The following is a 72,089-nucleotide window of genomic DNA, read 5'->3' on the forward strand; positions in this document are numbered from 1 at the left end:
GCTGCATGAAAATTACAAATTAGTTAAAAGGGTGATTATTTGCTTGGATGGTTCTATCATGTCATGGCACGGTGTATTCAAGGAACATAACATGCGTGATGGTAAAAAATTTAAGATTTACATAATAAATTTTGAATTTAAATTAAAAAATATATTTTTTATAAGAATCTAGAATAATTAAAATTTTATTAACTCAACTAAACTCATAAAATACGTTTTTTGAAGGATGGTTTCCTCTGATAAATAAAAAAAATGTCATGGCACGTGGACCACACGTGAAGCTCTTGATCTTTTCTAGAAGATCACTCCATAAATGATCATCTGTTGCGAGGATGAGAAAGCGACAACTTTAATGAGAAAACTAAGGTTTCTGTTCAAAATCTTATTAAGTATAAGCCAGTCTGGTTGCATTGGGTTATATACATAAGCTTTTTCAACTTGTTTTCATACTCCACTAGTCTAAGTGTTTTTTTTTTTCAAATAAAAAAATTATATACATAAGCTTTTTCAACTCGTTTTTGTAATTAAAATTTTTTAAGTAAAAATAAAAAAACAATTATACATATATGTAATCAAAAAAATAGATAACTATGCATGTTAATAAATGAAAAAAACCATAACCAATAACTAAAAACACAATTAAGAAACAAATATAGATTAAAATATTTAATCTCGCAAGTTAAGAAATTTATCCAATTGTGTTTTCTAAATTTATTTATTAAAATAAGTTTTTTCAAACAAATAATAATAAAAATAGAGATGCAAATTAAATTGATTAAATAATATAAAAGCGAAAAAAACACTATGCAATGTTGTACGTATTAAAAAATAATTTTTTTTATTTTCAAAAATAAAGTTTATCTATACAAAAGATAAAATATATATATATATATATATATATATAGATGAATCAGAAAAACTCTTTAAAATTTAAATGTAAAAAAAAACTATCATTTAAAAGAGACTCTCTAAACAAAATAAAAAATAAAAGAGGGGTATTAATCTAAATTATAAAACAATTGAGAAAAAAAACCATATAAAAAATATTAATTTAGAAAAAAAAAAACAAAAGTCAAACGCTACCAAGCTTGACAAGTTAGACCAACTCATGTGAACCATTTCGTTAGGGCCCACATGCAAGCTTTTCTTGGCAGACCCACATGATTTGGCTCTTTTTTATTTTAATCGCAACTAGAGCAAATGACATATCCTCCTTCACCAATTTTTTTTTTAAAAAAATCAGACAATGAGTCGTTTGATTTGCCCAAATTATAGCCACTATGGTATCCAAAAAATCGGGGTTTATATTTTTTTTACCCAAAACCTGTTTTCAACCCATTTTTTACCCAAAACACTTTAGTAACTATGATAAACTTATTTATGACCTAAAAAACCAAAAACTTGTCTTAAAAATCAAAATTAACCCGAAACCAAAAATCAAATGAAGCACAAATCTGATTTTTCATGAACTTTAAAGGTAGAAAAAACACTTAATATGACTCTCTTCATCACATGGAACTATTTGACACAAATATCTATCGTTTTAGCAGCATAAATCAATGTCAACAATATTTTTTTTCTCTACCGCTAGAATTCGACGATCTCTCTCTCTCTCTCATCTCTTTAGTAGAGACTAAAAAGTAACAAAATTAATTTTTGTACTAAAATTGAATTTGAAAAAAATTAAGGCACAAAATCATATAATTTGTGTTATTTTTAAGTTTTGAGAACCAAAATGTATCTTTCCCGAAACTTTTGACACACCACTCATGTTTAGCGTTTTTTTTTAATTTTGGTCTATATTCTTTCAATTCCACCCTTGGTTAAGAGATTCAAATTAATTGGCGTTCAATAAGGATCAAATTACCTAAAATAAAACTTTAAGGACTAAAATAATTTTTTAAAAAATAAACAAGGCCATTCACAGTATTTTATAAGAAGATAAATACGGCAGCATAGCATTCACCCAACATATTTTAGTTTTTAAGTAACATACATATATATATATATATATACATATATATATATGTTTAAAATATATCTTGTAGTCGCATTTCATGTACTGCACAAAAAGGCCCATGATCTTGTTGGTGCATCATAAATTTCGTATCATGGTCAAGTAGGCCTATTTGATGGACCGAGAGGCCATCATATCCATCAAAGTGAAGAATGAAGGCAGTCTCTCCAAGGCCCATAAGAGGTCCACCTTGCCTTTTCATATGTGGTTTATTTTGTGTATGCAAAACTAAAAATTCTAAACAAAAATTTCACCATTTATTTATTTTTAGGTCTAACTAGTTATAGTACCTTATCGTGGAAATTTTTTGATTTTTTTTAATTATATAATAAATAGATATTTGTAAGAAATGTAATGAATAAAATTATAGAGAAAAAATTGTAATTGTTTAGTCAAAATTATCTTTTTAATATTCATATAATTTTTTTTTACAATAACATATATTTTTTATTAGTTCATAAAAATTCTTATAATTTGAATAAAATAGGAACCACATATCTTTTTAATGAAAAATTTTCTTTCCTTATTCATGTATTTATTTTCTTAGGAGAAAAAATGATTTTTTTTATCAAAAACATTTTAAAAAAATTATTATGATCATAAAATAAAGTTTCAATTAAAAAAAAAAACTATCACTCAATCATTTTTACGCACCTATATATAAAAATAAGAATTACACATTTAAGAAAATCATATAAAAGATTATAATAAGAAATAATAAAATGGACGCTTTATAGTCATCAAATATTAATGACCAAATTTTTAAAACAATTATGCACAATAGGTTATAAATAGTTATTTATAAATTAATTGTTAATAATCAATTCAAATATTATAGTGCATATTAGCTAAAGATACCGATGCTACACTGCGACTAGGATTTTAAGCTCATTTGCAAAGCAAAAGAAGACTTTTGATGTTATGGATACATTCTTCAACATCATGAAAGTTTTTAATTAAAAAGATGATTTTGTATTTTATAAAATGAATTGAATAATATATGAACCAATAAATTATAAAAATATTATTAACAATAATTAAATCATCAATAACAAAGAATGAAAATTGTTTTTAATTGAGAGACAAAAAATGCATTAAAACAATAAAATAATTACATAGATATTGTGGATTAACTTGTCAAATCTACAACCGAGCTCATAGACTTAATTGGATTCAATTTTTTTTTATTAATTTTTTTATCCAAATATAAAATAAAACCAAAAAAACAAAAAGAAACCCAAGTGCGTGGGCCTTTTTTTTTTTAAAAAAAAAGCTAAGATACGTGGGCCTTCTAGCTCAGCCCGTGTGTCTGGACCTAATTTTATATTTTTTTTGTTATTTTTTTTTAAAAAAGGATGATCTTTTGTCTACCTAATATTTTTGAAGAAAAAAAAATTAACGACATGTTGTCTGCTGTTTGTAGAATCTAGTGACTAGAGGTGACAAAAAAAGTAGGACTTCATTTGTTTTTTACTAAAAAACTCATTTTCAACTCCTTTTTATCCAAAATACCTAGAAAACATCTTAAATACCTTAATAAATATAATTGTAACCTCAAATAGCCCATAAAACGACTTAAAATCTAAAATCAACTTGAATAAAAAAATCTTCTGTGGGTAGATCTACCTTTTCACACAAAAAGAAGGAAATATAACACCTATGTGAAACTCACCTCATCGAATGAAACTTCTTGACATTAAGAGGGTGTTTGGAAGTGTGGTTGCTGTTGCTTTTTAAAGTGCTTTTTACTCAGAAAAGCATGCTAATAATATATTTTTTATTTTTAAAAAATTATTTTTGAGATCAGCACATCAAAATGATTTGAAAACATCAAAAAAATACTAATTCAAAGCAAAAACAAATTTCAAAATTTTTGAAAAGTGTTTTTCTACCACACTACCAAACAGCTTCTAAGATCATCTATAATACCTATATTAAACTTTGCTTATCAAATGAAACATCTTGACACTAAGATCATCTATTTTTATGATTGAAGTCGGTGTCAATAATGATTTTCTCTATCTACACTAGAATCTAACAACTCAGTCTCTATCCTCTAAAAAAAACTAAAAAATAAGGGAAATAAATTTGGTATCAAAATTGGCTTTTTTGACAACTAAAAGGATCGATTACATATTAAATGAAAAGATGGGGAATCAAACTGAACTTCTTATATGAAATTCAAAGTTGCCACATGTTTTCTTCGTGTTTTTCACTTTAATCCGTTTTTTTTCAATTTCATCATTTCTTAAAAAAAAGAGTATAATTGGCTATTAATCTGGGTTCAAAATAGTTCAATTGGGCAATAAAAAATTAAAGACCAAATTGAAAATAAAAAAAAATAACTATTTCAATTTACAATAATTTGTGAGGGAATCGCACGGTGCAAAGTGAACAAGAAAAACATCTCACGGCTTAAATTTTTTGTATGATAGAAAGAATTAGCAAATTAAAAAAACATAAGATTGGAGAAATATATGGAGATATGCTTAAAAAGAAAAGAACCAAATAGTTCAAATTTAATATTTTTTTAGAACTTGGAAATTTGTTAAGCCTTAATTGTAAGGATATTGTGGAACAAATTTCATGGACCAAAATTGAGTTACTCCTCAATCTAATTGTCTTCACAAAAGAAAAATTACTTTTTAATTATCTTTCCTAATTCTCAAAATTATAAACAAATAATAACACGCATACGCCTATAAGAATACTTAAACATGTAAACCAACTTCGTTTAGCCTTTTTTAACATTAAAAAAAAAACAAGAAGAATCATTTAGCTCATTTAAGAAGGAAATTTATAAAAGCTTGACATAAAGAATTAAAGTGAAGAAAGAATACAAACTTGAGACCATACAGTTATACATGACATTGTTCCTTTTCAAGAGCTAATTAATATTAAGCTTAAGTATATTTATTTCTCTCACTAGATTAAAGTGGTCGATATGTCCGAGTGGTTAAGGAGACAGACTCGAAATCTGTTGGGCTATGCCTGCGCAGGTTCGAATCCTGCTGTCGACGTTTTTCTTTTTTTCCCCCGTCTATGGAGCAGCAGCATCTAGAAGGTCAGAATTGTCTTTTAACGCCATAAGAACACCTAAAAACGACATTATCTCTTCGCTTCACTGTATCGTCCTCCCCTTTTCCATGGCTTCCTCCTCCTCCTACTTTCACTTAAACCTCACCACTCCACTTTTCCTTTCTCCAAAACTCAAGACCCTATGCCCTACAAAAACCTCCACTTTCACTCCCATACGCTGCGGTCCACGCTCCAAACGTGGACCTCTTGTCAGAGGCCGCATCTTAAGCACTGAAGCAATCCTAGCCATCCAATCCCTCAAACGCGCCGACAACAACAAATCTGAGTCCAGTAAGAAACTCCCAAACCTCGCGCGCATGATTAGGTCAGACCTCCTCTCTATCATTCGCGAGCTCCTACGTCAAGACTTGTGCTCCCTCGCCCTTCAAGTCCTCTCAACCCTCCGATCAGAATACCCCGGCCAGATTGACCTTAATTTATACGCTGACGTCATCTTTGCGCTGTCCAGGAATAAATGTTTCGACGACATTGACCGTTTGATTGATGATTTGGAGGAAGGGGAGAGTTGGGTCAAGTGGGGAAGTGATCGGGGGCTGTTGAGGGTAGTCAGAGGGTTGGTTGAGGCTAGGAGGAAGGAATCAACGGTTAGAATTTGTGGGATGCTGCGGAGGAGTGGTTGTGGAGACACGTGGACGTCTGATGAGTATGTGGTTAAGGTGCTGCGCAGAGGGTTAAAGGAAATGGGTGAGATGGAGATGGCTAGTGAGGTTGATAGGGAATTTGGAAATGCTTGTAGGGGTAATTTGGAGAAATTTGTTATCTGAGAATGTTTCCTTCTTCTTTTTTTTTCCTCATTATTTCCTTGGGGAAATTTAGTGTAAAATTAAATGATTTATAATTGCGTCAAAGCTATATGGAAAAACAAGGGGGAAAGAGTTGTATACAAAGCGGGTTAATGCTTTCTTTTTTTACATGTTTATAGTTTTTATTTTGTGTTTAAAAGGTGTGTTTATTATCTTTTGTTTTAATATCTACAATTTTTTAAATGGGTATATTTTGACAATTAATAATTAGTTTTATCATCATAGGTTGGCAAGAAAAACAAAACCATTAGAAGTCTAAATGCAAGATATTATTTGATATTCGAGTAGATTTGAATCCATTAAGAAAAAATATCTTTCATGCAAGATGTTATGTAAAAAATAAGTTATATAATGAAAATTGTGTTAATATGGCTAGTATTATAATTATTTGGAAGTTGAATCTAAACACTACAAAGCATTATAGACCTTATGGACTTGTTAAATGAATATGGTGAAGTTAAAATTAATAAATAGGTTTAATAAATAGGTTTTGGTTTTATTTTTCATGGAAATTGCAATGACGAGGTTTTGTGTGATGTGATTTTTATATATGTGAGACACTTGTTATTTGGAAGGCCTAATAACTTTGGGAACGACTTTGGTCGAGTCATCTTTTGCTTCCATCGTCGGCTTCTAAAGCCTTTGGAAGGAACAGTGTTTGCTAGGAGGATCCTTCTTCATTGTAGCCATTACACCTTTGTATTTGATAGTGACCCACATCGATGTATAAAGTCTTTACCCTTTCTTGCAAGAAAATTCACTCTACCTGAAGATGCAGAGTACCAAGGGCTAGACAGAAGGAAAGAGTAAGGTCGAAAAAACGAGTAAGTGGTTTCGACATATCTTATACAATCGATTGGTTCTTTTAGGTGCTTAAAATTCAAGCCATGAAAGTGAATTTTTGGATTAGAAAGCATGGCCTCAGAGACCTTTCCTAGGTGGATCAAAGAGCTACTAATAAAAGGGCGAAGTCAAGATGGATTCACACATAAAATAAACGTGGACAGATGGAAAGCCCGGAGACCAGAGACTAGAAGAAAATATCCATTTTTTGGGTGATAGTTTGATAGGAAAATAATACATGATAGGTTTAAATATATATATTTTTTTGTAAAAAATAGAAAATTCATTACTCTTGTATCATTATTATTGAAATAGGTGTATGAATACCAATTGAAATTAGAAATAAAAAGTGAGGTTGAGGAGAGTGTAAATACAAATAAGGTCATGAGTTTTGATAAGAGAAGAAAATCAGATTCGATTGAGAGAGAAAAGAATAGCAAGTTGACAAAAGGTGGAAAAACAAAGAAGCATGTAAGCTTTATGTAAGAAATAATGTTGTTAAGAATGTTCTTTATACAATCAATTCTATACAAAATAGTGTTATTGATAACAAAGGTCACATGTGTGTTATATTTGAATTAGGTGATTTGGTCTGGATGCATATGAAAAAAGAAAGATTTTTAGCCTATAAGAGATGTAAGTTGTAGCATAGAAGAGATGATTCATTCTAAGTTCTTGAACAAATCAATGACAATTCATATAAAATGAATTTTCCATATGAATATTAGTGTTATTTTTAATGTTTTTTTTTTATTTTTCTCTGTTTGATATATGAAATGATTCAAGGTCGAATCTTTTTGAGAAGATAATGGATTATAAAAATTAATAAGCATTACCAAATAATTTATTAGATGTGCCAATTAGGCTAATTACAAGTCAATGAGTAAGAAGATTAAAGAGGTACCCAATAGGTCTATTTAGAATATTTAGGACAAGTTAAGCTTTCATACTTCAACAATGATTGATAAGGTTGTAATTAATATGATCAATACAAGAGTTTGACAAGTTTAAGTTGATTTTAGGCTTAATTTTTTTAATGCATACTTATACGCTAATAAACATAACCTTTTATTTAACCGTTGGATTAAAATGAAATGTTACAAAAAAAATTCTAAAGGTTTTGTTTTCTACAGCATTAAAGTTTCATATAAATCAAACATCAGGAAAATCTTGTGATAAGGTCTAAAAGTTGTTGTGTAAGATTTATATTATTTTTCTAATTGATCTAATATTCTTTTTTCTATTTGGATTAATAATATTATTATTTTTCTAGACTTGTTTAAGATGTTTTTACCTAATATAAATATGATTATTTAACTTGTATTTAGTTTTTTTTTATACTTGGTTTATTTTTTAATAATATTGTGTCTACAAGATTGCTTATACTCTTGGTTCTTCATTGAATTCTTTTGGACTTATCTAATATTAATTATTTTCGTGGTGTTTTTTCTTATGCCTTAAGTTCTTTATTTGTTATAATTAAAGGGTTGGGGTCTTTTTCATCTAATAACTTTGGTGTCTTGGTTCAGATAATCATTGCGTCAAGTTTTATCTTCAATATGATATCAAGTTTCATGAATTTTTTTTTATCTTATTTGTGGATTCAAGGGTTCTTACCCTCTGAGTTCGCATCACCTGGTTGGCAAGTTGTCTATTTATTTTCCCTTTTATTCTTCTCTCCTTGTTTAAAAATTATTTGGGTTTGGGTGGAATGACATTAGGGATTAAATTAAAGAGTTATTAGATAATAAAAAACTAAACTAAAAAAAGGGTTTGGATTGTGTGGATTCAATGACGGGACTTAATTGAAGACCTCTTATAAAAGCAGGGACTAAATTGAACAAAAAGAACAAAAAAGGCTAGAGCATGTAATACACATGCTAGCGTGTGAGAAGTGCCATCGAGTTTAGGGCAACACATGATACATCATCCAACCTCTAAAGGCGGTCGTCTTTGATGTCCTTGAAACTATAACGATGTTGCCTTTTTTTTCAAGGTGAAGCATGTGAATAATGAAGCTTTAAAGTGGCTTTAATAACTTTTTTTTTCCTTTCTTTTCTTTCTCTCTCCTTCCTTTGTTTCTCGCACATGAAACTTCTTCTTCTTTCCTTTATGGATGAAAAAGCTTGGATTTTTTTTACTAATTTTCAATTGTAGTCTCTTTAGTTATGATTGTCTAGAAAACAAAAAATTGGAATAAGTTTTTGCAAAATTAAGTGTTCAACTTAATGACATGATTTTTTTAAAAATCCATAAAAATCCCAAATCAAGCATGTTGGAAAAAATCATCAAGATCAATCTCGAATAAAATCATTGTGAAATGATTAAATTAAAAAACAAAAAAATACATGAATGAAAAAAAAACAAAAGAAAATTGGCACCGTGCGAATCCATAATGCCAATGAGTCTATTGCTATAGGAGAAGGAATAGAGAATCACATACCTTCTTTAGTTTTTGTCAATGATTATTTTATCATCTCATCATTGTTGACAACTAATAGGAGAAGGAATAGGAAATCACCCACCTCCTTTAGTTTTTGTTAATGATTATTTCATCATCTCATCATTCTTGACAACTAATATAACTATTATTATCATTCATGTCTTATCACTATTGTTATTGTTCTTTCCAATTTGAACATTATTGATTTTTTTTAAACAAACTAAAAGGTACAATAAAAATATTATGAACTGTGTCTTAAATCATCGTGAATTGCAATAATGATTCTTTTTTTTTTGTTTTTTTTACCATATCATCTAGTTTTTTTTTTCAATTTCATCATTCCATGTTATGGTGATTACATATTGGACTTGATTTCTTTCTATCTGGTTCTCATGTTAAAGAAAACATCCTTGATATTGGGTTGATACTCGATTTTGAAAAAAAAAATTGGTTTTTTTAATTACAAAAAATAAAAATAAAGGGACTAAAATTGAAAGTGAGGAAAACACTGTAACCCTTTTTTTTAAAACTTGGCATCGTTCATTTAACATATATTAGGAAAAATACCTTGATATTTTTCTCAAATTCTATTTTGCTCTTTTTAGTTTGGAATTTATGCATTTTGATCCAAAACTTTATTTTGTTAAAGTTTAAGTCTCTAGTTTAAGAAATAAGAGAAAATTCTTTAGTTGTCCACATTCCAATAATAATAAAAAAAAACTTATTATTAGTGTCAATAAGTTCTATTCAATGAGAGGAGTTCAATTTAGATGTTTTTACCCTTTATTTTGTTGTAAAAAAATAGATCGGGATTGAGTAAGAACTTTTTTTAATTGTTCAACCATGTAAGCGTGTTTTAGGTTGAGAGATTAGTTTGTTGGCATTTTAAGGGGTTATGTTTAGGTGTTTTCAGATGAGAATATGTTGAAAAATGAGTTGTTTAGAGTTTCAAAACTCAAACTCAATTTTTTGATTACTAGAGATGATAAAAAAATATTGCTAATGACAACACTCTTATGCTACAACAGACAACAAGTCATCCAATAAAAAATAAAAGCCTAGTGGCACTTGACCTTTTGGCTAGCTGGCCTAGTGTGTGGCCTAGCCTCTTAGGATTAGAGGAGTATAACATCTTTTTTTTCTTTTCTAATTTAGATTAATTAATTTTAATTTTAATTAAAAACTTTTTTATATATATTTTTTACTTTGCATTAAAATTAACACTCTCTTTTTGTTTTTTAAATTAGCAATTGTTTTTGTTTTTAATTATGTTGCATTTTTATAATGTTTCAAAAAGGTTATTGTAATTTATCTTTATTTTTTTATATTTGATATAAATAAATAGTATTTGCATGATGTATTTATAAAAATAAAAATAATTTGTTCCTAGTAAGAAAAATAACCTCTAAGATATATACGTATTTTTATATTTATCTGTCTTTTGTTTTTATAGAAAAAAAACTAGCCTTTTTTTAATATATAATTAGAACTAACAACTTTTTCCCAGTTTGTTGATTCATATAATTAAACATAAATGGTATTTTTAAGTTTCTCAATTAGAAAAAATCTAATGTGTATTAATTAATAAACAGAATTTGTAAAGGAGAAAGAAAGAGATTTAAGAGGAAAGATTTATTTTCATTCATAATATCCCCATCTCAATCGTATACCATCAACTTTTATAGGCTTTAGGTTCAAGAGAGTTACAAGTAAATAACACGTGAATAACACTATCCACTACTCATATAAAAATAGGAATATGCTCCACTATGTAATCATGGAATTGCTCCACATCACACGTGGTCATGAGCACTCATGAATTCCCAACTTATCAGGAAACAACTTAAAACAACAAAACTAATAATTATAAATAACCACCACAACCCACAACCAAGTCTTGGTTTCCTTTCCCCCACATAGCATGTATAGCACAATTCTAGCCATATCAAAATCATCATACAATAAAACACATTCATAATATTGACATATTCTTCTACTATGTTAAACATTAACTTGAGATTTTATTCACAATGTAGCATTAACAAATTGTTTTTTTTTTTTTGCATTTATTGGCATATATGATTCTCAATTTATTTTATTATATGTATTTATATGCTTTTCATTCATAAATAAAATTTCTTATATGAAAAAATATGTTGACAATTTTTGCACATTCAATTTTTTTACATTATCGAAAATTGATTTGTTGCATCTATCTAACATAATTACTGTTAAAACATCATACGACTACAATTGCATTTATCATAATCACTGGTAATATTATCTTACCATTAACCATTTATTTATCATATTTTAAAAAATATAAATTAAAAACTATATAGTTGTAAAAACATTACAATACAATTAATGTAATATGATAAAATTTTCAATATGAAAATTTATGATTGGTTGGTGGTATGATTAAAGTTGCATGTGTTACATCACCTTACCATTAACCTTTTATTTATTATATTTTTGCAAAAGAATAAATTAATTGAGAGCTAGAAAACAGGTTATCCACCCTTTAAAAAGATTTAAGAAATAGGTTTAGGTGTGCATGCCTGAACTTATTTTTTAAATGTCCAGGTGTGTTGGGCCACCAAACCTGTTATTTGCCTCTTAAAAAGATTAAAATAAAAAAAGGTCTAGGAGCCCATGCACGTGCTCTTTTTTGAATGCCCATCCATATGTGCTGGACCATCAAGCGTGCATACCTTGCCTTTTTTTGGCTTCTTTTAGGTGAAAAATAAATTTAAGAAAAAGATGTATTAAACCTAGTTGATTCTATGATCTAAATCCAAGATTTGATGGATTAATCCACAACGCGCGAGCTGCTATTATGTTATTATTATTATTATTATTATTGTTTAATGCATTTTTGGTCCTTGAATTGAAAAAAAAATAGTTTATCCTTTTGTTATCAATGCTTTATTTTTTGTACTTTAAATAAAAAGACCTCTTTTTGTTATTTAACTTAAAAACAAAAATTAGGCATGCTTTTTCTATCTCAATCCCACATGCATGTCTTAGTTATATTTTTCTCTAAAAAATGTATTTCATACAAAAAACAATTCTCATGTGCTTTATTGTCATATAACTAAATGAAAAATAACATCTGGGATAAAAAGAAACCTTTTGAGTCCAGTGACGTACATGACTTGGATCACGAGTTTGGTTGGTTGACTTAAGTTCACTTAAGTCTTTTTTACATTGAGTATTGTTTTTTTTCTTCTACAAATTTCACTTTCGGTATTAAGTTTATTGGAAGTTGAACTTTCCAAAATTTTTTGCAAGATTGTCCCTGCAAGTTTTGCATGTTAACCTGGGTTGACCTAGGTAAATCTAATATGTTGTCGTTTTAATAATAAATAAAAATATCATTCAATATTTCACCATCTCAAAATTTGTTTTTTTTTTAAATACATCTAATATGCATCAAATTTTGAATTCATGGTTAATTGTTTTAAAGAAACATATTAGTGATAACTAGACATTTGTTTTCGTGTTTGAATTTTTTTTGTTTCAACGTGTAAGCATAGTACGGGCCAATAGTCTAATCATGATTTAAAGCTTGTAACATAATTTTTCATTTTATTTAACAAAAATAATTAACAACAAATATATGATAAGAAAGTTGAACTTAAAGGTTTTTAGTCAAAGAAATCCATTAATTTAATTCTCTCCTGAGTACTAAAACCATATCAATACACCTTTTTCATCTAACACACAAATAAAAATAAACAAATGCATTTACATTATTGAATATTGAAATATTGTATACACACAACAATCGATGGTTGATTTTGCATTTACTATTTGACTAAATAAATAAATAACTAAATATGAGAATGTGGTTTCTAAAACAACCATAGTCATTGATTTCATTTTACATCATTATTATTAAAGGAAAAATAAACCTGGAATACTACTATAAAATTGGTGGTTATAGAATATGCTATTTGATATCATGTAGGTAATATTTAATTATTGTCTTGTGATAAAATATTTGAAGAAAATTAAGACAAAAACAATATATCCTTATGGTTTTTATTTTTGTTTTGAAAGGATAAAAATTCATTTTAAAACTATCATAAAAACAAATTTGTTTCATGTATTTGTTTTATTTCATGTATTTGTTTGTCTGCTAACCATGAAGTACTTGACTTTAGGCATTATTGATAAGGGAGAGAGGATTCATTTTTGTTCTCCTAATGACTAAATTCATCTTCATTTGCTATTAATTTAATTGACTTTGATGAAATTATTTCAAATTTTATAACCGATGATGATAAATAGATAGATAGATAGATATTAGAATGATAAAAATAAACAATATAAGTTTTAAAATGGAGAAAGAATAATTCCGTTTATATTAGAAATGAGAGCATTATTTATTAGAAAGTACTAGACGTGGGCTCACGTTATATTATAGGGCCAAACCATATTTCTTGGAACATTCAATCTTTCAAAACATTGTTATATCCAAATATCATACCTTAATGAAAGATTAGGATCAATTTCTTTTTTTTTTTAACTGAAATTTCTCTTTAGAAATGGCCATGTAAGTTTTCTATCTTGTTAGAAATTCTATCAAAATTTTGGCAGAGTTTTCCTTGTATCAGAACCATACCAAGTTATCAACATCTTCAAATCCAACATAATCATCATCACATCACACGGTCCAACCATCCTGAACCATATCCCACCTCAACACTACTCAAATCTCTCATACTTTTAATTTCCACAATTTATCAATCAGCATAGACAAAGATTCACAATGAAAGAAATATAGACAGATAATAGATAAATGAATATATATATATATATATATATATATATATATATATATATTTCATGATTTGTTTAAAAGATTCTATTAATTATGTATGGACAACAAGATTACATAATATATCTAAGATAACAAAATAACCTCTAAGAAATAAATCAACCCTGTCCTACGGTATGTGATGGATCTGTATATATAAAACAATAAAATGACAATTAGTTCATCACTTCCCTTTATAAGTAATATCAATATAATACAAAATTATGACTCACAATTATAGCTAGTTATCATTTAACTTTTTATTTGCAAACTCTTTTACTTTTATTTGATAATCTTCATTTAATTATCATTCTAGTTGTAACACCATTCCATATTAGTAAATAAATTGTTTCATTATTTTCCTTTTTAATTATGAAAATAATCATCCTCGACTTTCACCCCTCCATGGCAACCACAAAATCCTTGGAATCCTTTTTATTTTTGAAGCAACATACATTGACTTCCTTTTTCCTAAGAAATCATCAAATATTAATTTTCATTCACTCATGAATGCAAAATAATTATTGGCTTCCTTTCCATAATAAAAGGAACATACATTGGCTTTCTTTATTAAAAAAGCAACAAACATTGACTTTTATTCATCATTAAAGCAATATAATAATTGGCTTCCTTTCCATAATGGAAGCAACATACATTGGCTTTCTCTATTAAGAAAGCAACAAACATTGGTTTTCATTCATCATGAAAGCAACATAATCATTAGTTTCCTTTCCATAATGGAAGCAATATAATCCTTGATTTTCTTTATATATCTCTTCCTTGAGCATAATTATCACATTAACTCCATATATCTTTTACATTTCCCATTTAGAAGAGGATTTTTCAATTAAAGTGAAAGGGTAAGAATAAATTATATAATAAAAAAGACTAAGGTGCATGAATACCTATTTGGTGTTTAAACTCTAGATGCGACACCTTGTTGTTGTCCTGCTATCGTAACTTTTTCTGGACCAATAAAGATTCACATGTCATCAACAATTCCACTAACACCGAAAACTTCATTCCAATTCTCATTATATCCAAATTTTAACTTACTAAGTAGAATAAATTTCTTAATCCTTCACACTTGTACACATTATGTTTTATTTTTTTATATAATTTTAATAATTTCAAATTCTATATCAATGGTACTTCCAAGCAAAGATTAGAGATTGGTCATTTTTTTGTTAATTCAATTTAATGCCCTCATAATATTGTTCAATGTTTCAATCATAACTAGAGTTTTAGAACTCAGTTTTAAGTATGGTTGGCCTATTTAGAAATGTAAGACAACATGATACAACTTTATAAAAGGTGATGAACCTAGTTCTGCCATTTATACATCGAAATGCACGTATTTCAGTAGCATATGGAAATTGTCCAATAGCATCTAGTGAGACATTTCTTCAGTTTTAACCCCATACCTGGAATTTTATCACTTTAATTTAAGCAAGACTAGTTGCATTTGATAGGTGGCATCCACATCTACAACTTTTATGAAGGAATATATTTTAAATTTTGTCATTCTCAAGCCTAGTTTTCTGCTGAAAGTTCAGTGATGAAACTACCATATTTTTGGCTTAACAACTTAACAAATAAGTGTTTTTATGTGTTTCCCTAGTATTCATGATAACCAATTCCATTCACTACACACCTTATAACAATATCAAGTGTATGTGTGTGTGTGTGTGTGTATATCTTACATCAATAAACTCACTAATTCTATCTTTATTCAATCATTCCTTATTATAATCAACATCATTTCATCAATAACAATATCACAAGAGACAACCAAAGCTCATAATCACAACTTCTATAACACTAACATATTCAATATATCTCATATATATATGCTCATACAACGTAATCATTTTAGATGCATTACTTACCCTTAATAGATGATGAATCAAGAGAAAGATGTAAGAAGAAACCAAGTTTTCTTCACTTTTCCCTTCCACACCTCACTTCCTCTAAAAACCCTCATTTCCAAGCTCACTCTCTCTTCAACACCTTGAATCTTTTGTTCTTTGTCTCTAAAAATCTCATAAGTCTATGTTTTTCTTAGTGATTGAACAAAAAACTTGGAAGAATTTCATGGATTGTCCTCCTCTCTTAATCTTTCTAAAATTTTCAGCCAACTTTGGCTTCCTTTAAAAGCCAAGTGATTAGTACTTAAAAGTATATTTTTATCAAGGTTTTATATCATCATATTGCACTTAAAGTATCATTAAATTCTCTAACTTAAGCATGTTTTATAATAACAAGTCTAATAACATATCTTTAATTTATGGTAAATGCTCATTTTGAATGCAGGCATATCTCACAATTTAAAAGATTGATTGATGTGTTTAACTATTGAAAGTGAAAAGACAAAGAGAGGGCTAAGCTTAAAAAAGAGATGCTGGTTTAATTCAAACTGGAACATTATTCGATTATTGGATCATAACTGGAGCTATAGAACATGGATTTAGGTCTATTTTATATGGATGGAAAGCTAAGACATAGACCTAAAACTTTCATGAGGAGTCCAAGATTCAAAACGATTGTTTTCAAGTTCAAATTGTAGCAACAAAAGAGAAGTCGAAATCTGTCCTACAACTTAGACATTATTCAGTGTTCAGCCCATATCTCGAGTTTTAGAAGTTCAAATGAGCTCATTCTTGTTTTATTGGAAAGCTGAGACAAATTTCCAGAACTTTTATAAGGGCTATCAGTTCAAATTCTGAAGTTAGTAATGATGCTTCATTCAGACAAGAAAATAATGGTTGTCATTAAGTCAAGAGGTGGCCACCCACTCAATAATTATTCATCAAATAAATAGTTTCGAATTTTAGCCTATAAAAAAAGGCATTTGCCATATATTTAGACATCTTGTTTTTCAAATCAAGATCATATTCTTGCTTTCTTTCTTTGTATTTTTGTAATGTTTAAGTTTTGCTTTCATTAATCTCTTGTTTATACTTTTCATCATAACTATGTTCTTATCTAGTTTATTTATGTTTTTGTTCTTCACAATGTTTAGCTAAGTTTATTATGTCAAGGTGAAAAGGTTTCAATAATGGTGTTAGAATATGTATAATATAAACTCAACATGTACTTCAATATTTATATCCAAGAAAGTTTGTTATTAACATGTCTTATCTTTTTATCTTACTAATTCTTAATACATTGCTTGTTAAATGATTAATTTAGATTTGTGTTGTACAACTTTTGATACAACAAATACTTGTCACTTTTATAACCTATTGTATGGTATAATCGACACCTATGCTATGAAAGAAACTTGATTTGTTATTAACATAAGTTAATATCATGAATTCTTGACAATATTTAAAAGTATGGTGTTACTATAATAAGATAATTAATATGATCATGTTAAAAATTTATAATGAACTATTAAGGATAAATTTTCCGATTGGAACCTCCTTTGTGTGTGGTTTCCAGTTGATTAATAAAAAGAGTTTATACTATATTTATTTCTAATACTATTAATGGATCCTCTAACCTTGATAATTACTTTTATCTTTGATTAATACTCACATCAATATCACATCTCAAAAGTTCTCTTCAACTCTTTTTCATTTGTTGTTTATAATTTTATATAGTTGACCTCCCTGTGGATCAGGCCTCGATCTTGTCGTGTTATTTATTACTTCGACACTCCTGCACTTGGGATAAGACATCAATCTTTTGATCGTGTCACAAAGTCTTATATTTTTTTAATTACAATTTTTCTTTTTGGCTTAAACCATTTATTTCTAGGTAAATTTCCTTTTCCTGATTCTATCATTTGTTTATTCTAAATCCAAGTTAAGTTATTTCAATTTTCAATGAATTATATGATATATTCATTTTTATTCCAACCTCTCTAATTTGTCATCTCCCCAACAAAATAAATATTTATTCCACTCATTTAGTATAATATTGTTCTTACTATCTATGTGAATTCTGTCCAAAGGTTACAATTCTCTCGTCTTTATAAAAATCCCATCCTTGGAATTTGTGTTCATACCTTATTGTGAAAATAGTTTTGAATGTTTTTTCATCATTTTTTACTCCCTTTCCTAGGTTTCTTCTTCAATTTTGGAATTTTGCCATAATATTTTCACCAAAAGAACCTTCTTATTCCTCAATTCCTTTACATTTCGGTCCAAGATTCTCACTAGCTGTACCTCCATAGTTAAATCTTCTCGGATCTCTATAGGAACTTGAAACAATATTCTTGTGAGATCCAACTCTGCTTTCTGAAGTAGTAATACATTGAACACGTCATGCATTCTTGCCAAATATGAAGGCAATGCTAACTGATAGACAATGAGACCAAATCTTTCAATAATTTCAAAAGGACCAATATATTTGAGAGCTAATTTGCCTTTCATACCGAGACAAACAATGTTCTTCCATGGTGCAACTTTTAAGAATACTTAATCCCCCACCATGAATTCCAATGGTCTTCTTTGATTGTCCGTGTATCTCTTTTATCTATCTTGTGCTTCTTTCATCCTTTCCCGTATTAACCTTACTTTATCAGTAGTTATCTGCACCAATTCTGGTCCTAGGAGTTTCCTCTCACCCACTTCATCCTACCGTACAGAAGTTCAATATTTTCTTTCATACAATGCTTCATAAAGAGCCATACCAATAGTAACCTGGTAATTATTGTTGTATGAAAATTCCATTAATAACAAATGTTCTTTCCAGTGTTCCCTAAATTCAAGAATGCAGGACCTTAACAAATCTTTTAAGATCTGAATGGTTTTTTCAGACTAACCATCTGTCTGTGGATGAAAAACAATGCTTAAGTTCAACTTTGTGTTTAAAACACGATGTATACTTGGCCACAATCTTGAAGTGATATGTGGGTCTTTATCAGAGATTATAGACACTGGAACCCTATAGAGTTGAACCACTTTATTAACATACAATCTAGCCAATTTATCAATAGAATCACTTATTCTCATTGATAAGAACAAAGTATATTTAGTTAATTGATCCACTATCACCCAAACTGCATCACTACCCTTCTTGCTTCTTGCTAAACCCGAGATAAAATTGATAATGATATTCTCACTTCCATTCTAGAATTGAAAGAGGCTGCAATTTTCCAAAAGGTCATTGATGTTGCACTTTTACTTGCTGTCATACTATATATTTTGCTATATATTTAGCTGTTTCTCTTTTCATCTTAGACCACCAGTAATTCTCTTTTAGATCCTTATACATCTTGGTACTTCCAGGATGAACTACAAGTCTGGACTCGTGTGCCTCACTAAGAATTTCTTCTTTTAGAGCTCTATCATTTGGTATACAAATCTTTTTTTTCCATTTCTACTACTTCATTTTCCAATATACCAAACAATGAATTCTTTTCCAACTTTATTATCCTTTTTATCTTTACTAACTTATTATCGGTTTTCCAAGTTTCTAAAATTATATTTCTCAACAATGGTTGTACTATCCATTTTGCTAGAGTGATCCCCTTACTCCCTTACTCCCTTACTCAACTCAAGGCATCAACTACCATATTTTCTTTTCTAGGATAATAATCGATAATACAATCATAATCTTTTATCAGCTCTATCCATCTCATCTGCCTCACATTTAACTCTTTCTGTGACATCAAGTACTTTAAACTTTTATGATCAGTGAAAATCTGTACTTGAGTCCTATATAAACAATGCCTTTATATTCTCAAGGTAAACACTACAGTTGTTAAATCCAAGTTATGTACCAAATAATTCACTTTATGTGGCTTAAATTATCTAGAGGTATATGTAATTACCCTACCATGTTGCATTGGCATACAACTTAGACCTTTAATGGAAACATAACTATAAACCACAAATCTTTTTTGTCCCTTTAGAAGTATTAATAGAGGAGTTGAAGTCAATCTTTTTCTCAATTCTTATAAGCTTTCATAATCTCATGACCATTCAAACCTGACTTCCTTCCTAGTTAACGAGGAGGCTATAACCGAAAACCCTTCTATAAACCTTCCATAATATCCCACTAGCCTAAAACAAATTATGAATTTCAATCATGTTTATAGGTTTTTCCCATTTTAAAACTACTTATACATTCTTAGGATCAACATATATACCATTTTTTGATATCACGTGTCCTAAAAATACCACCTCATTCAACTAAAATTCACTTACTTAATTTGACATATAACTTATTTATCCTTAAAGTCTCCATTGAAATTCACAAAAGTATATCAAGATGTCGTTTATAAACACTACCACAAACTAATCCGAATAAAACTTAAAGATCCTATTCATTAAGTCCATAAAATATTACTAGAGCATTAGTTAGCCCAAATGGCTTTAATAGGAACTCGTAATGGCTATAAAAAGTCCTAAAAGTTGTCTTTTGTATATCTTGATCCTTGATCTTTAATTAATGATACCCCTATCACAGATCTATATTTGAGAATACTCGTGCACCCTTGAGTTGATCAAATAAATCAATCCCAAGAGGCAAATATCTATTCTTTATAGTCATCTTATTCAACTACCTATAATCAATACAAAGCTGAAGAGTATCATTCTTGTTCTTTACAAATAGAATAAAGGGCTCTCTAAGGTGAAGTATTGGGCTGAATGAGTCATTTTCTAACAATTCATGTAGTTGTATCTTCAACTATATTAATTAAACAAGGGCCATTTTATGTGGGGCCTGGGAAGGTGTAGTGTCTGGTAGCACCTTTATAGTTACCTCAACTTCTCGTCTAGAAGGTAATCCCAGTAACTCCTCAAGAAATATATCAGGATATTCTCATATTACTAGATTTTTTTAACTCCTTTCCTCTTTTTTAGACATCCTTTAAATATGTTAGGAAAGCCTCACACAATTTTATTATAATTTCCTAGTAGTCATCATTGAAATCAACTTATTAAACACCACATTTCTCTCCTCTGTAAATTCCACCTCATCACCATTTGACATTCTAAGAATAATTATCTTAGCATAACAATCCATCTTAGCAAGATACATACTTAGCTAGACCATCTCTAAAATTATATCAAAATCTAGCATATCTAGTGCTATTAAATCTACCTTTAACTTATAACCCTTTATCAAAATAGTAAACCCCTCATAAACATCTTTTAGTTCCACTTCCTCCCCTAAATATGTACTAATAAATAACCCTTTTACCATTTTTCTTACATATGTATTCAATTTATTGACAAATTTACAAGATCCAAAAGAGTGTGTCGCTCTTAGGTGAAATAATGTATAGCCCTTCTGAGTATTACAATGATCATACTTGCCACCATATCTGATAAGGCTCTAACAACAATCTAATCCATATAATATACTTTGCCCTGAGTCTTATTACCCTGTCCTCGGCTTGAACCTTACTAGTACCAACTCTTGACCGGGTAGGTCTCTTCTACTCTCCACCGGGCCTATCTATGATCTCTGACCACTGCTGACTCGATGCCAAAGTCTTATTTGGGAAATTTCTCTTGAAATGCTTATATTCTCCATTTAAATGACATCTCTCCTTTAAATATAAACACATTCTCTAGTGATGACCCTTCTACCTACAAATAAAACACCCCCTATAGTCACCTTACAATCTCCAAGATGAAACCATCAGCAAATATCACAACGTGAAAAGGTAAATGATCTCTGAGTAGCAGTCTTTAATGAACTGCCACCCTGTGCTGCTCAAGCTCTACCTTTACTAGGAGTAAATCCTCCCTTGTTATACTGGGAAAATCTACCAATTGATCCTCCCGTATTAGGACCCCTTCTCCTAAATAATTGTCCTCGGTGAAGCCTACCTCCTCTTCTTTTAGAAAGAGATGTCTTACCTGCAAAAGATACAAGCTCCTTCCTCTTCCCCAAATCTATCTGACCTTGTCTCCTAAAAAAAGCTCCTCCTCTCCTATCACATTGAACCCATATAAATTCTTTATTTATACATTTCCCCCACATGTTTGCTTTATTTATATTTTACCCCACTAAACTCTTTCTTTTTAGTAATTTAATTCTATACCATTTTTTCTCATTCAATTTCATCCTTTTCTTTTAATTAGAGTTATCTTTGGACTTAACCGTTTGTTTCTAGGTAAATATCATTTTCTTGATTCTATCATACTCATTTTTATTTCAACTTTCATTGAATTATATGACATACACATTTTTATTTCAACCTCTCTAATTTGTCATCTTCCCAACAAAATAAATATTTTTCTCCACTCATTTAGTATAATATTGTTCTTATTACCTATTTAAATTCTATCTAGGGGTTTATATTTTTTTTCTATAAAAAAATGATGCGCTAGTGCCGCAAGTGTGTTTTAAAGAAGAAGAAGAAAAAATCATAACTTGGGTTATAGACTTGATTAAGTCAAATAAGTTGGTTTTATTTTAATTAGATAATAAAAAAAAGACATCAACAACAAATAGACTATAAAAAAAAATTGTCTACAATAACCCGAGAAAAAATATTTTTGGAAAAGAGAAAAATGATGAAACTCAATTCTTAGCGGATTAAATATGGAACGACGAAATAAGGTAAAAAGGACAAATTAAAAAAACTTAGTCTGATTCAACCCGAACTGACATGACAAACCTATAACTTAGATTATACAGGTCGAGGCAACTCGATAGCCCAAGTAATGAGATGACAAGCCAATATTTTTTTAAAAATCAACGTCAATTAATGAAATCAAAAAGGAAAAAAGAAAGAAAAAGATGCTAATCGGTGCTAGCTTCTTAAACTAGAAGCACCCTATATGGAAAAACAATGGGACTCAATTCCCAACCAATTATATGTTGAAGGAGAAAATTAGAAGAAAAAAATCTAATCACACAAAAGGATAAAAAAAATAGCAATTAAAAGATTGAGGATCAAAATTGAAACAAAAATAGATCAAAGGACAACTAAATTTTTTTGATATTGGGATTGAAAAAAATTAAAGGAATGATAACTAAACTAAAAAATTAACACATGAAAAATTAAGATTAATTAAATAAAAATAAAAACTTCACAAAAAGGTCAAGGACAAAAATTAGAAACCAAAAAAATAAGAAAAAAAATCTGAAAACAAAACAAATTGAGGAGCAACTTTTAAATTTTAGAAGGCTAGATGCCAAAATAGAGGTTCATTCAAGACACACGTCGATCAAGGGTGAATGGGTTGCCGAGACACTTCAAACACCTACATGAAAGCCATCGTTTGGCCGCCACCACCTAAAAATACAACCATCCTTTAACATAGACGCGTGCAACACATGCTTCAACCACTTTTTTTTTTATTATAATATTTATTATATAAACAAAGTACAAATTTGCTCATTAACCTAATCAACAATGACAAAAAAAACCAAGGTGATATGATAAATATCTCCAAATGAAAGATTTTTTTTTTGGTTGAAAGAGCATAACAATAATGAAACTGCACATTAAAAATTAAAAACCCAAAATTGACCTCATACCCCCGACATAAACATTTTTGGTCCTAGACTAATTTTTTACTTTAATTGTTCAAAAAAAAAAAATCCTATTACCCTTATCATCAATTAAGTCAAATTTATTTGTCACTAAAGTAAAATTATATACCATGCCATTTGGTTTAGAGTTACAGTATATAACACACCCTTCTATTTTAATGTATTTTGTTAGAATATAGAGAAATTATGTAGCACATAATCAATGAGACAAATAGATTAATTGAAGATCTCAATCAAAATAAATTAAGGGAAATTAATTTTTTCTTACAATAATTAATTTGATTTGTTTTATTTTTTCTTCTATTGTATGCCCTATATAAACAATTATATTTAATAATCTATGTTAACTTCTTAAATCAGAAGCACCCCATATGAAAAAACAACGAGATTCAATTCCCAACAAATTAAATATTGAAGGAAAAAATTAAAAAAAATCCAACCACACAAAAGGATAAAAAAATAACAATTAAAAAATTGAGGATCAAAATTGAAACACAAATAGATTAGAGGACAACTAAGATTTTTTTGATACTGGGATTGAAAAAAATCAAAAGAATAAAAATTAAACTAAAAAAATAACATATAAAAAATTGAGATTAAAGAATAAAATTAAATAAAAATAAAAACTTCATAAAAGAATCGAAGACAAAAATAAAAAAAGAATCTAAAGGCAAAACAAATTGAGGAGTAACTTTTGAAAATTGGAGGGTTAGATGCCAAAATGGAGGTCCATTCAAGACCTCCGCTGACAAGGGTGGATGAGTCGTTGAGATGCTTTTAACATCTATATGAAAGCTATCGTTTGGCCGCACACCTTCCAAAGATGCAGCCATCTTTTACACGTTGATGTGTGTAATGCACGCTTCAATTATGTTTTTTATATAATATTTATTATATAGACAAAGTATAAATTTGTCTTTCAACCCAATTAACAATGATAAAAAAAACCAAGATGATATGATAAAAATATCTATGAATGAAATGTTTTTTTTTTATTTTTTCTTTTGGCTGAAAGGGCATAACAATAATGAAACTGCACATTAAAAATTAAAAACCTAAACCTGACCTCATACCCTAGCATAAACTTTTTTGGTTAAAATATAAAATAAAAGAATCCTATTTAAACTTATATAAAATTTATTTGTCATGAAAGTAAAATTATAATTTTATTATTACAATTTACCATGCTATTTGGTTTGGAATTAGAGTAAATAACACACCCTTTTATTTTAATATATTTTGTTAGAATATAGAGAAATTATGGAGCACATAATCAATTAAAGACAAATAAATTAATTGAAGATTTCAATCTAAAAAATTAATTTTTTCTTATCATAATTAATTTGATTTTTTTTTTCTATTGTAGGCCCTATATAAACAATTATATTTAATAATTTAACTCCATCAAATCAATATAATCGTACTATATTTTTGTTATCATTATAGATCCCCTAGAATCTGGAAAAACTAGATTCACATGTTTCTAACGAAGCATTAATAAGACCAAAGCACCCTTGTAATCCCTCATTAATAACTGCCACTACTTTCCCACATCTCTGTTTCTTGTTGAACTTGTTAAAGAAAAACAGAAACAGAGTTGGTGTGGTGTATGCCTGCAGACAGGAACTTGCCCATCTCTTTGGTTTTAACTGTTTCCCAAAGTGCACAGCTTTAATACCATACCATCATCCATACTCTCTCCCTCTCTCAAAGCTTCAATTTTTGAAGCAATCAGGAAGAGCACAAACCCTAGCAACCCATCATCATCATCTACTTCTTCATCCAAAAAAAATAATAAATAAATAAATAATGGCTGCTCTTAATCTTCGACAACCACCACCAGAGGATGAATGGGTTCACACTTATCTAAGATTGCTTCCTCAATGGAAACCTCTTGCTCTTTCTCACCAGGTACCTTCCTCTTCATAACAATTACGTCTTTTTTTTTCTCCCATTCATTTCTCTTGTTTCTTGGAGTTCCATGCAGAATTCAAGTTTTATTAATCTAGTTTTTGTTGCAAGATGAAGAATATGAATCTTTCTTTCTTTCCTTTTGTTAATTTATTTTGCTTTTTGGGTTCAAAATATTGTGAATTTTCAGTTTGTCAAGACGTAAGTTTGCTATAGCTAAATTCAAATTTAGAACATTTCTCAATTTCTTACAAGAAGTTCATCCTGGGAATCACGATAAGGGGTATTTCCATGTCCCAATGTAAATTATAGAGTGCAAGTTTGAATTTTTCCATCTGGGTTCAGTTCACTGAAGATTTTCGGCTACTTCAGTGCATGAATGATTGCCGTTTATATCATTTTTATTTTACTTCTGATGTTTTAATTTCCTTGGCAGTCAATGATACCGATTTCAATATCTAGAGTTAATCAATTTGATGCTGCGAGATTGGACATTGAAATGTCAGCTATGTTAAAGGAACAATTGGTTAAGGTCTTTTCTCTAATGAAGGTATGGTTTTTGGTTTTAATTTGCGAAGTTGGTTTTAGTGAACATTTTGATATCATGCTGCTGGTGTCAATCTTTAATTTGATTCTTCCCTTTATTGGGATTAGCCAGGGATGTTATTTCAATATGAGCCGGAACTTGATGCTTTCCTTGAGTTTCTCATTTGGAGGTTCTCTATCTGGGTAGATAAGCCTACTCCAGGAAATGCTCTCATGGACCTGAGGTACAGAGATGAACGTGCAATGGAATCAAGAGGAAAAGGTAGGCAGGTCTGCGCATTACTGTAATGCTTATGGTGTTGATTTAAGATAGTAGCTCGGTATTAGGTGATTGTTTGACTGATAGATTGTCCTCAATGGCTATGTTGCTTATGCAGATTTAGAAATGAAATACATGCCTTCTTTACAAATTTTGATTACATATCTTGATAGTATGTTTGGGAATTTAGGAGGGATGGATTGGAAGGGATGGGATTAAGGGAGGGGAGGGGAAGGGAAGGGAAGGGAAATTAATCACCCTTCTGTTTTTTTTGGATTCCAAAGTGGGAATGTAAATTAATTTTCTCTTGTTTGTTTAATGGATGGTAGGGAAATGCATTAGTTACAAGTTTACGTGTCTCCTTTTCGGGTGGAAGGGTGAGATTGTTTTTTTATTAAGTAATGAGGTTATAACAGGGAGTTAAGAAAGCAATTCCTTAACTTTCCATTGACCACAAAATTTGGGTCTGACATTTTAATTAGAATGAGGGGTTAATTCCTGGCCTAGGTTCCTCTTCTCCTCCTATTAAATTGAAGCAGAACAAGTAGAAAACTCCTGCCCCAGTTTTTTCCCTACCTTTCCATCCACTTATTTCTGAAACTAATTTTAAGTGATGATTGTATAAATTTTCTAAATTCTGTGATCCACGTCTAGTTGATTATTAAATTAAAGATGTGGCTTGCTTCTTGGATATCACTATTTGCACTCAGTCATTATAAATTGAACTTCAATTAAAACAGAAGTTCCCTGTCTTTATATATATTTTGATGGTTCTCCTTTCTTGTTAAACCGGAATTTGTAAATGCTCTTCTGGAAAATGAAATGGATGGACATGACTGCTATGTCTATTTTTCTCCTGTATAACTGTTAAATAAATTTTAACATTTTTGTACATGTTCTTTATAAAACATGATTCCCTTTTCTGAGGATAATGTGGGAATTGAAGAAGTGTGTGATCTGTTTTCCCCTTTGACATGATATTCCATGCATTTTCACAAATGGATCTGTTCTTTTATATATATATATATATATATATATATATATATATTCTCACCAAACTTTCATATCTGACATGCAAAGGAGCAAAAGGCCCAAGAGACATGTTTTAAATTCTAGCTGAGGAAGGCACATATGAAGTTCCCTGATAATTCTTCATGTCAGCATTACATCACCCTCTTTAATATTCTAACTTCCACTTGGTGTGTTATTTTGCTTATAGTTAGAACAGGTTTGGAAGGACCTGGACTGACCATTGCACAGAAAATTTGGTATTGCATTGCCACTGTTGGTGGTCAGTACACCTGGGCTCGCTTACAGTCATTCTCTGCTTTTCGTAGATGGGGTGATTCTGAACAGGTACAACTATCACTAGTGTTGTTGGTTTTATTTTATTTTATTTTTTTTAATAAAAAAAATCTTCTAAAGAACAATTCTCTGAAATGGCAGTGAATATCAAAAAGTACTTATTCTTTGTGTATTTTTCAGAGGCCACTGGCAAGGCGTGCATGGATTTTGATACAACGTGTTGAGGGACTTTATAAAGCTGCTTCATTTGGCAACCTACTAATATTTCTTTACACAGGACGGTATGTTGTATATTGTTGTTTCTTGAATATTAATTTCCATTAGCATTAATAGTATGAAATGAAGCTGTGCATGTAAATTCTCTTTGTAAGAGAGGAAACACACAACTATTTGGGGAAATGCATATTCAGTTATTATTTGCTTGTTTAATTACAATTTCTGCTCTTTTCCTGTCAGCCTAATATGATGATCAAATGGATTGATTACTATCACGAGATATCATGATGGGAGAATCCATTAAGATTATTCACTTAAATCACATAATTGGATTTGATGATTCTTTAAAGTTATGTCTTGTTTTAATGCAGATTTAGAAACCTCATTGAAAGAGTCTTGCAAGCAAGGCTTGTCTATGGAAGCCCTAATATGAACCGAGCAGTTAGCTTTGAGTACATGAATCGCCAGTTAGTGTGGAATGAATTTTCGGTAACTGATTTTTCTTTAGCATGTTAGGTCCTTTTTAGATCAGTATCTTTCTCCCACCTTTGGATGATCTCTTGTTTCTGTTGTTATGATATTTTAGATCAGTATCTTTCTCCCATTTTGGATGATCTCTTCTTGCTGTTGTTATGATATGATATGTTTTGTCTTTCCTTAGTGTTTGAATTCTTTAATTATTAATATCCAATAACACAAAGGGCAAGGAAATAGTGTGGGTTTTTCAAGCGTTGTATGAAGTGTCTTTGTCTTGCACTTCTCAAGTGCTGTATTAGTCTGTGATGCAATGTTAGTTTGGTCCATAACTATCCCTCCTTAACTACTCACATTTGGGTTTCTTTCATTGAAGTTGGATCCCCCGACTTAGATATAAAGTTAAGAATAATGAATGCAAGGAAATTTTGCATGCGAAGTTATCAGTTATAACTTTGTGAACCTGTTAATATTTTTAACTAGGTTTTAGTAAATGACTTTTCAACTGGATATTATAGGGACCAAAGTCAAACTCCATGAGTTCACTTGTGGTGACCAGAATGAGGCTTGTTTGTATATGGATCGAGGAGGAAAGAGTAAAGGTTAAAAGAATAAATGATTAAGATTTATAAGAAGCTCTATTTGGAGTTTCCAAAAGGATGGCCCATTACCTAGAAACTTTTGCACCTTTTGTACCATTATTAATTTTTGGAATGTGTTCGGGCAAACATATTTGAACATGATTATTTTGTATCCCTAACAAAAAAGGATAACCGTTGGTGGGGGTTATGTCTTATAGTGAACAAACACTAATCTAGCAATTATAGGCTCACAATTTATTGGAAGCCATAGTTTTCAACAAGGTAACTATTGATTGTACTTCTTGTCTTTGCGTTGGAATCAATGAGTGATCATGATAAATTGGTTGAACACATCCCTTATTGTATGTTCATGAAGACAATGTAGACAATATATTGGGTAAGCTGTATTCTAACCCTTGTAGATTCTGCAATGCTCTACTTCAACCCAGTTTAAAATTTTCCAATGTCAACCTTAGAGTTTCAAAAGAGTTTCCATATGCCCCTTTAGCATTAAATAACTAATGGAAAGTAATGGCAGGACTTCCTTTTGAATTCTTTGTTAAGTATTTTTGGACTTTCAAGGGTTTTGTGGAATACTATCACATTTATGATGTTATGGGAGTAAAAATTAAGAAAAAAATGACAGCAAAAAACTAGAAAATGTAAGTATTCCATGAGATGCTGTTAGCTATCCAACAGCGAAGGGCCAAATTAAAACTTTTTTGGAACTGTAGATTTAACAGTGAAATTTGATCTATAAGGCTGGAGTGGATGGCTAACTCTACAGGGGTAAAAACAGTTTACCACAGTATGATCAATAAATCTGCGTTCTGTGTGAGTGACCAACTTCAAGATGTATCCTTTATTCGTGTTTTACTCAATGTACTTTTCTTAGTTTCTTTGAATTTACATTGTTATGCTGTCTCAATTCTCATTGGTAGTTGTGTTAATAGAGCATACTATCTTAGTTATGTGAATTAACAGTTAGTGAGAATGCTGTTTCATTCACAAAAAGATTGTATTTCCGAAGCAGAACCTTATTAAACAGATAAACATTGTTACTAGACATGATTGGAGTTGTCTCTTTTAGCTGCTGTTTGAATTGCCAAAGTTTATGTACCAGCCATAATACCATCTGCGCTGATAAATGTGGTCCTTCTTTGGCTTATCTGCAGGAGATGTTGCTGCTACTTCTACCTCTTCTTAACTCCTCGTCTGTTAAAAAATTTCTTAGCCCATTTTCAAAGGATAAATCTTCAAGCTCCAAAGTAGATGATGATACTTGTCCAATTTGCCAGGCAATTCCAACAATTCCATTTCTTTCTCTTCCCTGTCAGCACAGGTATACAACTGCTTTCTCCTTTGCTTTGATTAAATCAACTTTTAAGAACCACTTTTGTCGTATGGGCTAGGGCTTAAACAATGTAGATCATTTCCACCAAATTTTTTTACATACTGCATGAGAAAAGCCTAGGGCATAATTATGATTTCCCCACCCCTGTAAGCCTGCTGGCTTTGGTCACAAATACTGCAAATTTCCAAAATCCTTAGCATTGCCCTTCTCTGGGCATGCTTGACTCAAATTTTGTTGTACCACACAGGCCAAGTCTACTTTCTGATTTATTTCTCTCCTTAACACATACCACCACAATCAGATGTTTGGATATGATATTTTTTGCTAACTTAATCAGTTTTGAAGTACCTTTTCCAGCGTGGCTGAATTTCCAGAATGTGCATCTCTACCCCCTCCCCCAAAATCTGATTTTTTTCCTGCTGCTAGGTACTGCTACTACTGCCTTAGAACACGATGTGCTGCAGCTCCATCATTCCGCTGTCCCAGATGTGGCGAGCCAGTGGTTGCTATGCAGCGCCATGGTGGTTTAGCTGGTAATACAAATCCGAACCAATGATTACTGTAGGGTGGTAGGATGGAATGGTAGAGTACTGTATAAAATATGCCAAGAAATAGGCATACAATATAATCAAGTGATGACGTTTTTTCTGTAGAAGTATTTACCCCCCTAATCAAGTTGGGGAATCATTCTTTGCCATCTTTATGTGACCGTGAATATTCTTTTCAACGATACCATCAATTCATCAAAAACAAGGATTAAAATTTCTTTCTTGATTAACGGTTGTAAGTGAAGTTCTCTTTTCTGGGCCTCTGGGGGCCGTGGAGTCCTGTAAGCAATTGCAATGCTTCCTATGTTGATATAAAAACAAAAGAGTCTATATCAATGGGTGTAACACCCTGTAAAGTCAGCCATTTGAGGGCTCATTATATATCCCAACCATGGTTTATGAATGGAAGGGTGTGCACGATGTGATGTTACTCTGTACCTTATCTAAGGCAAAGACAAGTTTTGGGAGACGGAAGAAATGCAGGGTGGGCTGGCCTGAAATAGCATTTTGGGTGGCATCTTTCTGAAAGCTAAATGACCAGTCAGTTGCGGTACAATTTTTGTTGAATTTAAACCTGGTATTGCCGTTCAATCATGAAATTATTTTTATAGTTTCAAATTAAATTATTTTGATATTTTTGAATTATTTTAATATGTTAATATTAAAAATATATTTTTAAAATATAATATTTTAATGTATTTTCAAAAAAAATATTTAATTTTTTTTTTATCATTATGTCAAACACACGATTAATATTTATTTGATATTGTTTAGTATTATGTTATTTCAGGTGCATTTCATATTGCTTTTTGTATGAAAAAAAAACATAAAAAAAATATGCTTTTAACATAAATTAGAATGATGTCCTACTTTGCCATGGGTGATGGGTCAAGTCAAACTTGTCCTCCATAAAAAAAATATTTGATAATAATCAGAGTCAACTTGAATTAATTTGAATAACCCGCCACATGGAATATGAAATTGAAAAAACCTAAAAAAAAATAAAACATAACAAATTATGAAACTCAAGGTCTAATAGCTTAATATTAAATAATAAAATTAAAAAAATATTAATTTAAAAAAAAAAAACATTGAAGAAAAAAAGTTACGTCAACCCGGATTAACTTGACTAACTCATCACCTATGATATCAGATCGGGATTAAAAAATTAAATTTTAAAAAAAGAACCTAGAAAAAAAACCTGAAGTTAAATTAATAAAAAAAAGTAAAAAAACTCGAGTCAACCTAAGTTAACTTCATTAACTTGCACTCAGTTAACCCTATAAAAAGAAAAGCATAAAATTTATAAAGTTAAAAGACCAATAATTTAATGCAAAATGATGAAAGTGCAAAAAACTATTTTTATAAAAAAAAAAAAACATCAAGAAAGGAAAAACCCAAGTCAACTCAGGTTAACTTAACTAATCAACTACCTGGGATATGAGATCGGAAAAACTCCACATAAAAAAAAGTGAACAAATCATGTAGCTTAATGCCCAATAATCCAATGTTGAATGATAAAATTGAGAAAAAAAATTTTAAAAAAAGAAATGTAGAAGAAAAAAACCGAGTCAACCTGGCCTAACTTGATTAACCCGCCACTTGTCATATGAAATCGAGATATTTTTTTTTAAAAAGGACAGAAAAAAGACCATAGTTAAATAAATAAATAAATAAATAAAATGTTGGAAAAAAAACTTAAGTCAACCTGGGTTAACTTGACAAACACGCGACTTGGGATATGAGACATGGATAAGCCCACATAAAGAAAAGTAAAAAAAAAATTCAAAAAAAGAAATGTTAAAAAAAAATTCAAATGAATCTAAGTTAACTTGACAAACTCGTGACTCGAGATATGAAACCTGAACAACCCAATGAAAAGGAAAGTGAAAAAATTCACCAAGATCAAAGCCCAATAACCTAAAATGGAAGGATAAAATTGAAAAAAATAATCAATTAAAAAAAGACTATAAAAAATATCTAAAGTTAAATCTAATTAATCTTCAAAATTTATAACTCTAGTCTTGAGATCAAAATTATCCCACAGAAGATAAATAAAAAAAAATCACCATGCAAAACCCCTAATCGTATGAAATTTTAAAACAAAATAAATAGAAATCAAAATAATGAGGATCAAATTTGACATAAAAAAATAAAAGAAATAGTATAAAAATTTAAAAATAAAATAAACAGCAATCAAAATAATGAGGAATAAAATTTAAAATAAAAGCAAAATGAAAGAAAATAATGAGGGACCAAAATTAAAATTAAAATAAATTAATAAAGAATAAAAAAATAGCAATAAAAAGAACAAGAACCAAAATTGGATAAAAAAAATGAAATGATGAGGGTGAAATTGAAAAAAAATAAATAAATCAAGAAAATGATTACCAAATTGGATACAAAAATTAAATGAAATAAAATATCTAGAAATGAAATTAAAAAAATAAATAAAGTTAAAAAAGCATCAAAAACAAAAGAAAGAACAATTACAAGAATTATTACCAAAATTGATATAAATATAAACTGGATGACATAATTGATCTTTGGAAGAACTAATGCAAAAATCAAGACAAGAAGAGAAAAAAGAAAGAGGGGGAGAAAAAAGACTCACTCTGAAGAGGACATCATGCCTCTTCAAATGTCATTGTGGATAGTGGTATTTCATAACCAGTAGACACCACACATGTTGTCTAAATAGCAAAAGCGCCTCTTATTTACTGGTGCATATACCACTTTTGTTTTTTTAAATAACCTTGTGTGTGTGTGTCTATATATATATAAAATCAATTGCACCTCATCAAAATTAGTATTCACAAAAAAAAAGTATTGAAAAGTCTGAAGTGCCCCTAACCATATGATGTGTTTTTGTCCATTTTAAGAGCAATGTGGTAAATGCAATGTGGTAAATTCAGTATGCATTAAAATCATGAAATGGCTAGAAAGCCCTGGATCCAAGTTTTTTTTTTTTATGGGCATTAAAATCATTACATTGTGCATCAAATATGTAAAAAGACTTTTTCTTTAAAATTTAAAAATAAAAAAATATCATGATGAAAAGATTTTTTTACCCTTAAAACCATGTCAATTGATTTTTTTAGCAGGGAAAAATGATAAATTTAATGTAACAATCCATAATAAATTGAGTATGTGTGTACAACAAAAATCCAATGCATCTTGGTGGTTTTTTTTTTTTAATAGCAGTTTGAACCGCCATGCTAAATGGACAGCATACAGTCTAATACTTCAATATTTTTGAGAATGAAGCTGGGAATATATAATATTTTTAGAGCAAATTAGAGTTTGGACATTGGAGGGCTAAATCATGAAAAACACATATAAAAAAAAAACCCTCAATTGATCACAAAATGAATCCTTTCACTGCCTAGCTTTCCAACCAACGTTCCCAGGAAGGTACAGCACTTTTATTTATTTATTTATTTATTTATTGACAAGAAAAGGACAAACGAAAGGATAATCACTTTCATCAAATATCATTTGCGCACAAGAGTCCCCAACAACCATATACATGGGGCCTGAGAGTGAAAAAGACGTCGAGAATTTATATATCTTTGGGATACACTAGCCAACAGAAACAATCATGTATGGTGTTCATACACCTTCTATCCAATGAATGCCCCGGAAAGACAAAAGATGAAGAAATACATACCCATTAATCCTGCTTTCAAGGGGAGGGGGTACGAGAGACACGAAAAGGTAAATTAAAATTTAAATAATCACTGAGGGTTAATTTAACAAAAGCTAATTCCCCTTGAAAAAACATTATTTCCTGTAAGAGGGATGTAATGATGTTTTGTAAAAAAAATAATTTAATATTTAATAATTTATTTCATCTAAGATTGAATAAATATAATAAAAAAAAATCATTGAAAGACTTTCAAAAATGATCAAATCCCAAGCATGTCATGCAAATATCAAGGGGTAATCCTTCTTTTTGAATCCAAGAAATCTCCCTTTTCAATCAACTATAAAAGTTAGAGTTCAACTTATCTCTTCTTTTTAATTTGGATCGAAAAATGTTTTTTTTTCTTTAATAGGTTTTAAGGGAGTGTAAATCTTGCTTCAAACCTTATTTGAACCCTAAAATTCTATTTTCATTATTAGCAAACCTTAACGACAAGAATCCTGTTTAAAATAATATAATTTTGCCCAAAATAGAATCAAATGCTTGTATGTATTAAATAATGATAAATAAAGTTCATTCAGGTCATGATTTTCCTAATTTATGATGATGATGCTAGGATTTATTAACATGAGCAAATTTGATTTTAAGATGAAGAAAAATCATCTTTGATATATCCTTCATAAATGAGATTTATCCTTTGCTATCCCTCCTTGAGCCTTAAATATTTCTTGAATGATAACCCAAACTAAAATTACCTTTTACACTAGAGCATGTTTCAAAAGATTTTAGACAATTGATGAAATTTTCCAAGCAAAAAGAAATATAAAAAGAAAATGGGAAAAAAGTGTTACAAAAAGAGGTAGCAAATAATAAAATAAAAAATAAAAAAAAATAAAGAAAAGTAAGAGAAAGATGAAAAATTAAAGTCTCTCCAAATCGACCCTTATGATGGTGTAAATTGCAAACCTGAAGACAAAATATCAAGGACAAAACATAAAATATAATCGGGAGAATTGAGATTGAAATGAGATTAATTATTAAAATGACAAAGCGAAGGTGACAAGCCTAAAAAAATCAACACAAAAGATAAGTGATCTTATAACTTTTAGCCTTTAAATATCATTTGAGCCTTATTTATAATATTTTTTTTGTAACCATTACATTACGCTCTTTTAAAAGCCTTTTCTGATTAAAAGAAATTTGACTTGTGCTATTAAGTTTAAGCCTTTAAAAAGAAAAGAAAATATCTCTTAATAAAAAATAATGGCCTCTTTATGAGATCAAATCATGGGTATCAATAAATGTGCAAGAATCAATACCATACAAAGTAATATACCTTTTACAAGTCAAAACTCTACTTTTAGAATTCAACTTCTTTGTTCCAAAATAGCCTTTCATTTGCTAGATAATTCATCCAAACCAATTATTTTTGAAACAAAAAAGAAAAAATTTAGGATAACCATGCTTTTGTTGTGCAATCTCAACCAACATCTTCTATTTTGTTGTATGACAAACATAAAAGCAAACATTTCTTCATAACACGTGAATGAAATGTTTTGGATTTTCAACCAAAAAAATCTAAATGTTCAATTGACAAAAAATACTTTCAAATTTACATCCTAATGATTTCATTCCAACTATTGAACTTATATGAACACAAACATTAAGATTTATGGCCTGGTCTCGAAACACAAATATATGTCTATTGAAGAAAAGATTTTATGACAAAATTCTCATTGATTGAATTTGCAAGGTTCTTGGCAATAATGATTTTGATGGCTACTAGAAAGCTGAATACATCTAGATTTGCTAGGGGTCTATGATGTACACAATGAATGCGTACCTTTTGATGACTATTGAAAAGATGATCATATTTATATCAATTTAGAGGAAATTCAATTTGAAAAAAATAATCAAATTATGATTTTCTAGGTCTCGTTGTAAATTGTGAGTGGTGTCACTTATGTACAACGTTGCGGCGATCATCCTCTCTCTGGTCAAGATCTCTCTGGTGATAGAGGAAAGAAGAAGGAATTCTTGTTTCTTATCAATAAAAACAGGATGGAATTGTCACATAGTATTTTTGATCACTAACTGGTCTCAGAGTCTAGATAAGAAGATTGATTATGTATAAAGAGGACGTATCATCTCTAGTACATCTTACCTCAGGTAAACTGTATTGTTTTCCTGTCTAATATAAACTAAGGTATTGTTATGTTTTCTAACTGTTGGTTTATCTAAGGTTTGAAGTCGGTCCACCCTAATAGAATGGTCTTAAGTTTAACCGTTTTAAAGTCAAAACATATTTTTTATATTTTTGATACTAAGAATACGTTTTACGTAGAAGTTGGTAATCCTTGATATTTGAAGAAACAAAATAAATTTTTGGTATTTTTGAAATATAGGGCAAGTTTTCATGGATTTAATAAACTACTTATTAAATCCAAAAATACATGTAAAGATAAAAACTATTTTTTTGAATTTTTTGTATTTTAAAAAAATTCTAAGTTATGCCGTGGTTATTTTTATTTTTATTATTTATGCAAATATTTTTTTAGATATTTGGCCATATGCAATCAAGAAATAAAAAAAACCCTAAATAAATAAAGAAACAAGGCTTGATAATTTCCATGGAGCCTGTTTGCGAAACAAGCTCTAAGGATTTAAAAATATATTTTTTATTTAATAAATTTTAGTTTTGTCAAACATAACCTTAAGACTTAAAAGCTTAGCACATTTAGTTTGAATTGTACAGTACAAACCAAACACACATGCTTATATTATAGCCCACCCCATGCTAAAAAAAACCTCAGCTATAAAATAAAAGAGGCCAACCCTAATTAATAATAATAATAAAAAAAAATAAAGAAAACAAAGCCCTACCTGTTAACAAAATAAAGAACTAAAGTTATGAATTTAATAACTTTTTCTAGAATTGATTTAAGTTCTATTAATTACATGCAAAAGTTTATCCTAGCTAGAGATCTTTCCATACCACTATTATAACTATGATTTGAAACAACTCTAAAAAATTGTTTCCCTAAGAAACATATAGAATTAACTTTCTTACGAGCATGCTTAAACTAGGAAATAAGCACTGATCAATATCATTGAAATTAAGACATGTCATTGAACACTTAAATAACACTCAACTAGCGGTATAAATAAAATATGGATTCTAGTTACAAATATCAGAGTCATTAGTGGCTTATATAATATTAATTTCAGAGCTCATGAAATTAGTTAAGATGCGCGTGAGCTGACCCGAACACCCATATTATTAAAAAAAAATATGAATTCCAGACTTATGAGATTAGTTGAGGTACACACAAGTTAGTCTAGACACCCATGTTAATAATAATAATACAAAAATAGTTTCTAACACAAATTCCAAATTTCAATCACTGTCAAATATCACTATAAAAAACTTGAATTATCATTCATAAAAAGGGTTTTTCAGGCATTTAAATTTATACAATGCAAGTTATTCAAGCATCAAAGCAACAACTGAGTGATTACTCAAGACAAGTTAATGACATGCATTATGGACTTCGTCAAGCAGATAGTTATGAAGTTCAAAAATTGGAACCTGCTGGAAGTAATGGAGCAGAACATGTGCATGCCGGGAATCAATTCTAATAATGGCGGTGTGTGTCAGATACGCGTGTAGGGAGAAAGTTTTTTATGGCACGGCACTGCATGAGCTCATGATGCTGGGAGGCACGTAACCTTGTGGATTAGCTATTCCTCGTCTTCTTCTTCTTGTTGTTAATGTTGTCCCAAATAGAAGTGTATACCACCACCACCACCTTCATAGAGATATCAAGAGAGGACAACTGTACTTTGAAATCTAGAATAGAGAAAGAGTAGTTATTGCTGATGACTTGAACGAAGAAAAAACTTTGCTGCTGCTATGATGGGCTGCTCACTTTGCTGAAAAGAATATCTTCTGAAGGCTGAAGGTATGTGAGGAGCTGCTGAAGAGAGCTAAAGAAGATTTTTGCTGCTTATGGTGGAGGATGAAATTTACAGTGGCAGCTCAGTTACAGCTTGCTGTGGAGGATGAAGTGCTGCGGCTGAAACTGGTGGACTGCTACTGGATTGGATGATGGTTGGAACTTGGAAGGAGGAGCTCACGGGTGAATCAGCTAACAAATGCTGTCCTTGGTTGAAGCTGGAGCTGTAGATACTGTGCCGCTGTTTTTGGCTGAAGTAGGAACAGTTGATACTCGAGATTTATGCTGTTGCTCATGACCTTTGAAGTTGGTGAACAAGGAAGCTGCCGGTGGTGCCACTCATGGGGGTTGATGGTCGATGGTGGTGTGTTGTAGAAGGAATTAATTCTTTTGGTAGTTTCTTGTTTTTCAGGGAGAGAGGGTCACGGTTTTATTGTCTGCTCTAACTAATTCTTCTTTTTTATTTTTCCAATGCTACCTAAAATTCTCTCTAAATTTTTTTTTTTGGTACAACCATTTATTTATAGGCAAAACAAGCTTGTTCTTTTCCTTCTAATTGCTTGATCCCAAGCAACTAAAAAAACTTTGGTCTCCTATTTTTCTTTTTTATACTTTTGGTCTTTATTTCCAAATATTTTTTATTTTGATTTTTCTTATTGTTTTTGTATGTTTATATTTTTTTTAAAAAGCAATGTGAACATCGATTCAATAAAATTGATCAATAATTTTGAAATAATCACATTAAAACTAAACGCATCGAAAGTAAATTTTTAAAATTTTAATTCTTTTGAAAAGACACTAAAAATGCCAAAAATAACACAAATTGGGGTTAATTCTTTTAACGCCTTTTTAACATGAGTCCTCAGTTTCAGATTTCTGCAAATTGACCATTAAACTTTTAATTTTCTTCAATTTCACTCATTATGTCAATCAATTGTGTCCTCATAGTTTAATGTCTTTTGCAAATTTGACCCTTAATTGACGACAAAAAACTTTGATTTTCTTATGATTTTACCCTTGATTTGAACCAATTGACTTTGTAAAAATTAAATTAGATCCTAAAAAATTCCAATCTTCTCTATTAAGCCAAAATTGAGCTTCCAAACTTAATTTTTTACCAATTAAACACCTAATTAAATCCTTTAATTCGACTTAAATTAATTTTTAAACATGATTAAATTCTCTATTTGGCTCATGATTAAATCAAATTGGTCTATTAAAAATCTAATTATATCATTGATCTTAAGTTTTATACAGATTCTTTCAAAAATCATTTTATTTGACCCGGAATTTATATTGTTTCTTCAATTTTGATACAAAGGAGTACAATTAGGCTCCTAATTTCTCATGAAAATTTCAACTTGATTTTTTCTATATATTTAGGATCCACCTCAGTATGCTTTTGTCAAAATGCCAGTCCTCATGCTATTATTATTGATTATTGATTTATATCATTGAGCTTAAGTTTTATACAGATTCTTTCAAAAATCATTTTATTTGACCTAGAATTTATATTGTTTCTTCAATTTTGATACAAAGGGGTACAATTAGGCTCCTAATTTCTCATGAAAATTTCAACTTGATTTTTTCTATATATTTAGGATCCACCTTAGTATGTTTTTGTCAAAATGCCAGTCCTCATGCTATTATTATTGATTATTGATTTTTATTTTAAAATAAAAAGGGATAAATTTTAGGGAATAACTTAGAAATGAGTTATGACATTAAAAAAAGATAAAACTCACCCTTACCATATCCTTTCATAGGAAAAGATATCTTAGCTATACGTTTCTCCTAAATTTATTTTTATGCATGCCTTTAACTATCCCAATATATTTTATGAGCTTATTCACAAGTTATTCATTGATGGTGGATATTCATCAAAGTTAGTGTCGAGTCTTGAATCAGAGTTTCACGAATCAATATTTTTTTATATTTAATTAAAAGAATCATATTAGAAGACATGTTGACCTAACTGTTAAAATCCAAGTTTAAACAAAGCTTGTTATTAACTTGATGGAAACTCATAGACATATTTTTTTTAACTCATTTTAAAGTTAAAAACATCATGCTAGTCTTGCGTTGATTTATTAAACTAACTATTTTAAAAAATAATATTTGATCAAAATATGTTGCAAACTTGATGAAAACTCTCCCACACATTTTTTATTTCTGTTTGAAGAATAAATATTTATGTACATATACATACGGAAACTGCCATAACACAATTTTATGAAATGCTAATAATGCTATTGCAATGTAATAAAATAATATAAAAACGAAATAAAAAGCATGAATGAATAGTGTCCATGCATGAATAGCAATATGTTCATTAAAATGCATTTTGAATAGTAATTTTCATGCAAAATATAAATGGGATAAAAAAAGAAAAGAAGAAGAAGGGATGGAGGACTTACCTTAGCTGATTCAAGAAGAGAATAGGCTACTATGGTTTTTTTCCGATGGTGGATGCAATGGTGGTGCCTGCAGTCGAGGGTGGTTTTTGTCTTTAGTCGACCTATTCTCTCTCTACCTATAGGCTTTCTTTGTTTTTTCTTGAGGTTATTTGTTTCTCTCTCTCTGTTTTTTTTTTCTTCTTTTCTAGTTCTCCCTCTCTGCAACTTCCTAGTTGAAACTATACTCATTTATGAAAAAATAGCTCTCATTTTCTTTTTTCTCTCTTGGTTTTTGTTGTTTTTAATTATATATTTCTCTCTCTCTCTTTTTCTTATTTATCCTTTACTACTCTCTAAGTCAAACTACCTTCACTTCTCATAACTCAAACTCTTTTTTTGTTCACTATCTTAGACTTGACATTTTCTCTCAAGCTTGGCTTCCATTGTTTCTTTGCCCCTCTATTCATAGGCAAGGATGAAGCTTTAAGAATCTTTCTTGGTGGAACAATCATGGTCGTTGGTTCCATTGGGTCAATCTTAAACATCTTCCATGGTTGTACCCTTTGGCTAAGCATGCATATACACCTATTTGGAACAATTTTTCATTGGTTTCAAAGTGTCAAAGCATGCATTTTTTTTTTGCTAAACATGAATTACTTATACAAGGGAGGAGAATGATTTTTTTTTTTTAGCATTCTTAAGAGACACAAGAGAGATAAAATCGAGGGCAAAGTCGGGCTAAAAGTCATGAAAAAAAGAAAGAGACAAAGTTGCAGAACATGTGGAAACACCAAAACAACCTTGTATTGATGCATTGTATTTGTTTTTAATTAATTCATGAAACAACGCCTTTTTTTTATATATCAAAACTTGTCGTTTTATTTGCTTATAATTTTCACATTTGCATATTGGTCCCTTAATGTTGGTGAATTTTGAATTTGGTCCTTGTCTTTTTAAATTTTTTTATTTCTGCCAATTTCAATTTTTTTTTTAGTATTTCTTTCAATTTTATCTCTGATTGCATTTAAAATGGTTCCTCAATATTGGCGTATTTTTCAATTTAGTCTTTGGTTTTTCTATTTTTTATTATTTAGATAATTTTAATTATTTTCTCAATTTTTCATTATAATTTCATCCCTAATTATAATTTTTTTAATTTTTTTCTTTTAATTCTTTTTTTAAGATATTTTTTGAAATAATTTATTTATTTTTTTATATTTTTTGAGAGGTTAGAAATTAAGTTGTAACACTATTCTAAAATAAATTATATTTACCACCTGAATCTCACACTTTGGTCTGAAACTAGGACTTATACTTTCATAATTAAATTGATTACTATATATATATATATATATAGATTGATGCATTTATAATTTAAAAAATAATAAATTATGAATTAGTGGATAATGATTATATGAGTATTTTAGTAAGGAAAAGAAGATGACATAGGCATTCAATACTCCTAGGAAAGTTTTTCCATCATCATTGTTTTCTATTTCATATGATGAATTCACGAACTTTTTCAAGTGCTAATTTTATATTGGATACAAATTTCTTTGAGGTCAAACATGATCCTTGAGTGCAAGTTCCATTATATGTATATTCTCCAAACTCATCACTTTATGTATACCCCTCCTGCTGTCTGAAACGGCACCTGCAAATATTAATACACATAGATTTATCTCGGTATATGTATGTATGTATGTATAGGAGTGTATGATAATATTCGTACACCAATTTCTATTAACTGCTGCTGGTACTCTTATATTTTGGATCGACCATAAATTAACCTGCAGCTGCAACATTTACATTCAATTTGTGGGCCTGTTAATGTTTTTTTTCAGTCAAAGGATTGCCAATATCCTATGATTTTCACCGTTGCATTATTATTACATTGAAATCAACTGGAACAAAGTTTTGCTCTCTGTTAAGTATTTTTTTTTCCCCTGCTACAAGGCAACAAATCATATGATCCAAGATCACATTGCTATTTTCGCAGCATCTGAACACGTTCACTTTCTGCTTTTCCTATATCCTGAATATATATATATATATATCAAGCCGCATTATGAATATATTCATAACTTAAATTGCAGTAATTCAATCATAATATAGTGTCCTGCCTAAAATGTAAAGCATAATGTACGTCGGGGGTGCACATTATAAGTCTCTGACCAAAGTATCATTAGAAAAAGGCTGGAGCATGAGACATCCTTAATCTTGATGAATGCATTTAATTTTCTTGGGTTCGATTATTAATGCGCAGACCAGATCATGTGTGCACAAATTCATGGAAATTTCTTCGACTGAAAAAGACGCATAACTCTAACTTAGAGACCTCCAAATTCGTAGTATTGTACCCTAGCAATCTCTTTCTGCTTGGGAATGTGCAAAAAGCAACCTCATAAACACAATAAAAAGCAGCAGCGTCAGTGATATTATATATATATAATAGTACATATCGTATGAGGTGTGGGGTAAAAACTTTTCCAATAAGCCTTTCGCATTGTAGTGAAATTGTTGGGTCTACATAGATTTGGTGTTTCTCTTCGCTCACCTGCATTATTGCACTTGCAAAGAGAAAGCATGATAAATATCAAATTGATAAATACTGTCATTATACCCTAATCCCACTCTAACTCTCCTATATCTATCTCCCAAGACAATTAATCCCAATGTACTACCCCAAATCAAGCGAGCTGGTACAAAACCATTAGTTTATGGATTGAAGACACTGCCCACCAGCTTTTCTTGCCCCACTTTATAATAAAGCTAAAGCAGAGGGAATAAAAAAGAATACTACATGAGTGAAAGAAGAAGGAAAGAGAAGGAGACATATGTAAAGCTCCTTAACCCCACATCTCTATAAAAATTCTTTGAGGACAAAGGCTCAAGTTTTCTTCAGCCTCATCTGAGAAAGCAAATAGGACACTCAAAGCTTTAGCAAAGGGCTTTTATGGGTGTGCATAAACGAGGAAATATGACAAAGTGATCAAGAAAGCGAAAAAAAAAAATAGAGCAAGGGGAAAAGTTTTAAATTTTTATGGTTCTCTTTTGAAGGCATGAATTGAAGTGTGTTTTTTGCAGAGGATCATCACTGCAAAGCTAACGATGGCAGGAAACCCTAGCTGGTGGAGCATGCATCCACCTTCACAGCAACCTTCTGCTTTGTTATCATCTTCTCCATCTAGCTTCCCTTCCCAATATGTACTTGGATCTTCTCCATTCCCTTTGAATTCTCTGCCTGATAACCAAGAGCTTCCACAGTCATGGAGCCAACTACTTTTGTATCTCTCTCTCTCTCTCTCTCACTCTCTCTCTCTCTCGCCAGTTCATCTTGTTAATACGTAACATGCTACACTTAATCCATAGATTCATTTTAATTTTTATTCTACTCATCATATTTCATTTTTGTTTCACACTATGTTTCTTATCTCCCTTTTTTTTGTTGTTGGATTTTTGTCCTTTCTTTTCCTAAAAGTTCAAAGCCTTAAATATCTGTTGGAGTTTTCAACAGATTTTTGATCTAGAAATTTGGCTACTTAAATATCTTTATCTTGAGTGTGTCTGTTGGATTTTTCCTTGTATACAGCTACCAGTCATGCTAATCACAGATCATCTTGACCTGGATTTTAAGCTTTCATTAATTTGGTTATTTGTTTGTCAGAGGTGGTTCGTCAGGAGATGAAGATAGGTACGGACTGAGTCAATTTCAGCCTAAAAAGGTGGAAAATTGGGAAGACCAAATCTTAAATCCGTCTCCAAGTATTTCTTTAGATGCGGATATAAAGCAAGAGGTTTCCCACAATAGCAACTTATATGGTCATGGGGAAGAAGACTTTCAGGCAGCTAGGCCCACAGCTTGGCCGCAAGCGATGCCGGTCTCTTCCCCTAGGTCTTGCGTCACAAGTTTAAGTAGTAGTACTAGTATATTAGACTTCTCTTACAACAAGGCAGATGGGGCAAGTCAGCATCCAGATCAGTCATCTGAGGTACGATATATAGAAAACAAACTTCAGTTAATTTATTGGAGTAATTAAGCTCTCTCTTTATATATATATATATATATATAGTCTCCATTTTCATAGCATATATATATGATCAATTGTTGAATCATATAAATTCTAGCCAGCCAGCTCTCGGTTAGTTCTTCACCTGTGTTTCTCAATTTTCTTCTGTTTTCCCCCCCTTTTCTGCTAGTGTAACAGTACAGCCACGGGTGGAGTGTGTAAGAAGGCTAGGGTTCAGCCCTCTTCAAGCCAACCTCTTAAGGTGATATGACACACAGAATCTCTCTCACTTTCTCTCGATGTGTGCGCGCCTGCCTGTTTGTGTCTGTGGCCGTCTAGTGTCTTTCTCGATTGTCTATTTCTTTGAGCATGTGTGATTCTTCTGCTATGGTTCATCTATTAAAAAAAATATGATAGTTTTATCAAAAACCTAGCTAGTGCTCTATGATTTTCTAATATATATTTTTTTTACCATGGAGTCAGGTGAGGAAGGAGAAGTTAGGTGATAGAATAACAGCTCTTCACCAAATGGTTTCCCCTTTTGGAAAGGTAAATACACAATAAAACCCCCACTTCCTGATCTGCAAACTGAACAGAAAGCATTAATTATGAACAGTTTTTTTTCTTGGTTAAAAAACAAAAAGCAGATTTATTTATTTTTTCCTTTTAAATTTTGCACTGATCATACTTTTCTCTCTGTTGCCCTTTATCTTTAGTCATTTGGCTCTCTCCTTTTAACATTAAAGAAGATAAAAAAGATGACATGGGGTATGATGATATGTTCCTCTTTTGCAGACTGACACAGCTTCAGTCTTGTTAGAAGCTATTGGGTATATCAGATTCCTTCAGGGTCAAATTGAGGTGATGTTTCTTCGACATCTAATATATATTCTCTGCAAGCAGCTCAGAATCAGTGAGAAGCATGCAGTCAATGTGTTCAATTAGTCCTTTTTCTAATAATGTTTTAGTTATGGAAGTTATAAAATCTCTTATTCTCTCTTTCTTTTCTGTCTCCTCCACCCCCTTGATTTTTGCAGGCTCTTAGCTCCCCTTACATGGGCACTGCCTCACCAAATATGAGGAACCAGCAACAATCTGTAAGTACTTGTATATATAACTGTTCCTCATTCCCAATGCAAGAGTACCGAGATCCTCTCTCTCTCCTTACATGCTCACGTGTGACTAGGCAAGTATGGCTAATTGTGTTTAAAAAATAACGATAGTTTAACTAACGAGGGGGGAGGATTTTCTTGTTAGGTTCAAGAAGAAAGAAATTGTGCGTTTTCTGAAGACATGCGTCAGGTATCGCTTTATTGGATCCATCACCTCTATAAAAGCAACTAGGGATGGTTTGTATGCGGAAAGCATATATGCTAAAAACTAGTATTTTAGTATTCATATAATGAATAGCAATGAAAGAATAAGGTTCCTAGCTTTATGCATATATATTTATCAATTTAAGAGCATAATCTGGGACTACTTTAGGTTTACTAATTAGTTGGGAATCAAAGAAGCATTGGGAAAGATGGATAATGCTTATATATATTATTTTTCTCTTCTATGCTTTAATTTCCATTTAGCTGTTGAATGACATCGGCCTGGAAACATAAAGGAGCTCCTAACAAGAAGCTTCTTTTTCTTTGTCTATCATCATCATACTAAAATACGTTTTGGTCTATAGATTAGTTTACAATCATCATGATTCTTACCCTCATTATGACTCTTGATTATTGTTGTCGCCTTTGAACATTGAATTAATTAGCTACATAGTTTGAAGAGTTTGTTTACAAGAATATAGCATTAGTTAGTACCTTTGCATATTTTTGTTAAAATTTATGTGTATATATTTATTGGATCATGTCTGCAGGATAATCAAGACCAGCCAAAGGACTTGAGGAGTAGAGGACTGTGCTTGGTTCCCGTGTCCTGTACTCAGCATGTTGGAAGTGACAATGGTGCCGATTACTGGGCTCCCGCTATCGGAGGAGGGTTTTGACCGATGTAATATGAATCCAAGGCCGTTTCAAAGTTTCAGAGAATGATATAACATCATGAGCAGTCACTCTGCTGCAACATTCCAAGGCTGATTGCTCATGATGGTATGCTATTCTAATTAGAAATGGCCATTAATTGTTTCTGAATCCTCTAGCTAGCAGGTTTCACACTATCTGTCTGTTGATGTTTTCTTTGAGCTATTTTTGTAGAGCTCCTTGAAATTGAAGTTCAATTAGCATTTTCCATGCATCTCAAAATGCTTTTTCCAGGATTAGCATTCTTTCTTCTTATGTTATTGAATAGTGGAATGGCTTCTGCCCCCCTATTAAATGTAACTGCTTGTTTTCCTATTCGTTTATGTTCTACTTTCTTATATATTCTCATGAAGGAATTCGGATGAAATAAGGATGTTTTACAGCTATCATTCTGAAAGGACCAAAAAGCAAAGATGTGTTATTTATATCAACAAAATAAACCAAAATAAAAAAATCAAAATAATTTATAACAACAAAGTATCGATCTTAAACTTAGGTATATAAATTAATCTATTTATTTTATTTCAAATGATCATGGACCAAATATGTTTTCGATGTGAATAAATTTTAGATCTTTCGATATCTCTTCTATCTACATCATTTTAGGTCTTCCTTTACTCCTTATCCCCTTGTGCTCCTCTCTACTTTCAACTTTATCTATAAAGGGTTACATAGACGTTTAGATAGATGCGATCATTTCTAATCTTTATCATTCATACAGGGATGATAGAAATATGAAGTAGAAGTAGTTCACTCACAAAGACACAGTTTATGTTCATCATTTTAAGGTATAGAATCGAAGAGATACGCGTGTAAATAATTGACCACTCTAAATATACAAAAAGATATAAATTCACTCACCATTTTAAAGATATAAAGTTAAGAAATCAAAGTTCATCTCTCACAAGAAGATACAAATTCGAATAGGGTATTAAAAGGTCATATCAAAGACTTTTACTTAAATTTTGACCAAAAAATGTTTGATACATGGTTTAAATGATCATTATATACTTGAAATAACCCTTCAATAGTAGGCAGAAACCAAAATGACATAATTGAGACCAAAACAAATGATTTTTACAAAAAAACTAGATAAATAATAACTAACAAATATTTTTGACTTATTGAAAATACAATCAAACTCCTAGAAGGCTTAAAAACTAAAAAGACACAAGCAACTTCTTGTAAAAACCTCTAAGCATGCATGATTTGATAATCTAAAAAGATCACGTTCTAAATTTAAAACTTCATAGAATAAAGTTATTTCCTTATGCAATGAAGAGATGCAAATTCAGGCTTAGAGTAAACAACATCAAGAACTTCATTAATTTTCATCGCCAACTCAAACTTAAGTAACCCAACATCAATAAGACCATTAGAGGACACTCTTGTTTCATATATTTTTTTCTATGTATTTTTATGTTACGGTATATCCATCTTATATATTTATCTCTACCACATCTATTTTATACAGCCTTATCAATGTTTCATAGTACATATCTTTTTTAATGTCTTTTAACACACCTGCAACACTCCTTTATTTCAGCCACTTTACTTTAATTTTATAAGTTACATCCTTATCGATTACTATATTCTTTGAAATTTGTTTATACAAAAAACAAACATATATGTGTCATCCAAATAAGAACAATGATTATTCATAGTCAAACAAAAAAGAAAAGATGAAATCAATCATCAGTGAAATAGATTAAGAGTCATGATTGACCAAGAAAAGTGATTGATTGCAGCAACAAGAGTTCAAGTAATCAACCATAAGATTTAGTCCCATTCAGAATGAGAGGACTCAACAAATTAAAATGATCAATGTTATAGATTAATTAGGATTCATGTGGTTATTAGTATAGTGATAAGATAGAGTTTAATTTATTTTATAGTTTATCATGTAATCTTCCTATATGATATAAATAAATCAGTACAGGTTAGCTTTAAATATTTATATGAAACTCTCATACTCTAACAATATAAATAGGTCATACCAATTACTAGAAAAGAAGGCAGCTCTATATACGCAATTTCAATACAATTTTCTTTATGGTTTTTACTGTTTTGTTCACAGCTTCACTTTATTTTTTTATATGCTTTAGTTTTTTCAATTTCTTTCTCTCTTTCTTAAACTTGTCTTTTCCCTATGTGGTGTTGCTTCAAAAAAAAATTACAATTCTTATAGGTTCAAGCACTTAGACTCTATATTCTGCTTGATTTTGCGAGGTTGTCATTGGTTTCCTCTCAAGATTAAGTTCCTAGTATGTAGTTTATCCTACTGAGAAGGTAGAAATAGTTAACTAGTAACATATTGATAAGAAGAATATCTATGATCAATATATTGACATATTTGGAGGGACAAATATATATATCCATTCTATTAAACAGTAATTATGCCATTTTTTCTAGCATCATTGCCTCTACTAACTACTGGTGAGTACGTTGGTGTTTCCATACCTTCAATATAACCTCAAGGTTATATGTGGAAATGTAAGGGAAGTTGTCCAACATATTTTAGATTGTAATATTTCATTTAGGCATTTGTTATATTTTTGTCTCTCTTAAAGAATTCCAAAAAATTTCCTTTAGTCTAGGGGTGATTTTAGTGAATGATTATTATTCAAGAAATAATTTTCAATGGCTCAACATTGATAAAAATGGATAATTTTTAAAATTATGAAGGAATTGTTAAAGATGACATTTCTTCATTTCAAACCCAAACTTGCTTGCGTCAACAAATGTTAGCATTATTTTAGAAAAACTAGTTGGTTAAACTTAAAGAAGATGCGATGGGGCAGGTAACTCCTTAACCTAAATGTACACCATTCATGTAATTGAAATGTTGATTTTGTTCTGGACACAACTTTATATCAAGCAAGGTTTATCTTTGTAAGGTTCACATAGAGATATAATGGATTTTTTATGATTTTTTATAAGGATAAGTGTAATGTTTTGTCTCCTTATTTGTATTGAGGGTGGAAAGGGATTTCGTTTTTTTTTTTGTAGTTTTAGAGAAGGTGGGGATTGCCCCCTAGCATTTATGTGATTCGTTTTGGAGTCCGACTAAATTTAGTAATTTTTCCATTATAATTATTTGATCATAGATAAGAACAAAATGTCAATGTACTTCATAAAAACATCTAGGAATTTTAAAGCAACAATAAGATTAGGAAAATATATTTTATTAAAAGTGCAAAGTAGTTCCTAAGACATGTGAAAAGCAAAATACAAAAACCTGGTCTCAAAGACCTCATTCATAAAAGTTTGCTTACTAAGCAAGGTGGCGACATCTATTTCATCTTCATATTAGGTATCCCAACTCAAACGTCTATGGTTTCAAAATTGACTTATATGTGAGCTTGTTGTATTTTTTAGAAAGAAACCTATACCTCCCAAATGGGCTCAACTTTAAATTTTCCAGTGGAGAAGTTTTTCTGTCGCACCTTGATAGACGTCATGACGAGACCTAAACTGTATATAGCAGACAATTAGGGATCCTAAAAATTAGCATCGATTCCAGAGATTCACGTAAGAGGATAGTTATGCTTAAGGAAAAAATGACATCACCCTTAGAGCATATTTTCTTACAAAATGTTACCTTTACTATATTTTTTTCTCCTAAATTTGTATTTTTAATTGCCTTTAATTATCATAATTTTTTGTATCTTTCTTTTTTTAATTTTAAATTATTTTTATGAAAACATTGATGTCAGTCCCTAAAATAGGAGACTCATCGATTTTGTTATTTAAAAAAATGATAAATTATCCCCTAAAAATGAGATTTGTTTTTCGTAAAGTTTTGACATCGATCCCTATGAAAAAAAGAGTTACCATCTAAGTTGTTTCTAAGATGGGCATTGGACCCGTAAGGATTGTAAAATAGGATTGGGCATTGGACCATTTATTTTTGTTGTTTTTTTTTCATTTTTTATGAAAATGTTGTTACTAAAAAAATCATGACTTATATAATATATAAATCAAGTACACAAATATTGATATATACAATTAAATAAATAACAAAAATCATTATTTGGGGGTTTGAAATTGATCTTTAGGGTGGAAAAACACAAAAAATGCTAAAAAAATACCACTAGGCCACATGACGCATGTGCAATCCACGTGTTGACTATTTGAGTCTTCCAAGGTGTGTTGCATGTGCTCACCACATGCCAGTTGATAAATCTTGAGAACAAAGTAGAGCATGAAATAGAGAAAACTAATTAATCTCTCATATGGAACTTATATAGAGATAGGGGTTAAGGATTGTTGGGTTATTTTTTTTTTGGTTATGTTAGATTTAATTTTCATGAGGAAGGGTAGATTGGGAAGGATGTAAGGGCTTTTGGTTTGGCTAACCTAAAGAGATTGCTAGGTTAATAGTTTCATGAGTTTGTTTTTTTTTTTTTTTTTATTATGGGTTGGTGATGCTTTTTGATATAGAGGTAGAACTTGGTGGTCAAGATAGAATTGGGGTGGCATTATTGGAGGTGTTGTTGAGGTACCACGAGAGGTGCTACTGTGGTTGACACCATGTGGCCTGATTTAGGTTAGTGCCCGTTAGTTTGGGAAGTTCGTGTTTTTCTTGGGTTTGTTATTAATCGAATTTATGGAAGAACTTGTTGGGTTCTTGTGAGGGAAAAAAAAAGACGGACAGTGAGTGGTTTGAATGGTTGTGATGTTGATTTTAAGGGAAAAACCACTCATCTTCTAATTAAGTTAAACTAATTAAATTCAGCCCATTTAATTCATGTTTTAGGTCAGACTTTGTTCAAATTGAATATAGAATCTAATTAATCAATCCTAGAACTAATCCCATATTTCAATCTCCAACCTTAAAATTTCAGTAAATCAACTAATTCAAATCTCAATTCTAACTCTTTAATCAATCAAGAAAGTCAAACCCCAAAAACCAGCCCAAAACAAAGTTATGCAAATAGGTAATTGGTCTTCGGAATGTTTCTTCCTTTTCATTACAATCTCTAGCTTTTGAATTTTTTTGATTTTATTCAATTAAGAAGTTTAATATTGAAATTTCTTTCAATTTAAACACTAAATTAAATTAATTGAGCTTTCCAATTTCAATTTAGTCCTTGGTTTCCTAAAATTTCTTAATCTCATTGTTCTTTTCGATTGTGTCCCTAATTGAATCAATTTATTCCTCCAGATTTACCATTTAATGCAAAATCATCTTTGGTTCTTCCATACTTCATTTTTAAACCAAATTGACTTCCAATTTTAAATTACTTTTTCAATTAAGCCCTCTATTAATTTCTAACTTGGCTATTTGTTTTAACATCGTTCTTGAATTTCAAATTTCTTTCATTCTTAGCCAAATTACCCCCCCATTCAAATTTCTTTCATTCTTAGCCAAATTAGCCCCCCCCTCCCCCTCCTTTTATCAATTTCCTCTTCAATTCCAACCTCAATTATGACCCAAAAATTCTTAAACTTTATTTTTTTCTACAATGCTCAATTACTTACCCAATTTCAACACCCAACTATTTTCTATTTTTTTATTTTCATTTTTTATATATATTATTGCATGCTTACATTTTTTTATGATTTTTAAGATTTCTTGACACATAAAAATTCAATAAAAATAAAGAAAATAACTAAATGATTAAAAATAACTAAAATTACTGAAATAACATATTTTTTTTTTGGATTTTTCTAATTTTTCAAAATATAAAAAAAATTAGGGATTAGAATTTGTTTATGACAACTATAATCATTGATTCTTTGAATACGATTTGAAACTATTTTCAAATTTTATTCCACCTTGCACAAAGATTTCCTAATCAATACTATTTGAGAACATGTGAAATATTTTTCCTAGATCACCTAGGGTGATGAATCATCTCTTGATTACTCAATACTTTCACATAGTTCATGTGATGCCCATATATACTTGTTTGTTACCACTGATTAGGCCATTATGTAGTAAAGATCAAAGCATAACATTTCTCATGTTAGATAACTTAGTGATCTTAAGTTTAATGATAACTTACATAACTATCACATGAGTTTTCCATAGAATTAGATGATATCTTTATAGAAATAAGGAATGTTTAGGTTTAATCATAAAGTTATGATTAGAGGGTTCAAGAGTCACCACCTAATATTATGGTCACTAGAAAACCTATTGGTTTACAAGAGTTTGTGTGAGGGGACTAGTTGTGCAATGGGAAGATGCATCATTCCTAATGCACCCTACCTATGGTAAGTTGCATTATTAATCTAAGATATTTTTCTATTTGTTGGTTTTATCTAAGGTTCAAGGCATATTTCTCTTCGTGAAGAAGTCTCTACCTTATCAAGTTAAATTATAATCATTTTAAGGCCCTAGTTTTAGCATCGTATTTATTTTTTATTTTGTATCTTTAATACACAAGTGTATACTTTACAAAATAATTTTATACCCTTAAGTACTAAAGTCTACAACTAAATCTTAACACTCCAAATACCAAACTAATTGTTATGGGATTTTTGGTATTTTGGTCAAATGTTTATGGATAATCATAAATTGATTGCAATATCCATTTTATATTTCTAAAACATGATAAAAATATGATTTTGTTATTTTTAGAAAATATACATGAAAAAAAAATTTAGGATTTGGTCGTATGCAATTAAAATATTTGGGTTAATTAATTTTTTTTATCTTTTTATCTTTCTTATCCTTTTATTTTTCTTTTTATCATTCATTTAACACAAAATTAAAAAAAGTAATAAAAAGAAAATGCAACACACACACATTCTCCCTTTTTACTCATATATCCCACAATTACATGTTTACAAATAATAAAATTTTTAAAATAAATAAAATGTACATCAAACTTTTCAAATTTGTAAAAATAGACCTTTTAAAATTCACAAAATAATCTAGAGAAGTTGCTAGAATGTAGGAATAGTGATGAGAAGCCTCTAGAATTGTAAGAACAGTGGTAGTGCGTGAGTTTAACGCGCTTCCACCGATAAAATGAAAAATAGGTGGATCGGGTGTAACTCCTCTCCCTCTTCATGTCTTTACCGGTGGTATCATACAACATCACCTGCAAAACAAGAAAAAACTCAAACTTTTGATTTTATTTATCCTTTCTTTACAGATCTATGAAATATATTATCACCTTAAAGTATCTTACATAAGGTATACTGCATTATTAATCTTGCTTTCTATTCATAATATTTGTTTTTCCTAATCTACATATGGTCTATCTATATGGGTGATAATGTGTCTACTATATTGAGTTAAATCTTAGATGAATATGTAGGCTTAAGCTTATTTGAGGATGGGGTAAAAATGGAAAGAGAAGTCATCGCCTAGTATTATGATCACTAAGAAATTATAACTGAAAGATACTATCATCCTAAAGCATTATACCTGAGATGGATTGTGTAGTTAGTATTGTCTTCTATTCCTAACAATTTGTTTATGCCTAATCTACATGTGGTCTATCTATAAGGGTGCTAGTGAGTATACTATTATAAGTTAAACCTTAGACGGATATATGGGCTTAAGCTTTGTTGAATAAATCAAGATTGTATACCTTAGCTCTAACCAAGTAGACCATTATGGGTTCATTTACTTGAAGTATAATCTAGTGACATGAAGGACCTTTATAAACTAAGTGTTGATAAATGACCCTTTTAGGGTTCACTTGTCTTTAAAGTGTGTTATTTAATAGTTACCTTCTTATAATTAAGCTTTTTGTTTGTTTCTCCTCATCGGTGTTTATACATAATACTAGTGTTGTGACCCGTGTATATACATTAATAGCAAGTTATTGATTATCAATATGCATATGTGAGAACTTATTAAAGAGGTCAATACTCTAGTTATTTGGTAAATATAGGACTTGGACATTTCTAAGATCTATTTTTCATCAAAAGAATGGGCTACTCCTATTAACATCTAAAGTAATGGCCTATGTAGAATCCATTTATCTTAGATACCCAGAGTGAATAGTAAGATAATTTTGACATGATTTATGAGAAAACAAAGATGGATTTTTTAAGAGTTTAGAATGTTAGCCCAATAGGCCTTTTATATGGGTTGAACCCTTAATAAGTTTTATAAACAAGTTATAAGACCCAATGCAAATGTATGTATAAATGATTAATGACTTTTTATCATTTGAAACCAAAAGACCATGTCAATACATATAATTGAATAGATCAATGTTCATACACAAAGAAAAACATGTTGCAATGCCAATGATAGTAATAACATGACCAAGAACATAAAAGGAAACAAGATGCAAAATTCAAGAGATTTAGTCAAAAGCATTCAAACATAAAATGTCAATCTAATAAGCATTACTCATTCTTAAAGTCTCTTCATAAACACATCAAAACTAATAATAAAGCAAGATAATTATTTAAGAGAGGTTTGGGGTTCAAAATGAACCTTCTAAGAATGGCTCAAGATGACTAAAAAGGGCTAAAAAAAGTGGCAAAATATTCTTCAAAAGGACAATAGTTGTCAGCTTTGCCATAACATTCCATGCACCACCAATGTCTAGCTGATGTGTGGAGAATCTCACAAGGTAGGACAGGTTATACTTTTTCTTCTTATAATGTAGGTGTAGGCCATCTCCCCCTAATAAAGGAAATTTGATGTTGTAAAGCCATGGTGGTTGTAGCTCTCCTATTACTATCTTTATTTTCACCCTTTAACTTTCACATGGAGGTTATTGTGTTATGATGATTATATATCCATGTATTTCTCTTTAAGAGGAGAATAATGGTGGTGGTCTTACCTTGTTTAGAGGCTAGAGGACAGAGAAATTGAAAAGAGAAGTTTTTGGAGTTATTTTCTCTCTCTTCAATAAATAAGAATGCAAGGTAATTTTGGGAGTTTGGAGGTAATAAAGATTAGGGGGGTTTCAGTTTTAGAGAGAGAAAGACAAAGCTATGGTTTTTATGGCTATCTTGGTTTTCTCACTCTATTTACTCATATAAAGGTTATTGAGTTATGAAGCTTATATAGCTATGTACTTCTCATCAAAAGGAGAGATTGAAAAGAGAAGTTTTTGGAGTTATTTTCTCTCTTCAATAAATAAGAATGCAAGGTAATTTTGGGAGTTTGGAGGTAATAGAGATTAGGGGGGTTTCAGTTTTAGAGAGAGAAAGACAAAGCTATAGTTTTTATGACTATCTTGGTTTTCTCACTCTATTTACTCATATAAAGGTTATTGAGTTATGAAGCTTATATAGCTATGTACTTCTCATCAAAAGGAGAGGAATAATAGTGGTCTTACCTTGTTTGGAGGTTAGATAAAAGAGAAATCAAAGAGAGAAGTTTCAAGGGATGTTTTCTTTTTCTTTTTGGTTGATGATGCAGGGGTTATTAAATGCAATTGATCAATAGCTTTTTTAGAGGGCTTTGATATAAAGAGAATGTTGATAGTCTTATCATAAATGAAATTCAGAGGTAAGAGAAATTAAAGGGGAAATTTTGATATTAGAGAGAGAAAGACAAGGTTAGGGGTTTTTTATGGGAAAGAGGTAAAAGAAGATGAATAATGTTCTTTTAGGGTTTATTTCTTCATATTTGACTCATATTCTCTCAAAACACTTATAATGGCTAGGTTTTCGAGGAAGAGATGATGAATATAATATTTGTTTGTTATAGTTTTGGTGGAAAAAATTATGAATAATATTTTTTTTATGTGGTAGTCCCTCTCTTTCTCTATAATTTACTCATTATTTATAGCCGATAAATTTTGCCATATTTTTTTAAGTTACTTGATCCCCATGTAACTAAATTTCACTTTGGTCTCTTATTTTTCTTGTTTTGCATTTTCACTCTTTGTCCATTTCACACCCTATTTTGAATTTGTTTTCCTCATTTTTTATATTTTGTTTTTTTAAATAATGTTAAAGTTAATTTGATAAGAAAAGAAATTAACAAATATGAAATGGATGTGAATGCTTCAAAAATATATTTCTTTGAATTTTATTTAAAAAAAAACATTAATAAGAGAAAAGTAATTGAAAAATACAAAAAAGACATGCAGGTGGCTAAATGCATCGAGAACATGTTTTTTGAATTTTCTATTTTTATTAGATTTTGGAAAATATTTTGAAAAATAGAGTAAAAAATTAGGTTATGACAATATCATTCTTATAAAGATTATTGATTGTTCAATTATTGCTGATATCCAATAAGGTTGTAATAATACACGAAGTAGTACATATTATTTGGTCGAAAACATACTAAATAGTGATGATAAAATTAAACTAACACTTATATGAAATGAAATATGGGATTCCTATAAAAATAAATAAGTGATCAACATGAAAATCACAAGTGTGAAGCTACTTCATATTTGTATTGTTTATATTTTGGGCTTGAAAATTAGGCTATTATTGATATATATATTAAATGTTTTGTTAATTATTCTCAATAACATCAATGATTGATGTTTATTTAGTACAAACATTTAAGAAGTCCATGTCGTAGAAAGTTGTTCTAGAAAAGCTAAAGCACACATTGTTTAAAATAATTCATCAACTGACATATCAAATATGGTAGATATTTTTAGGTTACAGTGTTCATTAACCAAGTCATACATTATTTATTTGTCCTATCAATTTCAGTACTAATGTGATGAGGAAATTTTCCTTTATTTAGTCTAAAAATAAAAGAATACGGAGGGCATTGTTTATACTAGAAATAAACATTCATGTATCATCCAAATAAGAACAATGTTTTTTCATAACCAAATACGAAAAGGATAAATTGATCATGAACAGTGAAATCAACTAGGGGTTATGATTGACCATGAGTCACGATTGGTCAAGGAAAAAAGATTTACCACAACAACAAAAGTTCACATAATAAATTAGAAGTTTTAATCCTATTTAAAGCTAGAATTCTTAATCTTATAGCTTAGTTAGGATTCATGTGTTTATTAATGTCGTTATTTAATATGAATAAGCTTGTATAGGATTCTATTTAAATATTTACGTGAAATTCTAAAACTTTAATAATATAAAGAGGCCATGGTCATCTAGTTTATCATAGATCTTAGACTTTTTAAGTGTGAACACAAAGTGTTTCAAGGTATTTAAGGGTAACTTTTCAAGGTTGTTTCCTGAGTATATAAAGTTGGTTTCAAGGATTAAATAGTCTCTAAAAAAACACGAATCAAAATAAATATAATACCTAAGATTAATCTTAAAATAAAAGTCTCATCAACATGATTCCAAGTTTAGCAAAACTTCAAGACAAATTAAAGATTCTTGAAATGATATAAACAATCATGAAATTATATCAATACAAACTTAAGACAATGATTCATGAACAATTAATGTGTTGATGGATCAAATCTTATTTACATGAAATTCTAAAACTTTAATAATATAATAAGACCATGGTCAGTTTATAATAGATCTTAGACTTTTTAGGTGTGAACATAAAGTGCTTCAAGGTATTGGAGGGTAACCTTTCAAGGTGGTTTCATGAGAGTATATGAAGTTGTTTTCAAGGATTAAATTAGTCTCTAAAAAAACATGAATCAAAATAAATATAATACTTAAGATTAATCTTAAAACAAAAGTCCCATCAACATGATTCCAAGTTTAGCAAAACTTCAAGACATATTAAAGATCCTTGAAATGATATAAACAATCATGAAATTATATCAACACAAACTTAAGACAATGATTGATGACCAATTAATGTGTTGATGAATCAAATCTACAAGTAATAGATATTAGTAGTTATGTGATCTGTGCTCCATCGCGAGTTAGATATTTTTATTTCCTATAAAAAAATTATATATGGAGGTTTTTTCAATGCATTTCTATAGTTTAAAAAATATAAATTCAAATAAAAAAATATATGCATACATTTAATCAAATAAATCGAGAACTATATGTGTGAATAAATAAATAAAAAGTCATTAACAATACTTAAAAATAAAATTTGAAAAATCAAGAGACAAGTGTACATTAAAATATTTAATTTTGAAAGATAGGGCATTTACCCAGTGTTGTTTGCTAAATTTTTTTTCTAAAATAATATAAATGGATAAATAAAAATAATAATCATCATTTAAAAGAGACTATCCAAACAAAATGAAAGAGAGAAAGGGTACTAATTTAAATATAAATTAAAACAGTTTAGAGAAAATAACCATAAAAAATCATTAATTTCAAAAACAAGAATTAGAAAAAAAAAAGAAGCAAAGGTCAGGCGATATTAGGTCAACCCGTATAGCTGGAAACAACAACATACATATAAACTCCAGGTAGGTGCAAAAATGATGGTTATTTAATCATGTAGAAGGGCATAAAATTCAAGTATTGTGTGCTAGGAGATATAAAAATTGTCTTGGTGGTCCAATTAGAGAATAATATGAGCATTTATGGTTGTATATTTCAGGTGAAATGATGGTCAATCCAAAAGATGGATAAGTGTATTGATACATGTAAGGACATGTATATATAAAAGTTTGTTGTAAGATGAACAATTAACAATGTGTTAGCTTAAACTTAATCATGTTAGATCAATGTTAAAGATTCATTATGAAAAATAAAAATTGATAAATTATTGATTAAGATGATACCAATAAATGGTTAGATTCCCCAAAGAACATATATAATAAAAAGTACAAAGAATACTTTACCCTTGATAAATATATGGTATAGGGTAAGATGTGTGGAATAAGCCTTTAGCATTAATAAAACCTTAGGTTGCGCTTTGATGGATAAAGTTACCAAGATGAAATTCTAAAAAAGAGGTGTAACTTTCAAATGGGAAGATAAAGCTTGGAATTACCTTGATGAGGTCACTATACAATACTTGAGGTTAGTAGAGATTATGGTAAATGAGTCGATTATGTTATTATAAAAAAAATATAGAGGTATATGTTGTATCTGGCATACCTTAATTGTGTTGTGATATGTATGTATGTATGTATGTATAAGTGTATGTGTGTGTGTGTGTGTCTTATTTAAATTTATATGTTTTGCATGTTCATAATCTAGAATATACTTGTTCAGATAAGACTTTGATTAACTTAGATACAATACTAGGCAGATTCTTAGTAGTATATTGTAATTCGAATGGATGGGGATTGTAATATGAATAAATATTTATAATGTTGCTCTTGCAGTAGGTGTGTACTATTATGAATTGATTAATTAGACGATATGAGGCCTAATACTTGTATATGAATTATTATATGTGGGATTTAAAACTCCCCTTGATCGTTATATAGGTTTTTAGAAAAAGAGAAGAACTGTTTAATGATCTAAACAGAGAAGACTCTGCTAAAATTATGTATGATTTCTTTAATATATATATATATATATATATATATATATATATATGAATGCGTTAAATAATGAATTGAATTTAACTATGGGATTAAAATGCCAACATGGATCACTAATATTAAATGTAGAAAAAAATAACCATGCTTTCTTGACTTCAAAGCTCAATCTATCGTTAGATGCTATGAGATTTTCAAGATGTTACATCTCAACTCTAATTATATATAATATTATGGCCGTAATCCTTATTAAAAGTTTTTGTGATTTTTTTTCAATGAGAGGAAAAAATATAGAATTTGATGACTTAGCTTAAAATGGATTAGGTTAGCAAATGGCCTTCAATAATTATGTCATTCTTCTTATCAAAGCTTTTGATCAATCATTTATAACTGATATCTAATAGAAATGTCATGAAAAACAAAGCAATGCAAAATTCATAGTACGAAATACACAAGAAAGTAACAACAAAACTATTGTTAAAAATCAAATACAAGTAGAGGGTTTTAATGACATTAGTGCTTGAACTATATAAGGATTAAAGTGATAAAATTAAAACTTTTTGCAAGAAATTTCATATAAAATTTAAAGGTCTTTCAAACTAAAAGTGGCCAATTATATACTTTTAGAAAATATATTATACATGAAGCATAAAAATGGAATTTTTCTTCGATGTCTAGGACTAAAAGAATCCTTATTGGTCATGTCTAAAGTTCATAAAAAGCTTTATAAAGCTCACCAATATGACATTAATATGAGGTGTCTTATCATTAACCATGACTGTTAATGACTATACATAACCAATAATTGCATTAGTTATGCAAAAAGATGCAAAACAATGTTTACAATTTGGTCTAATATAACATGTAACTTCTAAAAAACTCAATTAAATTGTCAAACCATGTCTATTCATCATTAAAAGAATATAACTACATCATAATAGCCATGGATTACTTCACCAATTGGGTTAAATATATTCCTCATTGATTAATCAAACAAGAAAAAGTTATCAAATTCATTAAAGAATATATCATTTATAAATTTGGACTCCTAGAAAGTATCACTTCACTACTAATAACCAAAAGTAAGTATTCACTAGGAAGAATAAAAACAATTCATTGGGAGTCCTTAAAAAAATAATTAATCAAACATCAAAGATTAGCCTAAGATTCATGTGTATATCAATAAAAGAGAAGTTTACCTTGTATAAGGACTTAATAATAATATCAATAGGGCTAGATATAACTATAAATAATAGCAAGGCCCACGTATTTAAATTCTTGCAATTTAGTCATTTATAACTTCATTCTTTATTTTTTTTGTGCTTAAGATTTATGCATTCTCTTTCTTTTTTAAAACTCATGTGCTTCTTTGTACAATGGTGCGTTTAGAATATTTAAGTCTTTCTAAGCAATTAAGATCTAAAATATTCATTTCTCATTTGATAAAAATGATTGTCATATCGTCACTTGTTAAATTCTAAATAAGTTTAATTAGCTACAAGATTAGACTTTGTATTAACACATATTAAGATATATAATATATCTAATACATGGTAATTTTCTTTTCTTAATGTGATTGATTAAAACACTCAATCTTTGTATTAACACATATTAAGATATATAATATATCTAATACATGGTAATTTTCTTTTTTTAACTAAAGGCATAATGCCTAGGCTAGTTGAGCCTTCAAAGTTACTAAACGTTAGCTTAACTCAATAAATGATCATACTGAGCCAGGATCGTGGGTTATAATATCATACCATGCCAGAAATAGATATATACATTAGAATCCTTCCTAGTCTGGAGAGTCTCATTAAGTCGATATACTTGTAATGTTTGCATCATAATTTTAAAATCCAACTCAAGCTAAGCTTCGGGTCCTTGATCAGAATGGTCAACCAAACAAATATTTTATGATGAAAAAGATGAAGCATATTTTTTTATATAAAATTGATTTTTCATTGTTTGGATGCTAGCAATATAATTGATCCAATTCTAGTTGGACCTCATTATTATATCATTTTAAAGCCCCAAAACACCCATCTTAAATTAACAAAATTATAGATTAACTTGTCTTCTTGAATAAGATCTCTTATTGTATTTGTCGTACGTGGGCGAGAGGTATCAAAGAGTTATTGAGAGTCGTTACCTAGTTATTTGATTTAGAGTTGTTAGGAAACCCGAGATTTTTGGCTTTATCATAGATTCAAAGGGCAAAGGATTGATTGTGGCTAGAGAATGTATTATCATTCAAAGCGACACCCTACCTGAGGTAAGCAATTTTGTCTCATTTGATGTGGTTTAGAGGGTTTGATGGTTTTCTGATTGGTGGTCTATCTATGACTCAAGATTAAGATTTATTCGTATTAATAAACCTGTTGTTAAGAATTTATTATAGGCTCGTACACCCAAATAAATTCTTATGAAAAAGGTTTTTCATAATTTGTATTTTATGATTAAAAATACTTCCAATTAAAATTAGTGAATATTTAGAATAACTCTAAAATATTTATGGTCAACTCCTAATATTTAAATATCAATCTCGCTTGGAGGTCCAACATTTATACCAGAATATTTAATCATTAATCCTCATGAATTAAAAAATTAGTGATTATTGGAATATTGGTCACATTCTCATGGATTCAATAAATTGATTATCAAATCCAAAATACATGCTAAGAAAAAACATATTATGTATTTTATTTGTTAACAAAATATGATTTTCATCTTGTATTTTTGAGAGACTTGATTATATGCAACATGTTAAAAGATGTTTTTTTTTTTTGTATATTTGTAGGCTTCTTGGAATAAAAGTTATCCTAAAAAAATTTAAAAGATGTCTTGCCAAACACATTCTTAAATCCAAAATTCAGAAGAAAAAAAAACATATAAACATAGCCTAAAGGCAAATCTGGTTTTTTTTACCCGATTGGGTTGACTTGGCTAGGTTAGCCTGACTGGGTTGACTTCGAAATAAACCAAAAAGAAAAATCAAAACTAAAACATATCAAACTTCACAAAAACATAAAAGCTTAATAAAATTTCAGCCAAAACGGATCAAATGCATAAAAGAAAAACAAAATAAAAAACATTCAAAGGCGTCATTACAAACACAAATATCAATCTAGACCAAATATCAAAGAAAGAGAGGCATAGTTTTGTTCCCCATCATGTGTAAAACAAGAATCAAGGGTTCATTCGCTTCAATTGTCACCAGATTCACATGATTTTGCTGAAATGGGTTTCAGTTCAATACCAAAACCATAAGATTAAAATCTTTTAAATGTGTTATTTGTACATAAAACTACCAGATTATTTACTAACAATAACGAACAAACTTGTATAAACCAAAAATTAATCTAAACAAACTCTAAAACTAGTACCAAAGAAACTATAAAACAGAACAAAAACTAAAAAAATACATGGATTTTTTAATTCCTAAAACTGGCAAATCAAAATAAAAGGCATGCTTAATCAATCAAAGATTCAAAATTCACTTTTGTCATTCCAAAAGACTAAACTGACAACCCAGAACACCAACATTAACTCTTCATCACAGAAAATAAGCATTCTCTTTACTGCCATTTTGGTATTCATAAAATCAAAACAAACATGTAATACAATATGTAAAACCAATCAACAACATGTTAAAATATTCAAAACTTTACATTGAACACAAGAGATCAATCCAGCAGGTCTCCTCATGGACTCCACCTTTAAGATTTGAAAGTATATACCTTTTTTAGCATAGAAACCTTCAAATCTAGATTGATTTTTTTGATATTGCCCTCTTTCTTCTTTATCTTCAAACAGACAGAGCTAAAGCTTCCAAGTTCCTCTAGACCGACTTGTTTGCTCCTTTACTAAAATTTCTTTTCTCCTCTCTTTTGCCCTCTTTTCCCTTATTTATCTTTGTCTTTGCTGCTCTTGGATCCCTTTCTTTTATAGGCAGATTTAGGTCTTCTAGATGGGTTTGTTAGGTTTCTAATAGATTAAAACCTAGCTGGTTTTGCCATAGAACCAATGGTTTTAGGTTTAGGTGGTTTTAGAGAAAACTTAGAGACAAAGATAAGGTGTTTTTTTCCTTCAAATATAGAGAGAAAGGTTTTAAACCTTTGATGGGAACCTTTTGGAGGTTTCTAAGTGGGAGCATATAAAAACATTATGTGGTTTTTTGTAAATAGGTGTTCTTGTCAAGGATGACTAGGTTGGTCACTTTTCTGGCTTCGTTGGAGCAACTTCAACGTCAACATTGCTTGAGACCACTTGAACTTGGTAGAGAGGGTGCATACCTTTTGACATTCTTGCTTGATTTGGAGGTCTGTAGCTTTATATTCAAACATTTAAAAGTTCTCACTCAAACAGTATGATGACTGAAACCGTAATGCTAGCTAACTAATGACAAGATGTTGTGGAGATTAATATAGAATATGAAATGTAAATGTTTGATTTTAAAGACATGAGATTGTAGAGGAGGTGTTTATCAGTTGAATTATGGTAGTTACAACCTTTGGGGTGGTTAGAAATGTCCTATTTATTCGTCTAAAGGTGTCTACTCGATTAGCCAAAAATTAAAGAAAAAGATACATAATACCTTGAACATCATCGTTTTCACTAATTCCTACAAATTAGGGTTTTTTGATATGGGATATGGTAATTTTTAATTTGATCTTTATTCTTTCAATTTCATTTGATTTTACTTATAATTTCTCTTTAACTTTCTAATTTCATGCAACCACGTCCTTGCTAGATTCATTTGTCAGCCCCAATTTTGAGTGCCTTATACAAGTTGATTATTGGTCTCTGATTTGTTCAATTAGACCCCCAAATGACCACCAAACTTCTAATTTTCTTCTATTTAACCCCTGATTTCTCTTGATTCCAGTCCCTGAAGTCGTGCGTGTTTTGCAAGTTCGTTCTTAGTTTATAAATTATTCAATTACATCCCTATATGCTCACTAGACTTTGAATTTTATGCAATTAAGCTCCTAATTTGACCAATTAAACTTTTTGAAACCCGATTTTTATCTCTAAACTTCATTTGTTTCAATTGACATCAAAACTAACTCCCAAAAGTTGATTTTCCTTGAAATTAAACCAAAAAATTTAATTAAACCTTTTAAAATTTCAATTTAAACACCTAAAACATTTTTACCGATGGGCTCCCTTGTCAATCAAAACCATGGGTTGCTAATTTAGACATTTTGGTTTACCAACTTTCACTTGGTGTTTTGATCTTCCATCATTAATCTTGGGTAGTATTTTTTTTAGGCTTGCTTCAAGTGTATTTTCTTATATGTATTTTATTTATTATTTATTTTTTTTGTACAAAAAAATGGATAGCAATAGTATTCATCACTCACCAAGATATATAAACAAACATCAACCTATCAAATCCTTAATTCTTTCACCCCAACTTAAAACCCTAAGAAATTCTTTCCACAAGAGAAAACAAAGCCCTAATAAATAAAACCAATAATGGATCACTTTCATGATCACAAAGGTGATGAGCAGAAGCAATAGATGAACAATGAAGAAATCTTCGATGAAGAAGAAATGGATGTCAATGCTAGTGCACTACGCAAATAAAAATGAGAGGATGCAATTTTTTGGAAAGCGTCTGAGACTCTGCAAGTGTTACTTGTTTAGTGAAAATTGATGGGATCCTGCAAGGTCAGATTTTTATAGCTCTTGGGCAAAGGCAAGATGAAGAGAAGATTTTGGTCATATTATTAGTTTTGGTTTTTTGGTTTGGAAAGACTCATAGGATATGAAGAAAAGGTTGAACAAGTTGAAATGCACATTAAGATTTAGAAAAGGGACAGGAGATGTTAAATTTATATTTATTATAAAAAAGTTGTTTAACAGGTTTTAACTGAGTTTATCCTGGTGAACTGAGTCATGAATCGATTTATTTATTTAACTTGGTTAGTTTAGATGAATTCTGTAATTTATTTTCTTTACAATTTATATCGGTTTAGTTAATTCTTATCTTATTATTTTTTTAATCTAAGGTTTTGTTTAGACTCGAGTAAGACTGAATCTTGTTTGGAAATGTGGTTACGGTTGTTTTTGTTTTTTAAAATGTTTTTCGTGTTGAAATATATTAAAATAATATTTTTTTTATTTTTTAGATTAACGTATCAAAACGATTTAAAACATATAAAAAAATTAAATTTTAATAAAAAAATTAAATTTTTATAGAATGTGATTTACACTGTATTCTAGAATAGTGTTGAATTTTAAAAGAATAACCTGCAATTTATTTATTTTATTTAATTGATAATGAGCACAAAAACAACTTATTTTGATAAATAAACAAATAAAAAAAAAGGAAAGTGAAAGATAAAATATCTTTACCCGAGTCAGCATAAATTGGGAGATGCTCGCCAAATTAGCTGGAACAAACCACCCAGGTAAGACAAAGATGACTTTAAAAAAAATTGATGAAATCAAATTCCATTTTGTTATTTATCAACTAAAAAAACACTCCTAGCCAATGAGAACAGATGCCAAGAAGAAGAAGGCCTAGGAACTCATCCAGTCTAGCTCTCGCGTAATTTGAGAAAGTGAGCATGGCAGATAAATGGAGCCAAAGTGCTCTATTAGTCATTGACATGCAGGTCTCTCTCTTTTCTCTGAATCTTGTTTGCTACATATGTGTGTGTGTCTATTGATGTTGTGTATCAAGTATTTAAATATGAAAAGAAATTTGCATCATATGTTTTTCCTTTTTATAGAATGATTTTATACTGGAGGATGGATTGATGAAAGTGAATGGAGGCCAAGCCATTGTCCCAAATGTGATCAAAGCTGTTGATATTGCTAGGCAGCGTGGCATCCTTGTTGTCTGGGTGGGTACTGGCTACCCTTTCTTTCTTGATCGTTTTTTATTTCTACCTCATACCCAATTCTTCTTCTTTTCTTTGTTTCCCTTCTAACCTGTGGGTGTGATTTCCTGGGAATTATGACTATTTTCGGTGGAAACTATGGTTTTTTGTCTTTTGTTTGTTTGGGTTTTCCATTTCTAGAAAAAGAGGAATTTGGGAAGGGACTATTTTCACTTGGCTTGGTGGTCAGGAGTAGATATCATTAGTTTTTTTAATTTGCTGGGATGTTTATTTTCTGTTCAGTTTAATTTTGCATAACTGTTAATTTTATTGTTTCAGTCTAATTGTGATTGACATTAATTGGAAAACTGAAGTTCATAATGCTTCTGTATGACGATGCATTGAGGTTGGCTATACTTGGATTTTGTGGCTTCAGGTTGTCCGTGAACATGATCCACAAGGGAGAGATGCCGAACTCTTTCGCCGACATTTGTACTCTCCAGGAAATGTGGGTCCCACCTCGAAGGGAAGTGTGGGAGCAGAACTGGTTGATGGTCTTGTAATCAAAGAAGGGGATTATAAGTTGGTGAAGACACGTTTCAGTGCATTCTTTGCTACTCATCTTCATTCATTTCTGCGTACTGAGGGAATTAAGAGTTTAGTAATTTCGGGTAAATGCAAATTTCAGGACCCATGAACCTAGTTTAATTGTATTTATTGATGATTGTTGATGAACAAGGGATTTGAGTGATTTATGCGTGCTAACAGTCTGTCATCCTTAAAATTGTTCACGTAGGGGTTCAAACTCCAAATTGCGTAAGGCAGACTGTCTTTGATGCGGTAGCTCTGGATTATCAACCTGTTACTGTTATTGTTGATGCCACTGCTGCTGCTACACCTGACATACATGATGGTACGTATTCATTGATTGCCTGCAACTGGTTCTATCTTTTATTTATTTTTTATGCTTTTGAATGAATATTTTCAAGAATTTGACTACCATGTTGATAAATGATTGGAGCAACCTTGATAGAATCAAGGAAGGAGGAAAATAGGAAAGGAAAGGAAGAGGAAAACCTTGAATCAGAAAGTTTATTGAGGCATACATAATTAGTTTTAATTTCCCTTCATATTATCTACTTTGCTAAATTTTGCATAACTTGCAACCTTTGAGATTGTTTTATATGTCGAATATTAAATCTCCCTACACAAGTTGGCTCTCCATTGTTTTTGAAACTGTAGTGATGAAGTTCGATGGGGGTCGCATATATAGTTTAATATCTACTGCATTAAGAACTATACTGTGCATTGATGGTTGAAGTTGCTGTTAGCTTTATCAGATTTCCTGTCCTAGACTAAGAATGCATTTTGAAGGCGTTAAGTGTCTTGGAGAATTTTTTTTCTGGTTCTTGGAGTTTGATAACTATGTTGGGGTACGTATAGGCAAAAAGACATTTTTATCAAGCTTCCTTTGGCATGATCGCTTAACTTATGTCTGATTTCTGGTGATGTAAAAATAGAATAAAAATAAATATTCGAAGTACCTATGCTTGAAGTGATAAACAAAAAGGATAGGTGAGAAAATGGAGGGAAAGACTGAAGATGGTTGCTATCAGAGTCGTAGAATTTTGTGATTCAGGGATTTAAAAATGGAACACAGCAATATGGTAAAAGGTAAACGTGATAGAAAACCATTAGCATCATGCTATGAGGTTCAAGGAACCACTCTTTGAATATATCACACTTTCAAGAACCATAAACCAAACAGATGAATTTTTCATTGCTTCATTGAGAATTGAAAAAACTCTTCTCTTTGCTAGTTGTTAATACAAATCATAAGCTGATTTCTGTAACCATAATATTTTCAAATCAAGGATGATAAGGGATTTTTTCTTTATTTCATATCTTGTACTCTGTGAAGTTAGAAGGAATTGGAAGTTAAAGAGTATATGTGAAGCTCTGATGTAGTGGCTTAAGCATGATGGATGAAAAGATGAAAATATTTTGCCTGAACTTTAAAGGTGTATAGGAATTTGTGTTGAGCTGGGGAGAGATTAAGACCATAAAATATTAGTTAATAGTATTAAGGAGTTTTGATGATTTAGGACAGAAATTGTTATCTGGCACAAAATATTTTCAAATGATCGTGTCACTTAATATAATAATCATCACAAAGCCGTTATCATTTTGCTGAGGCTTCCCTTTGGTGATAGTCACAGCATCATTGATCTCTCAGCTATAACTAGATAAAAATTTGCTATCGCTGTGTCTTGCTTGGATCTCAATAATCCTGCGACTGAGAAAGGTGGATCGATCACTGAACTACATCTTACTATCTATCCTCTCCAAGTGCTGAGAACAGTGAAAAGCAATGCATAAATGAAAACGTGCATCATCAACTTTGTTGTTATAATGTGGGCATTCTTTTCTTGCTATTTACAACATTATCTTTTCATTCTTTCATTTAGCTATTTAGCTATCTGGACACTCTCTTCATGCTATATTGCTTTGACAATTGGCATTCATTACTGACATGGATCCCCATTTTTCGAACCAGCCAATATTTCTGACATGAAAAATATAGGAGTTGCGACCCCAACATTGCAGGAATGGTGTGGTTCTGGTGCTTGACTCACCTCATGGCCAAACGAGGTGCTGCTATCTCTGATTGTTCTTGTATTGTAGCGTTCAGAAAGAAGAAAAAAAAAAGTGCATGAAAGGAGCTATTTGCGTGGTGTGGTGAGTTGTCATGCCTTGCTAGTTTGTCGAGCAGCCAAATATATGTCTAAATTCTAGTGAGATAGAGAAAAAAAAGTAATGGAATATTCACAATTCAATTCTCTTTTCTGCTTATTATTGCGCTGTTAATCGGGAAATGACAGGCTAGTTTGCCAAATGCCTTGTTGTGTTTGCAACCGAACCATCCATTTCTGGTAAGCTGAAGCTTCCATGTTGCGCAGTGTTACAACATTATCCTGATACGTTTGGATGTTCATAAGGTAAACACCTAATGTCAGCATCCTAAACTTTGATCAGTAGTGTCGGGTTTTATGTTCGACATCATGTGGTGGCTTTCAAAACACGTTTCTTGCCCTCAATCTTTCGAGTATTTCTCAAAAGGAAAAAAAAACATTTTCCATAAAATTTCTCCAATTTTTAAAGATTTAGCTATTTCTTATCTTATTTTTAGTACTTTTGCATATTTTATTTTAGTTTTGAGAAAAAAAAATTAATGTAAGTTGAAAAAAATAGAAAAGAAGAAAATGATGAGCAAGAGCAGAGAGGAAATAAAATTTTCAAAATTAAAAAGAATGAAAGAAAAAATGAAGAGCAAAAAGATTCAGAAGAGAGAGAACATATTCAAATGAAAGTAGCCTTAAATCTTTTCTATAAACAGATTTATTTCCCTCTCCTAAAAAAAAATCTTGCAACAAATAATAAAGTAGCACAAATAATAAAGCAGCCCCAACATATAAATAGATTTTAAATCAAAATTTTTATTCACCCCTAACAATCAGTCATGAATGGAAGTTGTTTAATCAAGATAAACTATGAGAGAGAGATTAATAGTGATATTTTATTTATTTTTCTTTTTTCTTCTTATTTTTTTAATAAATTAGTAGTGTTTTTGGAAGAGAAATTATATATAAAAAGAAAAGAAATCAAGAATAGGAGTTATATCCAAACATCTAAAATATTTATCATCTTTTATCATTTAATAAATTAGCACCAGAAGCACCACACGTTGGAGGAAGGAAGAAGGAAAGATGATTTACCTAACCGAGAGGTGAGTGTTGTTTGGCTAGTGGCACTGTAAGGATGATGGCCCTTGGTAGAGATGCTGGAGGAGTCTGTTGGTCTGGGAAGAAGTTCCTCTGTTGTTGTTATTGTTCACGGCTGAAAAGAAGGAAAGGATCTAGTTGTCGTGGGTGGTTTGACCAAGAGAGGAGAAGTCATACTGTTTTATCGTTATATTTCAAGTCTATAAAAACATGTTACTACACAGAAAACATAAATATATAAAAAAAACATGTATTCTTTTTTTTGTCATATCTTCTCATTCTTTTAGAGGTTTAGAGGGCTTAGTTATATCCTAGAGGTGTTGTCTATGTATGGGATAAAAAAACACCTTAAAGACAGTGTTTTCATGCCTCTAAGCCAACTCCATATTTGTTTCCATCCTAAATATTTCTAACAATTTTAAGGTGTTTATTCTAATGGAGACAAATATGAATTACAGCGTCAGGGTTAGTAACGATGTTAAAATTCAACTAGATCGTTTTGATGATACGAATTACACAAGGTGGATAGACAAGATGGTGCTCTTGCTTACTTCATTAAAGATTTACTACATTCTTGACCCGAATATGTCTGCACTACCTGAACCATAAAAAGATGAATCTGCCATTGTTAAGATTGAAATACTAAAATGTGAAAAAGATGAAGTGTTTTGTCGAGAGCATATTCTGAACACTCTGACCAGTCAACATTATGACATCTTCTCCAAATTAAGGTTGTCAAAAGAAATTTAGCTACCTTGAAAACACACTACAAGCCGGAAAAATCAGGTTCTGATCGTTTTCATGCTTTAAATTTTTTTTAGTATAAGATTACTAACAATAAGTTAATCATGAATCAAGTCCATGAAATTCAAATGTTGATATCAAAACTTAGTGATTTGGATATCAAAGTTCCTAATTCACTTCAAATGGGGGCTATTTTATCTAAACTTTCTCCATCCTGGAATGAATATAGGAAGAAGATGTTGCATTGTACATACAATTATACCTTTGAATAGTTTCAAACACACTTGCAAATTGAGGTTCAATCTCATATGTGTGAAATGCAGGAAACAAATTCTAAACTAGATTTAGTTACTAAAACTAATTTGAAAATGACTCAAAACAATCTGAAAGTGCAAAAGAAAGGAAACAAATTCAAGAAGAAACGGAATGCTAATAAGAAGCATAGGGTTTGTTTCCATTATGGAAATAAAAGGCACTGCATAAAAGAGTGCAAATTCAAGAATTTCAATAAAAAAGAGGGTTCTTTCAAAGTGAATATGGTTGAAAAAGATGAAGTCAAGGAGTTGGTTGCCATGGTTTCAAATATTTAAATTGGAATGATTACCGAATTAAATATAGCAACTAATGTTGTAAAGATTTTGGATTGGTGGCTGGATTTTGGTGCAACAATTCATGTTTGCAATAATAAAGCATGATTCAAGACTTATGAAGAAT

General features: G+C 30.2%; 4 protein-coding genes and 1 non-coding gene across 10 annotated transcripts; all 5 read left to right on the forward strand.

Annotated features, from left to right (window-relative positions):
- The first annotated feature begins 4,955 nt into the window (after nt 1-4,955).
- Nucleotides 4,956-5,037, forward strand: TRNAS-CGA (transfer RNA serine (anticodon CGA)). Its single transcript has one exon. It is a non-coding gene; the product is annotated as a tRNA-Ser (tRNA).
- Nucleotides 5,038-5,163: 126 nt separating this feature from the next.
- On the forward strand, nt 5,164-5,880 carry LOC133701557 (protein THYLAKOID ASSEMBLY 8, chloroplastic). Its single transcript, XM_062125507.1, has one exon. The coding sequence runs from the start codon at nt 5,164-5,166 to the stop codon at nt 5,878-5,880; it is 717 nt and encodes a 238-aa protein (XP_061981491.1).
- Nucleotides 5,881-25,027: 19,147 nt separating this feature from the next.
- LOC133700695 (peroxisome biogenesis protein 2-like) lies at nt 25,028-30,922 on the forward strand. Of its 3 annotated transcripts, none has more exons than XM_062124318.1 (8): nt 25,028-25,409; nt 25,846-25,959; nt 26,064-26,217; nt 27,434-27,570; nt 27,700-27,800; nt 28,107-28,224; nt 29,966-30,132; nt 30,502-30,922. In XM_062124318.1, exons 1-8 carry the CDS (start codon nt 25,308-25,310, stop codon nt 30,698-30,700), a joined length of 1,092 nt encoding a protein of 363 aa, XP_061980302.1. In that variant the 5' UTR covers nt 25,028-25,307; the 3' UTR covers nt 30,701-30,922. The 3 variants fall into 3 exon arrangements, with proteins under 3 accessions (XP_061980302.1, XP_061980303.1, XP_061980304.1); XM_062124319.1 differs by having other exon boundaries at nt 25,030-25,409; nt 30,571-30,922; XM_062124320.1 differs by having other exon boundaries at nt 25,387-25,409; nt 26,068-26,217.
- A 12,569-nt stretch (nt 30,923-43,491) lies between these two features.
- LOC133700742 (transcription factor bHLH68-like) lies at nt 43,492-47,045 on the forward strand. 2 transcript variants are annotated; one of them, XM_062124386.1, is made up of 8 exons: nt 43,492-43,977; nt 44,358-44,682; nt 44,891-44,962; nt 45,184-45,249; nt 45,496-45,561; nt 45,738-45,797; nt 45,958-46,002; nt 46,568-47,045. In XM_062124386.1, the coding sequence occupies exons 1-8, from the start codon at nt 43,802-43,804 to the stop codon at nt 46,694-46,696; spliced, it is 939 nt and encodes a 312-aa protein (XP_061980370.1). In that variant the 5' UTR covers nt 43,492-43,801; the 3' UTR covers nt 46,697-47,045. The 2 variants fall into 2 exon arrangements, with proteins under 2 accessions (XP_061980370.1, XP_061980371.1); XM_062124387.1 differs by lacking the exon at nt 45,958-46,002.
- A 19,392-nt stretch (nt 47,046-66,437) lies between these two features.
- On the forward strand, nt 66,438-69,745 carry LOC133700818 (probable inactive nicotinamidase At3g16190). 3 transcript variants are annotated; one of them, XM_062124499.1, is made up of 5 exons: nt 66,440-66,642; nt 66,760-66,873; nt 67,286-67,520; nt 67,646-67,762; nt 69,434-69,745. In XM_062124499.1, the coding sequence occupies exons 1-5, from the start codon at nt 66,595-66,597 to the stop codon at nt 69,478-69,480; spliced, it is 561 nt and encodes a 186-aa protein (XP_061980483.1). In that variant the 5' UTR covers nt 66,440-66,594; the 3' UTR covers nt 69,481-69,745. The 3 variants fall into 3 exon arrangements, with proteins under 3 accessions (XP_061980484.1, XP_061980483.1, XP_061980482.1); XM_062124498.1 differs by having other exon boundaries at nt 66,441-66,642; nt 69,407-69,745; XM_062124500.1 differs by lacking the exon at nt 66,760-66,873 and having other exon boundaries at nt 66,438-66,642; nt 69,407-69,745.
- The last annotated feature ends 2,344 nt before the right edge of the window (nt 69,746-72,089 follow it).

Source organism: Populus nigra, chromosome 8, assembly GCF_951802175.1.
Source record: "Populus nigra chromosome 8, ddPopNigr1.1, whole genome shotgun sequence".
NCBI lineage: Eukaryota > Viridiplantae > Streptophyta > Magnoliopsida > Malpighiales > Salicaceae > Populus > Populus nigra.

Bases quoted from the DNA above. Each gene is read 5' to 3' on its own strand.
- LOC133700818 (XM_062124498.1), top strand. From the start codon at position 66,595: ATGGCAGATAAATGGAGCCAAAGTGCTCTATTAGTCATTGACATGCAG. The intron at 66,874-67,285 runs GTGGGTACTGGC...TTGTGGCTTCAG, and splicing joins GTGGCATCCTTGTTGTCTGG to GTTGTCCGTGAACATGATCC. The intron at 67,521-67,645 runs GTAAATGCAAAT...TTGTTCACGTAG, and splicing joins TAAGAGTTTAGTAATTTCGG to GGGTTCAAACTCCAAATTGC.
- LOC133700742 (XM_062124386.1), top strand. From the start codon at position 43,802: ATGGCAGGAAACCCTAGCTGGTGGAGCATGCATCCACCTTCACAGCAA. The intron at 45,562-45,737 runs GTGATGTTTCTT...TGATTTTTGCAG, and splicing joins TCCTTCAGGGTCAAATTGAG to GCTCTTAGCTCCCCTTACAT. The intron at 45,798-45,957 runs GTAAGTACTTGT...TTTTCTTGTTAG, and splicing joins TGAGGAACCAGCAACAATCT to GTTCAAGAAGAAAGAAATTG.
- LOC133700695 (XM_062124318.1), top strand. From the start codon at position 25,308: ATGGCTGCTCTTAATCTTCGACAACCACCACCAGAGGATGAATGGGTT. The intron at 28,225-29,965 runs GTAACTGATTTT...GCTTATCTGCAG, and splicing joins TAGTGTGGAATGAATTTTCG to GAGATGTTGCTGCTACTTCT. The intron at 30,133-30,501 runs GTATACAACTGC...TACCTTTTCCAG, and splicing joins TCTCTTCCCTGTCAGCACAG to CGTGGCTGAATTTCCAGAAT.
- LOC133701557 (XM_062125507.1), top strand. From the start codon at position 5,164: ATGGCTTCCTCCTCCTCCTACTTTCACTTAAACCTCACCACTCCACTT.